The following is a 72,089-nucleotide window of genomic DNA, read 5'->3' on the forward strand; positions in this document are numbered from 1 at the left end:
AACATGTAATATTTAAAAATATTATAGCAGGGATTCCCAGATCATCCCCACTCTCATGTTTTTTAAATTTTTGACCATTTTCCAGAGTCTTGAATTCAATGAGGTGAAGGTGGAAGAAGGTGTCTAGAAAGTCAGTGGGTTACAGGAGAGCTGGTATGGGGTGAGGTCGAGTGGGGAGAGATGCTCCTTTACATGGAAGCCTCTAGAACCCTCAGAAAGCAAGGGTGAGGTGGGGCAATCTTCCTGGAGAGCTACCAGAGAAAGGCTTTAGGCCCAACACTCCGGTTCACAAACACAGACAGAGGCATCTTCTTTCTTAAAACAATTCTTTCTATATTGACACAAAGAAGTAATGAAAAGGAAAAAATTCTGGTTTAGTTATTTCATTAAAGTATTAACAAATAGTTTTTGAAACAGAAACTGTAAAAGTGGAACTCACATTATTGTTTAATAATATGGATTTGTGGCTGAGATACAGATTGAGCAAACCAGCCATGGATGATGCCACAGTCGAGGATGATGCCCCCAGCAGTGGCTAATGCTGCAGCCGTGGATGAGGCTCCTAGTTGTCGATGATGCCCCAGTCATGGATGATGCCCCAGTAGTGGATGCCCCAGCCATGGATGATGCCCCAGCCATGGATGAAGACCCAGCTGTGAATCATGCCCCAGCCATGGATGATGACCCAGCCATGGAAGATGCCCCAGCTGTGGATGATGACCTCGACGTGGATCATGCCCCAGCAGTGGATGATGACCCAGTTATGGATGATGCCTCAGCCGTGGATGATGCCCCAGCCATGGATGATGACCCAGCCATGGATGATACCCAGTTTTGGATGAAGCTTCAGACGTGGATGAAGTCCCCAATTGTGGATGAAGTTTCATGTGTAACTATGTTAGTATGGCTCTGCACACATTGTTGCTAAGAAAAAGCCATTCAGCACCTGTGGAGAGAAATTTGGCCACATTTAGCAATGTTGCAAAGCCATAACACTTTGACCTACAATCCAACATCTCAACATCTGTCCTAAAGGAGACTGTAAAAATATGAAAAGACTCATGCCCAAGACCATTGGTTGTGACACTAGAAAATGTAGAGCATACTTCTAAACTTGAATGTCAATTAAAAACATAATGCAATTAGATAATACTTAGTTATTTATATTGGAAACTCAGAAAGGCTGAAAGTTAATTAAACATACAACTCAACTTAAAAAAAAAACTAACATCAGAATAAACCCAGATAATATAATGGAAGGATAACAGGTGAGTAATTGATGAAATTGAAAACAAGGACAATATTAGGGAGAAGTAACAAAGCTAATGGTTGTTTTCAAGAAAAGTCTAATACATAAGTCATTAGTGAGATTTATCAAGAAAAAAGGGAAATCACAAAAATTAATATCAGAAATTAACAGGAAGACATAACCACAGAGAGAGCAGAGATTATAAAACAATGAGTGGACATTATGAATACATAAATTGTTTTAAAGCAACGTTTTGTTTCACCTGGGCTGGTGGCCATATGCTGCACTAGCCAGCCAATAGAGAGAGGGCTCCTCATGGAGGAGGCTTGAGGCTGAGGGTCCACATGCACAAGAGAGTTGCCATGAGGGGAGGGAAACCAGGCTACCAACCAAGTGCTGCACAGAGTTCCTACCTGTCCCTCTCCTCACCATTTTCAGCTGGCAGGATTTAAGCATTTTAGGACTTGGGAAGATAATTTTACTACATATACTAAATACATCACTGATCCTTATATGCTCTGGCCAGTTGCTGAGCAATTTAACTTCACAATTGAAGTGGGCTGCACTGGCCCATGTGGTCCCCCACTCCTCTTAGAATTTGTGAGTTTTGGGCCTACTGGAGAGCAGACGGTGGGAGAAGGGGGAGGATCAGGAAAATAACTGATATTAGGCTTAATATGCAGATGATAAAATAACCTGTAAAACAAACCCTCATGACACATGTTTACCTATGTACCAAACCTGCTTATGCTGCACAGGTTCCCCTGAACTTAAAAATTAAAAAAAAAAAAAAAAAAAAAAGGATCTGTGAGCTGACTCAAACACATGGGGATCTTTGTGCTTTTCACACTGATGACCACACTGGTCTGTGGGGAGATGTGCCTGTAACTTCCCTGTGTTGTGTGACCATGGAGTCCACTTTATAATGATGGGCAGTGTCTGGGACTTCTTAGGCTAGGTGCTTCAGGGCTTATACTTGAATGCTGAACACCCTGTGTGGTGGTGAACACCTCATGACTAAGTGCATGTCACTAGTTGCCAGTGTCAGCACTGGCCCACACTCCTGGGTTCGTTTATTTACTTTTTTATTCAGGAACTCAGGAGCTGGGGCCACCCCTTGGCCCTTCATGTTCTCCACCCAAGCAGTGAGGATAATAGGCCAGACCCAGGGATGGTTCTGGTGAGAGTGGAGGAGTCACTGTACAGAGAGAATAGAGTGGGGGTGGATTTTATTTTTTAGAAGTGGACACTGGTGATTGGGCTGTGTAAATGGAAAATCTATCCTGAGAAAACACACAGCCTCACCTTCACAGAAGCACACACATTCACATCACAAAATGCAGCCTCACACAAGACACCACCAATCCTGAAGCATGCAAATCAGTACCACCCAAAAGGGAGCACAGCTTCTGCCTCAAAATTTGGCCATGGTTTTTCCATGGGGAATTCAGGTTTTTTCAAAACACTTTCACTGTGCTTATTCCTATCACAATCCCAGAATCAGTGTGGCTCTTCACATTGAAACCAGCAAGGATGCCACACCTTTCTTGGCCTCCAGATTTTTTTATTTTTTTCACAGTAATTCCAGAATACTTACTAAAATCACACTTTAGAGGGAACACTGGCACTACCTGCAACAGAAGCAAAGCTTTATGATGGGCACATGGTGTTGTGGATTGTTTGCACAAGGTTCTGTTACTCTCAATGAATATTGAAAACCTGATCAGAAACTTAGTCACCCACTACAGTAATCAAAAAGCATGGTACTGGTAGAAACAGAGATGTAGACCAATGGAACAGAACAGACGTTCATTGGACAGGACAGAATGGACACCCACGGAGGTCTGAGATAGATTTTGTGTCCCCAGAACACAGCAGTGAGCAAACTTCATGTCATGTTGATGCTTACTGAATGGTACAACTGAGGACTGGGTGATGCTGTTTGTGTCTGTTCTTATTCCAAGAGACTCAACAACATGCTCTATGGAAGCATCATCCCTCAAATGCACTCATCTATCCTTTCAGTAATTTTTCACTCCCTCAGCCAAGAGCTTCTCCATCTGAGTTTCTGCAAGACCAATCTCAAACCCATAAAGCAATGGGTAACACCAACCCCATGAAGCTCACATGCCTAGCTGTGGAAGCAAACTTCATTTCATGGCAAGTCTACTTCACCACTACAGGCAGTGTAGCATGTTCATTTATATATTAGCCTTTGATGTTAGAGAGATCCAGGTCTTGGTGTGTCTCATGAACAATTTACTTAACTGAGACTCACATTCCTCATCTGTGTAATGAATAGAACCAAACTAATTATGCCTCAAAATGGCATGCTTCAAGGAGGCAACATAGAGAAGTGACCATATAGTATCCAAGACTCAAATTTATATCGGTTATCCTTTTCATTTTACTAACTTAAGCAGCTGCTTATTGAGTACAGTCATATGTGGCATAATGACGTTTTGGTCAATGGTTACTTACGTGTCTGTGGTGAGACGGGTGTACACAAACCCACTGGCCTGTGTCATTAGATTAAAAAAATTTTTGGTTAAAAGTTTTAAGTAAGATGCTATACAAATGAAAGACTAACCACAGTGATGGAATTTTTAGGGAGAGATAAAACTAAGAGTTCACAAGGATTGGAGAAATGTCTCCTCACATATGCTGCTATAGCAGTGTGAATTACCATCACCATTTTGAAAACTATTTGGCACCATTCATGACAATAAAAGATATATTTCTTTCTAACAATCTACTTAACAAGAATGAGTGCCATTGTTATTTCAAAACCATTGACAAAAATACTCAAATCAGCATTACTTGTCACAGCCATAATTATTAAAAAAAAAAGAAGAAGAAAATTCTTATGTCAATCAACAGTAAAGTGGATAAACTGTAATAGGTGACTACGGTGGAATAGTATGCAACCAGGAAATGAAAGAACTACAGTTACACTTAAGAACATGAATGAATTTCAAAATCATAACGTGAGCTCAAAAGTCAGACACCAAGAAATACATATTAACTTATTCTATGTGTAATAGTCCAAACCTGGAGAAGTCTAAACAAGTCATTAGCAGTCAGAGAAGTTACCTTAAGGAAGAAGATGACTAATGGTGGGGGGAATTCAGGGAGGGACCAGGGATTTCTTCACTTGTGCCATCTCACCCTCTCAGATGTCAGGGTCCCAAGAGAGGGTGCTAGCATAGTTGTTTCAGAAATCTCATGAAGAAAAGCAAATGATAGACAGCATCAAACTCAGTTCTCCAATGAAATGCCCCAGGCTGGATAGAGAGTGCCCACTTAGTTTTGTATCTTATTATGTAAAATGAGGGTCCTTCAAAGATAAAAATGTCATCCATAGCATGGACAGAATTATGTGCTATCAGCACATTTTATCATGTGGAGTTTCCTGCATAATTTTTAACCATCTGTGAATAAAAGGTTCAGAACTTAAATTATAAATATGAACTTAGAGAACAACTGAAGCCTAATTTTTGAAGACAGAAAATAATGTAATGCCATCTTCCCACAGAAGATGGCACTGGTTTCCCAAAAAATTTCTTGGTTTCCAGAGAAATTAGAGAACTGAAGAGAAAGAAGCCTCATGTCAGAATCTGTGGTAGGGATGGGAAGTGGAGGTTGCAAATGTGCTCAAGGTCAAACTTCTCCCCTGCCTTCCCATGAGACTGGAGATGTACCGGTGAGCCCAGAGTGAATATTCACTCTGCCAGCCACCCCTGGGAGATCCCTTTAAACCCACAGTGAGGACAGAAACATGAACATGCTATAACAAGTCTTAAAAGTTCAGACGGTGATTATCAATTTCCCCTTGGCACACAGCAGAACAACTTTTTCTTTAAGTTTAAGTAAATGCCAGTGAGAGAGATGTGTCCCATAGATTCCTTCCTTTCATTACAGATGACACTCAATGTCCAGCCCTACATCCCTTGTGCATAATCCCAAGGAGTGCTGATTAATCCAAACCAAGGGTTCTGATGTCTCACTGAACAGAAAAGAGCAGGCATACTGCAGAGATCTCTAATGAACACAGAACCCTCATAGCCCATAGAGACAGTTCCTAGCTTTATGATAACAAACTTTGAAAAGAACAAACCAAGCCTCTCATACATTTTCATTTTCTTTCTAATTTCATAGCCCCTTCTTCAGCCCCTCAAGCAGCAGGAATAACTTGAAGGCCCTTAGGAACTCTTTTCCATCAGCTCCTACATGGAAAGTAGTTCCCTACCTTGCGGTAATCCCCTGTCATGAAGACACTCCCCACAATCCAGCCTTTAGAAACAAAAACATCAGGGCAAGTCATTAGGAAGAATGACCCACTCCTCTTTCTCCAGCTGAAGCCATGCTGCCTCACACATCATTCCATGGTCTTTGATCTTGGTAAAGAGACCTTCCTACAGACTCTCTGGCCAGAGTTCTATACTGGATAAATCACTTCCTTTCAGGATACTCCCAATGTCCTTCCCAGCAGAATACCAGAATCAGGTTTCTATACACTCAAGCAGTAAGTTGGTACCTCATGAAGTGAGTTACTTCTTGGTACTTACTCCGTACTCTTTCCTGGGATGTTCTCTGCAATTATACAAAAAAAAAAAAAAACATTATGAGAATCAGATTCTGCAGTGCGCTTGACATAGATCTGTTATTCCCTTGGGAATTTTAGAAAACCAAAAGTAGTACAGTGGCTGGGCCGTAGGTAAACATCCTCAAAAACTATGCGGATGCTGTCGGAAAAATAAGAACTTTATTCACAGAATTTACCTTTAAAGTTGATTTAATAGGTATGCACACAATGATTAATCCAAGGAGGAAAACATGTTGAGGAAAGTGCCTCTACATTACAGCCAAAAAATCGATGCTGTTATTTAAAAACCTCCCAGTGTATTGAATATTAGTTGGGAAGACATTCCCATTGAATTCCACCCATACAAAGAGAATTGCATATGCTGTATATAATGTACATGTTCAGATTTTTATATCAAAATTAATTGAGAAGAAATAGGGAAACAAAAATTTCTGTAGAAGATGAAGAAAAGTAGTCTTACATAGAGTTCTTCCTCCTCTAGTTCTTCTTCCTCATCCCATGATCTGAGTCTCACCGTGCTCGCCTGGTCATCTGAAGACACTGGAAGGACACTCAGCACCCTGGTGGTTAGTGACTGTGAGTTACTCAGGGAGCTTTGCTGGATGTGGTGTATGGAGGTGGTTGATGCTGGGCCATCTCCCTGGGTGGAAGAGGGCTGGCAAAAGAGAAAATTAGGAAAGAGATGAGACATGGAGGTCTCAGCCTTGTACTAGAAGCATCATGCAGCAACACAAAAGAGTCAACCCAAAATGGAATCTCAAATGCACACTAAGGTTCAATGGAAGAGTGCCTTTCTTTGTCTCACACATTTTGAAACTCTTCTAAACAAACAGCATATTCAAGACAATGTCAGTACTCTATGACCCAATCATGCTGGTGCTAGATTTAGCATCAGTTTTAAAGAATTTATTACTTGATCAGAAGCCTATGTTATGGGTTAAATTGATTCAATTTTAGCCAAATCATTCTATTTATCATGAGTTCTTTTTCATATAGGTCATTAAATAATTAAACACTAAGTGCTAAAATTAAAAATAATCATGATTTCCTTTTAGTAAGTCTTCTTCTGAAACCATGGTGGGCACCCACAACTTTTTAAGCTTCTGTGATCAGGGGCTCAAGCATCTTCTGTGTCACTCTCCCTGAGGAGATTCCCTAAACATCAGGCTTCATTCAAACAGGTCAAGCTCCCAGAGCCTGCTCTACCTACACCAGTGAAGCTGAGAGACATTACTCTGAATACCTTCTGCAATGAGAATAAGTTTTCAAGTTCAAATACATATAATCTACTGAAATGAGGAAATGTATACAAATACAAGTGAACAAATTCATAAAACATTGTCCATGAGAAGGGGACTGATTTTTTGTTAACAAGCTTACAAGCCTTTCTATGCCTATTCATTCAGACAAGCAAAATACTGATATAATATATCACAAATTTTTATCAGTCATGTTAAATCTGACTTATCAGCTGTCAACATAAAAATTCTATCTCATTTACTTTATGGCCTCCAAAAAATCTAGCACACAGAAAATAGATATTTATGTATATATTACATGAAAACACACAGGCAGAGAAGACTAGTCAGGTGAGCAGAGAGGGTTGCATTTGATGACCTGGATAATAAGAAACTACAGAACTTTTGAGGATTAATATGGAAATTTCTTCTGTCTATGCTATCATCCCTTGTGGAAGAAGAATGACAAAGATGAGCAGGAAAGAAATGAGAAAGAGAGTCCTTGGTTTAGTGCTAAAGTTCACCTAATGTAACACAGAATGTCTCCAAATGGTCTTGAACTATATGCTGTGACTCAGTAAAAGAGGTTTCCTCATTCCTCCTACCTGGCTTGAGCTAAATTGCCATTGTCTTATTCACATGTTGCAAGATCGTGCTGCTATGCATTTATCTGTTGCATGAGATTTATACTTGCATCAGAGCTAAATGTTATTTCCATTGGGTTGATGGCTGTCCAAGTGACACTAGGCAGTCAAGGGAGAGATTTTTTTCATCATGGAGTAAATATATATATTCCTGTATTCCTTAAATTTTATTGTGGGCGAGGATTTTTTTCTCCACATCTTCACCAACATTTGTTATCCTAATCCCTGTCAAAATTCCAGTGTTATTCCCCATAGAAATAGAAAAAACGAATTCTAAAACTTACATGGAAGCACAAAAGATCCTAAATAACCAAAATAATTTTGAATAACCAAAGCAATTTTGATTGAACACAAGAACAAAGCTGGAGGAATCACACTACCTGATCTCAAAATCTACTATAAAGGCATAGTAGTGAAAAAAAGCATGGTCCTGCTACAAAGATAGATAGTATTGACCACTGGAACAAAACAGAGAGCCCAGAAATAAATCCATGGATTTACAATGAATGAATCTTCCACAAAAATGCCAAGAACAGGAAACCCAGAAAAGACATTCTGTTCACAAATGCTGTTGGGAAAACTAATACTGACATGCAAAAGAATGAAATTGAACCTTTTCTAATCCCATATATAAAAATCAACTTGAAAACGGTGAAATGCTTAAATGTAAGACCTAAAAAGCTTCTTGACATTGGTGTAGCAAAGATTTTATGGATAGGATCTAAAAACCGCATGGAACAGAAGCAAACATAGACAAATGGTTTTCATCAAACTAAAACTTACATGCAGCACAGGAAACAATCAAAAGAATAAAGAAACAATCTACAGAATGGGAGGAAATATTTGGGGATCATACACCTGATAGAGAGTTAATATCTAAAATATTCAATGAACTCAAACAACTAGATAACAAACACAGAAGTAATCTAATTTTATTTATTTATTTATTTTTAAAATTTTTAATTTTTTTTTTTTTTTGGTGCCGTGACTCGAATATGAAATTTTTTTTTTTTTGTCAATCAATGAGAGCATGTAACGTTGCTCAGGTTGGCCTTGAACTCATGGCCTCACCTCCTCAAGCTCCAGGACAACTGGCTGGAGCCATTGTGGCTCCAGCCATTGAAGTACATGTGCAGAACATGTAAGATAGTTGCATAGGTAGACACATGGCAGTGTGTTTTGCTGCCTTCTGCCCCTTCGCCCACATTTGGCATTTCTCCCCATGCTATCTTTCCCCAGCCCCCCCAGCTGTCCCTCCCCTATTCCCCCCAGTAAACCCCAGTGTGTAGTACTCCCTTCCCTGTGTCCATGAGTTCTCATTGTTCATCACCCACATATGAGTGAGAATATGTGGTGTTTTATTTTCTGTTCTTGTGTCAGTTTGCTGAGAATGATGTTCTCCAGATTCATCCATGTCCCTACAAAGGAAACGAACTCATCATTTTTGATTGCTGCATAATATTCCATGGTATATATGTGCCACATTTTCCCAGTCCAGTCTATCATCGATGAGCATTTAGGTTGGTTCCAGTCTTTGCTATTGTAAACAGTGCTGCAATAAACATTCGTGTGCATGTGTCCTTATAGTAGAACGATTTATAGTCCTTTGGATATATACCCAGTAATGGGATTGCTGGGTCAAATGGAATTTGTATTTCTAGGTCCTTGAGGAATCGCCACACTGTCTTCCACAATTGTTGAACAAATTTACACGCTCACCAGCAGTGGAAGAGTGTTCCTATTTCTCCACATCCTCTTCAGCATCTGTTGTCTCCAGATTTTTTAATGATCGCCATTCTAACTGGCGTGAGATGGTATCTCAATGTGGTTTTGATTTGCATCTCCCTAATGACCAGTGATAATGAGCAGTTTTTCATGTGTGTTGGCCTGATGTATGTCTTCTTGTGTAAAGTGTCTGTTCATATCCTTTGCCCATTTTTGGATGGGCTTGTTTGTTTTTTTCCTGTAAATCTGTTTGAGTTCTTTGTAAATTCTGGATATCTGCCCTTTGTCAGATGGGTAGACTGAAAATTTTTTTTCCCATTCTGTTGGTTGCCAATTCACTCTAGTGACTGCTTCTTTTGCTGTGACGAAGCTGTGGAGTTTGATTAGGTCCCATTTGTCTATTTTGGCTTTTGTTGCCAATGTTTTTGGTGGTTTGTTCATGAAGTCCTTGCCTACTCCTATGTCCTGGATGGTTTTGCCTAGATTTTCTTCTAGGGTTTTTATGGTGCCAGGTCTTATGTTTAAGTCTTTAATCCATCTGGAGTTAATTTTAGTGTAAGGTGTCAGGAAGGGGTCCAGTTTCTGCTTTCTGCACTTGGTTAGCCAGTTTTCCCAACACCATTTATTAAACAGGGAATCCTTTCCCCATTGCTTGTTTTTGTCAGGTTTATCAAAGATTGTATGGTTGTAGATATGCTGTGTTGCCTCCGATGCCTCTGTTCTGCTTCATTGGTCTGTTCTGTTCCAAAACAGCAGTACCATGCTGTTTTGATTACTGTAGACTTGTAGTACAGTTTGAAGTCTGGTAGTGTGATGCATCCCTCTGTGTGTTTTTTTTTTTTCTTCATTTTTTGCTTAGGATTGACTTGGCTATGCGGGCTCTCTTTTGGTTCCATATGAAGTTCAAGGTGGTTTTTTCCAGTTCTGTGATGAAAGTCAATGGTAGCTTGATGGGGATAGCATTAAGTCTGTAAATTACTTTGGGCAGTATAGCCATTTTCATGATATTAATTCTGCCAAACTATGAACATGGAATGTTTCTTCATGTGTTTGTGTCTTCTCTTATTTTGTTGAGGAGTAGTTTGTAGTTTTCCTTGATGAGTTTCCTTACGTTCCTTCTGTGGTTTTTGTTTTTGGTTAGGTTTATGTGGTGAATTATGTTTATAGTTGTATTACTAGGTATTTTATTCTCTTTGTAGCAATTGTGAATGGCACTTTGTTCTTGATTTGGCTCTCTTTAAGTCTGTTATTGGTGTATAGAAATGCTTGTGATTTTTGCACATTGATTTTATATCCTGAGACTTTACTGAAGTTGCTTATCAGTTTCAGGAGTTTTTGAGCTGAGGTGATGGGGTCTTCTAGATATACTATCATGTCATCTGCAAATAGAGAAAATTTGGCTTCCTCCTTTCCTATTTGAATACCCTTTATTTCTTTTTCTTGCCTGATTGCTCTGGCTAGAACTTCCAGTACTATATTGAATAGGAGTGGTGAGAGAGAGCATCCTTGTCTCATGCTGGATTTCAAAGGGAATGCTTCCAGTTTTTGCCCATTCAGTATGATATTGGTTGTTGGTTTCTCATAAATAGCTTTTATTATTTTGAGATACATTCCATCAATACCGAGTTTATTGAGGGTTTTTAGCATAAAAGGCTGTTGAATTTTGTCAAATGCCTTCTCTGCATCAATTGAGATAATCATGTGGTTTTTGGTTTTGGTTTTGTTTATGTGGTGAAATATGTTTATAGACTTGCGTATGTTGAACCAGCCTTGCATCCCCAGGATGAATCCTACTTGATCATGATGGATAAGTTTTTTGATTTGCTTTTGCAATTGGCTTGCCAATATTTTATTGAAGACTTTTGCATCTATGTTCATCATGGATATTGGCCTGAAGTTTTCTTTTCTTTTGGGGTCTCTGCCAGGTTTTGGTATCAGGATGATGTTGGTCTCATAAAATGATTTGGGGAGGATTCCCTCTTTTTGGATTATTTAGAATAGTTTCAGAAGGAATGGTACCAGCTCCCCTTTGTGTGTCTGGTAGAATTCAGCTGTGAATCCATCTGGACCTGGGCTTTTTTTGTGTGGTAGGCTCTTAATTGCTGCCTCGACTTCAGACCTTGTTATTGGTCTATTTATAGCTTTAGCTTCCTCTGGTTTAGGCTTGGGAGGACACAGGAGTCCAGGAATTTATCCATTTCTTCCAGGTTTACTAGTTGTTGTGCATAGAGTTGTTTGTAATATTCTCTGATGATGGTTTGAATTTCTGTGGAATCTGTGGTGATTTCTTCTTTATCATTTGTTATTGCATCTATTTGGTTGTTCTCTCTTTTCTTTTTAATCAACATGGTTTGTCTATTTTGTTGATCTTTTCAAAAAACCAGCTCTTGGATTTATTGATTTTTTGAAGGGTTTTTCGTGTCTCAATCTCCTTCAGTTCAGCTCTGATCTTAGTTATTTCTTGTCTTCTGCTAGGTTTTGAGTTTTTTTGATCTTGCTCCTCTAGCTCTTTCAATTTTTATGATAGGGTGTCAATTTTGAATCTCTCCATTCTCCTCATATGGGCACTTATTGCTATATATTTTCCTCTAGAGACTGCTTTAAATGTCCCAGAGATTCTGGCATGTTGTGTCTTCATTCTCATTGGTTTTGAAGAACTTCTTTATTTCTGTCTTCATTTCATTGTTTATCCAGTCAACATTCAAGAGCCAGTTGTTCAGTTTCCATGAAGCTGTGTGGTTCTGAGTAGGTTTCTGAATTCTGAGTTCTAACTTGATTGCACTATGGTCTGAGAGACTGTTTATTATGATTTCAGTTTTTTTGCATTTGCTGAGGAGTGCTTCACTTCCAATTATGTGGTTAATTTTAGAGTAGATGTGATATGGTGCTGAGAAGAATGTATATTCTGTGGATTCGGGGTGGAGAGTTCTGTAAATGTCTATCAGGTTTGCTTGCTCCAGGTCTGAGTTCAAGCCCTGGATATCCTTGTTGATTTTCTGTCTGGTTGATCTGTCTAATATTGACAGTGGAGTGTTAAAGTCTCCGGGAGTCTAAGTCTCTTTGTAAGTCATTAAGAACTTGCTTTATATATCTGGGTGCTCCTGTATTGGGTCCATATATGTTTAGGATCGTTAGCTCTTCTTGTTGTATCGATCATTTTACATTATGTAATGACCTTCTTTGTCTCTTTTGATCTTTGTTGCTTTAAGGTCTATTGTATCAGAGATGAGAATTGCAACTCCTGCTTTTTTCTTGCTCTCCATTTGGTTGGTAAATCTTCCTCCTTCCCTTATTTTGAGCCATTGTGTATCCTTGCATGTGAGATGGGTTATTGGATACAGCACACTGATGGGTTTTGGTTTTTTATCCAGTTTGCCAGTCTGTGTCTTTTGATTGGTGTATTTAGTTTATTTATATTTAGGATTAATATTGTTATGTGTGAATTTGATACTGCCATTTTGATGCTAGCTGGCTGTTTTGCTCGTTAGTTGATGTAGATTCTTCATTATGTTGATGTTCTTTAGCATTTAGTGTGATTTTGGAATGGCTGGTACTGGTTGTTCCTTTCTATGTGTAGTGCCTCTTTCAGGAGCTCTTGTACAGCAGGCCTGGTGGTGACAAAATCTCTGAGTACTTGCTTGTTCACAAAGGATTTTATTTTTCCTTCACTTACGAAGCTCAGTTTGGCTGGATATGAAATTCTGGGTTGAAAGTTTTTTCTTTAAGGATGTTGAATATTGGCCCCCACTCTCTTCTGGCTTGTAGAGTTTCTGCCGAGAGATCTGCTGTGAATCTGATGGCCTTCCCTTTGTGGGTGACCTGACCTTTCTCTCTGGCTGCCCTTAGTATTTTCTCCTTTATTTCAACCCTGTTGAATCTGACGATTATGTGCCTTGGGGTTGCTCTTCTTGCGGAATATCTTTGTGGTGTTCTCTGTATTTCCTGAATTTGAGAGTTGGCCTGCCTTGCTAGGTGGGGGAAATTTTTTTGGATAATATCTTGTAGAGTATTTTCCAGCTTGGATTCATTCTCTTCGTCACATTCTGGTACACCTATCAAATGTAGATTAGGTCTCTTCACATAGTCCCACATTTCTTGGAGACTTTGTTTATTCCTTATTGCGCTTTTTTCTCTAATCTTGGTTTCTCGTTTTATTTCATTTAGTTGATTTTCGACTTCTGATATTCTTTCTTCTGCTTGGTCAATTCAGCTGTTGAAACTTGTGCATGCTTCACGAAGTTCTCATATTGTGTTTTCAGTTCCTTCAATTCATTCATATTCCTCTCTAAGTTATCCATTCTTGTTATCATTTCCTTGAATCTTTTTTCAAGGTTCTTAGTTTCTTTGAATTGATTTAGAACATGTTCTTTTAGCTCACAGAAGTTTCTCATTACCCACCTTCTGAAGTCTAATTCCGTCATTTCATCACAGTCATTCTCTATCCAGCTTTGCTCCCTTGCTGGTGAGGAGTTTTGGTTCTTTGCAGGAGGTGAGGTGTTCTGGTTTCAGCTGTTTTCCTCCTTTTTGCGCTGGTTTTCTCCCATCTTTGTGTATTTATTCACCTGTCATCTGAGTAGTTGCTGACTTTTCAATTGGGTCTCTGAGTGGATGCCCAGATTGTTGATGATGAGGTCTTTCTGTTACTTGGTTTTCCTTCTTCCAGTGTAGCCCCTCTGCTGTATGACTGCTGAGGTCCACTCCAGGCCCTGCTTGTCTGGGGTACATCTGTAGCAGCTGCAGAACGATGAGGGATGCTTCCAGTTTCTTCTGCTGTCTTTGTCCCAGAATGGTGCCCACCTAATGTCAGTCTGATCAGTCCTTTTTGAGGTGACTCTGGATATACAGGGGTCAGGGAGCTGCTTGAGGAGACAGTCTGTACTTTTTAGGAGCTCAAGTGCTGAGCTGTGAGCTCCGTTGTTCATTCAGGGCTGTTAGGCAGGTGCGTTTAATTCTGCTGCAGCACAACTCTTAGAACCCCCTTTATTTCCTCAGATGCTCTGTATCAGGGGGGTTGGGGCTTTCTTTATGAGTGCCCGTCGCACTATCCTGCCCAGCTAGGAGGCAGTCTAGTCACTATTTGCCTGCCAAGGTTCCGCCCTGCTGATGTGGTGTGGGCCCTGTTGCTGCGGGCTCTGCGGCAGTCTCTGCCCTTCTGCCACCAGCTCCGCCCTGCAGCGAAGTCTCTTGCTTATGGTGTGTTGCCTCGGCAATGGCAGGCTGCATCAGCAATGGGAGTGTACCTCTGTAGGGGCGGATATCCTCGGTAATGGAGAACGCCTTTCCCCCACCGAGCTGCACCGTCCTGGGTTCAGCTGTGCTCACAGTGAAAATCTCCACCCAGAGCATTTCGAGTTGCCGTTTTGTTTGTCCCTGTGGGGGTGAAACCCGCCCAGCCCGCTCGCCTGGCTCCCTGCCTCAGAGCGCTTTTCTTCTTCTTTTTTTTTTTTTAAGTTGAATGGAAGGCTCTCTCCCAGGTGTTTCAGTGGCCCGCTGTTAGAGCACTGGGATCTGTGTGATTTCCTGTGCAGCTAGCCACTGCACTGGCTTAAACGCCACTTCCCAGGAATCTCCTGGTCTAGCTCACTGTCCAAGTCCCATTTAATCAGATGGATATGCTAATCTGCCCTCCCAAATCTGAGATTGCCAGTTTAGCAGGCACCCGGGCCTGTGTGTTTTGTGCGGATTTTTGGGGAGTGCCTGCACTGTGGCGCCGGCCGAAGCGGCCGCAACAGCCGAACCTGCTCTGCTTGCGTCCCGTGTCTTTCCTACACCTGGGACTTTCCCTGTTCTGTGGGCAACAAAGATCCATCTGGAAATGCGGCTTTGACTCACCCTCTAAGCATTCGCTGAGAGCTGCGATCCCGAGTTGTTCTTACTGCGCCTTCTTGAGAACTGCCAGATTCATTTCTGAATAATAAATATGGCATGTAGAGAAGGTACAGGAATATAAATCAGGTTAATTCACTTATCCTAAAAACTATTTGTGGATCTGTCCCAGCATATTTAGAGCTTCCATAAGAACTTTGGATTTATTTGTGTAGAGTAGTGTGGTCATTGGTGTAGAAATGAACTATAAACTAAAACTTATATTTCCACATGAGAGTTTAGTTCACTAAGTAAGAGTAGGAATAACATAAATTTCACTTCCTTTGTTAGAAATACAATGCTATCAATCAATGCCCAACAATATAGCATATTGGTTAGACTTAGATTATATTTCAAATTTTTGCCTTTTTACTTCAGAATTATTAGCAAGTTACTTAACCATTTTTTGTGGAGGGGATGAGGTCTCACTCCATCACCCATCCTGGAGTGCAGTGACATAATCTTGGCTCACTGCAGCTTCTGCCTCCTGGGCTCAAGGGATTCTCTCCCCTTAGACTTTTGAGTAGCTGGGAATACAGGTTCACAAACCACACCTGTCTAATTTTTGTATTTTTGTTAGAGTTGGGGTTTTGTCTTGTTGCCCAGGCTGGTCTCAAACTCCTGAACTCCAAGGGATCAGCTTGCCTAAGCCTCCCAAAGTGTCAAGATAACAGGTGTGAGCCACTGCTCCCAGCCAAATTACCTTCCTAAACCTCAGTTTTCTCATATGTAAAAAAGGGGATAATATGCCAACTCCCCTAGTATATGGGAAGACACATAAAAGACAATGTAAAACACTCTGTACACAACTTTTAACTAAATTTTAACTAGATTAGAAAAAGAATACAGCCTTAAAAAGATCATATCAATTTCTACACTTTAGAGCTCTGCATTTGACTATATACATTTTAATTAAAAGTGCACTGTTAAAGAATTCTGATTAGAGTCCACTGGATATACTAATGAAGACAAAATGCGATACCATTTTTTAAAACAGTGCGACCAAGAAAAATACTATGGGCAAATTAAGTATAATTTAAAATTTATACCATATTGACAGAAAACCGTTACTTTGAATTGATTATAAAAATACAGAATATGAAAAACAATTACTTTAACTGAAGGCTGAAACCAAAGTCATTCCTAATGTTAGAGTTTTCTTCCATTTCAGGCCCAAAAGAATGGCCCTGAATATTGTGTAATACTGGCTTCAGGAACTTGAACTCATTTGTCCTGGAACCACCTGCCAGACACATGTCATACTGGTAGCTCTGGTACAGGGTCCCCGTGCCGCTCACGTCCACCAGATGCCCTGGAAAGGGGCCCTTGGGCATCAAGCAGCGACCCACCAAGGCCACCCTGCTCCTCCTGCACAGCCGCACTGCCACTAACAGGAGCACCGAGAACAGGAAGAGCAACGACACCGAGGCCAATGCCACCACCAGGTAGATGGCGAGCGAGTCAGCCTGGGCCTGGGCCGGCGCCGCCTCCAGGAGTGGCAGGTAGGGCTGGGAGAAGCCGTCCACCAGGAGCACGTGCAGCGTGGCGGTGGCCGAGCTCGGAGGCTCGCCATTGTCCTTGATCAACACCAGCAGCCTGTGCTTGGCCGCCTCGCGCTCGCTAAGCAGCCTGGCGGTGCGCACCTCACCATTGTGCGCCCACACCCCAAACAGCCCGGGCTCCATGGCCTTGAGCAGCTGGAACGACAGCCAGGCGTTCTGGCCCAAGTCGCCGTCCACCACCACCACTTGGTCACCAGGTAGCCCGGCTCGGTGACCCGGGGCTCGGTGTAGGGTGCGGAGCTGTTCTGCAGCGGGTACAGCACGAAAGGCGAGTTGTCGTTGGCGTCCAGTACCAGCACGCGCACTAGCGCCTCGCTGCTCAGCGCTGTGGAGCCGAGGTCTGTGGTGCCCACGCGGACTCCACAGGGAGTCCTAGTCCAGCAACCAGAGGGCGAACAGGGCGAACGTGTTCGTTGTCCACGTTGATGGAGACCAGGGAGGCGAGGGGCAGGTGCGGGTTCTGGGGCGCTGCGAGTAGGTGACCTGAGTTTCTGTCTGTGGTGGTGATACCTTGGATATGCAGGGCAGGTCTGTTGTTCTCGCGGAGGAAGAGGGTGTAGGAGGTTTGGGTGAAGGCAGGGGCATTGTCATTCACGTCCTGGAATGTCATTGAGCTCTGGAATGTGTTCCGGATCCAGCACTTGGTTCAGCACAAATTCGGGGTAGATATTCCCCTCCCCACTATCGCGGACTTTAAAGAGACCAACACGATCATTTTGAGCTGTGTTGTTCGTTTGGGTGTCCCTAAGTCAGAGACCGTAATAGGGATGTTGTACTCAGCTCTGCTTTCTCTGTCTAATGGTCTATTTGTAGGGTGTAAAAGTTTCCCACAGAAGGTTTCAGTAGGAAGGGTAGATCATCCTGAATGGACCAACTTATTTTCCCATTTTCTTCTGAATCAAGATCTGAGACACTGAAAAGTGCAACCACAGTTTCAGGCACATTCTCAGGTATTGGGCTGGTAAATGCAGACTTCTGGAGCGTGATCATTCACATCCATCACTTTAATCAGAATGGTGCATTTTCCAGAAAAGCCTCCAGCATCTCTTGCCTCGCTATTGATTTCATAGGAGTGAAGTTTTTCGAAATCAAATTGTTTTTTTAGTCGAATTTCTCCTGTCAAGGAATCGACCTTAAAAGTTTTACTAATCTCATCTGAAGCTTGGAAAAGTGAATAGAAAATCTCTCCGTTGACTTCAATATCTACATCTGTGGCAGAGACCTTGACAACCAGGAAGACTATTGGACTGTCCTCAGAGATCTGCACCCTATAGAAAGGCTGCTCAAATTCAGGGGCATTATCGTGGAAGTCCACAACTTCATCATAGACCAGAGCAGTGCCAGATCTTGGTGGAGAGCCACCATCCAGGGCTGTAAGTGTTAAACATAGCTCAGCTTCCTCCTTTCAGTCCAGCGCTTTGTCCAGCACCAGCTCCGGATATTTCCTACCATCACTGCGTTTGTGGGTGAGGACCTGAAAATAGGAGTTGGGGCTGATTACATAGCTCTCAATATTATTTTGGCCTACATCTAAGTCCTCAGCATTCTTCAAAGGAAACGCAGTCCCAGGAGGACTGCTCTCTGACACTTTTACCAGAATTTCTTTGTCCAGAAATACTGGAGAGTGGTCGTTTATGTCTGTTACTTGTAGCTCAGCCTGAAAAAAACTCCAAGGGACCATCTAGCAACCTGGAAACATAGCACACAGGGCTCTGTGTGATCGCACAGTTCCTCAAGGTCCAGTTTCTCATTTAGTGACAAATCCCGTCTCCTGGTTGAGCTGCAAATGCAGTTTGCTGCCTCTGGAAACAACCCCAACCCCCTCGCCTGGAGAATTCCCTCTGCTCCAGGCCCAAGTACTTTGCTAAATTGGTTACAAAGAAGCCACCCTCAGTTTCCTCCACCACAGAATAGCGCCTATGTTCCGCCACGCCTGCCAGAGATAAGCCCAAAAGGAGAAAGCAAAAAGGGACTTGCCTTTGTCTGCAAATGAACTTTCTGCTGGCCTCCATTGTTCTTGCTTTGTTCAGCTTCCGGGGAGGAGGGTTCCGTGGGATTGTAAAGTCACCAGTATCTGAGGCTATGGTTATTTCACAGATGCCTCAGAATTTTTCCAGGGAGTACTCCTTTCCAGAGGACCCAACCTTCCTCTCGTAGCATCCGAGCTTCCTGTGGGCTTCCAGGTTCTGCGGCTTTTTGCTGGTTAATGGAGCAGTAACTGTGGTTCTGGTTTGTACCTTCTTATCCTGCAGCGCCACCACGCGTCCTCACAGGATCTTACATTTAGTGGGATGATAATAGATGCAATATTCCCAACTCTGCCTGTGTGTACCCAGGGGCTATGTAAGGTTACAATACCACCGTTAATATCGCCAGACATTATTAAGCAGACAACTGCCCTAAGGAGAAATTACATTAATCTTTCAACAATGCTAACCGAGTTTGGGCAAAATGAAATATTTAGGTAACAGTCTAGCTTGGCAAAAAGATTATATGCAGAAAATGTCAAATGTAATTGGAGTTAAATATAACAGGCAATATTTAGATGTTTATACTATTTCCATGAGTCACAGAATACTTAGTAGCTGTAAACCTTGAACAAATTATTTAATCATTCTTTAGTTTCCTCATCTGTAAAATGAGGATTATAATGGCACCTACTACATAGGGCTGTTGTAAATTTTCCACCTTAGAGATAAGGAAACTGATGCAAAGAGAGATTAACCTTACAAATATACTATATACCCGGTATATAGCAATTTGATACCACCAGGTAGCAGACTATACATGAATCCATTAATATAACTAGAAAAACACCTCAAAATTCAAATGGTAGAAGACTACATAAGCATGACAATGTCAGATAGAGAAGTTATGTCAAATAACAAAGGTAAACAGACAAGGAAAGGCTGGAGAGTTTGTCTAAATAGAGTCATAATCTGTAACAACTGGCGATTTTGTTTCTGGGGAAGGATGTCCTTTTTTGTTACCTCCACTTCTCTTCTAACAGGATCAATTTTAAAAACGTTTTATTCTCAATTTTTTTATATTTTATAAAAGAAGAGTATAATGAACCACCAAGTACTCAGTACTAGCTTCAACTATTATCAACGTTTTGCCATAATTCATGACTCTATCCCTCCAACATTTTACATTCCAGGTAAACCATATTTTCACCCACAAATACTTCACTATACATTTTTTAAATGCACAATGACTTTAAGTGACTCTAAAAATGCCCTTAACTATAATGCCATTATTATGCTTAAAAAATTAAGTTAATATTAGCTAGTACCATCTATATTCAAACTCTTCCAAGTGTTTCAAAGTTATCACTATTGTTTGAATCAAGATTCAGACAAGACCCACACATTGCATTTGATTGGTAGATCTCTTAAGATCTTTCCTAGTGTAGACTTCCCTCCTCCCATTTTTCATGCCATTCATTTGTTGGAGAAATTGGATAATTTTACCCTGGGACCATGAAAGCAATTTAAGATTTTACTGCTGTGAGGGTTATTATTTTTTTTTTTGCCCTTAGATTCTATGCCACCAGTGATATAAAGTAATACTACCTTTATTAGAGTTACAAGCACTAGTTTATAACATTTTCATAAAATAACCAGGCAAAAATTGTCTAGATATTTTTAAAACTAAAATAGGCTATACATTTTTATAAAAAAGTGCTTCTCCTTAACTCTTCAGCATTTCTAAAAATTTTAATGACCATCTATGTTTCTCTTTGATATTATACATTTAAAACAATTTTTTCTTAAATATTCCTGATTCAGCAGTACATGGTAATTAATAGAAAATTTTAAAACAAACTTTCAAATCAGGAAAATGTACTACAAATGCTAAGTATGGATGACTGTCGAAAAATACTACAATGTGAAGAAAATAATTAACTAATGATGCAATCAAAATTATGTAATATTCCTACTCAAGACCATTAATCATTTTCTGTGAAACAAATGTCATATGTTTGGAAGACAAGGAGAAGTCACAAATTGCCCTTTCAATTTTGTTTTTTACTTGAGATTTGGATAGATCAGATCATTAGTAATAATAGCTGAAAACTTACCCAGAAAAGCAGGACTATTAGTTTTTAAGAAAACAAAACCATAGATAAATATGTATATTATTATTTCTAATATAGAAGAGATTGAATAGCAGTATGAATATGATGAAAAGACTTCCTCTCCTTAATTAAGCAGAAACTTGCCAGGTGATATCTAATGAGACAAAACAGTATGAAATCGGAGCAGGGTCACTGACCCAGAGTCAGACAGATCTAGGACAGATGCTCAGTTTTCTCCTAGATCCTAACATGCTTGTTAGGATCTTAGTGAACTTACTGAATCTCTAAGACCATCTATTTTGTCATCCCTAAAATATGACACCTCATATACTTCTTCTGAGATAAAAGTGTTAAAATAGTGTATGATGCACAAAAAGTATTTTTAAAAAATGCTTAAAAAGATACTCTACAGTCTATGTTTCTGAGACCACAATAGGTACACTCATACAGCATTCTAATCAACTCAGAAAGTGAAACTCTCAGTAGAAATAGAAAACAATGGAAAGCAATTTAAAATATCTCAAACAAGACTTACCATTTAATAAACTGTATATTAAGCATAATTATTTGACATAAAACATTACACATATACATGTCATACTTTGAGAAGGGTTCCTGATACTAGATCTAGATTCTTTTCTATGTACAGAAATTTGTTTCTTGACTTCAAGAGTACATATTTGAAATGATCTAAAGACACTCTTCTACAGGCAGCTCAAGCTAAGTTCCTAATTAGAAATGTATTCAGACACACATTTAGTTTTCATTCTTTATCAGAAACCCAAATTATTCTGAGATGGGGGATTTTCTTCGACTTCCCTACCTGTGTTCTGGGGTAGGAAGTTGGGGATAATTGGTTTCAGAAACTTGAACTCATTTGTCCCAGAACCTCCCGTCAGACACACCCTGGTCTGAAACACACCCTACTGGTAGCTCTGGGACAGGGTCCCGGTGCCGCTCACGTCCATCAGATGCCCTAGAAAGGGACCCTCGGGCACCGAGGAGCGACCCACTGAGGCCGCCCTGCTCCTCCTGCACAGAGGCCAATGCCAGGTAGACGGTGAGCGAGTCGGCCTGGGCCTGGGCCGGGGCCGCCTCCCAGAGCGGCGGGTAGGGCCGGGAGAAGCCGTCCACCAGGAGCACGTGCAGCGTGGCAGTGGCCGAGCGCGGAGGCTCGCCATTGTCCTTGACCAGCACCAGCAGCCTGTGCTTGGCCGCCTCGCGCTCGCTCAGCAGCCTGGTGGTGCGCACCTCGCCATTGTGCGCCCACACCCCAAACAGCCCGGGTTCCGTGGCCTTGAGCAGCTGGAACGACAGCCAGGCGTTCTGGCCCTAGTCACCGTCCACCGCCACCACCTTGGTCTCAGGTAGCCAGGATCGGCCGCCCGGGACACCAGCTCAGTGCAGGGCGCGGAGCTGTTCTGCAGCGGGTACAGCACAAAGGGCGAGTTGTCGTTGGTGTCCAGCACCAGCACGTGCACCAGCGCCTTGCTGCTCAGCGCCGGGGAGGCGTGGTCTGTGGCGCCCACGCAGAACTCGAACGCCTGCAGGGCCTCATAGTCCAGTGACGGGGGGGGGGGCGAACAGGTGTCCGTTGTCTGTGTTGATGGAGACCAGGGAGGCAAGGGGCAGGTGCGTGCCCTGGGGCGGCAGCAGCGAGTAGGTAACCTGGGCGTTGGTGCCCGAGTCTCTGTCTGTGGCGCTGAAGCTGCCGATGTGCAGGTTTGGGCTGTTCTCACAGACGAAGAGGGTGTAGGAGGTCTGGGTGAAGGCGGGGATGTTGTCATTGACGTCAGAGACGACATTATGTTGTATTCGGGTTTCAGCCTGGGTGTTCCCAAGTCAGTGACGGTGATGGTGATGTTGTAGTCACTGTTCCTCTCTCGATCCAAAGATTTCTCTGTTACCAGAGTATAAAAGCTCTCTACGGATGGCTTCAGGATGAAGGGTAGATAGTCCTGGATGGAGCACACCGTTGTTCCATTGTTCCCGGAATCTCTGTCTCTAATTCTGAAAACTGCCACGACTGTCTCAGGGGAGTTTTCTGCAATTGGGCTAGTAAGTGAAGACAGGAGCAGCTCGGGTTGATTATCGTTTACATCTGTTACCTCAACCACCACAGTGCATTTTCCAGAAAGCCCGCCGCCGTCTTTGGCCTGAATAGTTAATGTGTAAGTCTGAATTGCCTCATAGTCCAATTCGGCCTTAAGATGAAGATTGCCAGATGTTGGATTGAGTTGAAACGTTTTGAGAATTCTTTCAGCGGCATAAAAAAACGCATAGGCTATTTCCCCATTACTTCAGGTGTCTAAATCTCTAGCGGACACAGAGACAATCATGGAATCAACCGGGCTATTTTCAGGAGCCTGCACCTTGCAGAGCGACTGCACAAATTCAGGGGCGTTGTCGTTTATGTCTGCAACCATGATGCGCACAAGGGCGGTCCCGGATCTGGGCAGAGAGCCGCCATCCAAGGCCGTGAGGGCTAAACTGCGCTCTGGAATATCGTCCCGATCCAGCACTTGGTTCAGCATCAATTCGGGGTAGATATTCCCCTCCCCACTATCGCGGACTTTAATATGGAAATAGGCATTGGGGCTGATGATGTAGTTACTCAGGCCATTGGTTCCAACATCTGAATCCTGTGCACTTCCTAGGACAAATGCTGCCCCTGGAGTGGCGCTTTCTAATATTTTCAAGGAAATCTCTCTACCTAGAAATACTGTAGAGCGATCATTGATGTCTCTGACCCATAGTTCAGCACGGAAAATCTGAAAAGCCTTTTCCAATAACATCTGGAAAGGCAGCATACAGGGCTCTCTGGGCCCACACAGTTCCTCTCGGTCCAATTTCTCATTTAGAAGTAAATCACCAGTAAGCGAATTGAGCAGTAAAAATTGCATGTTCTGGTCTGAAATAATTCTAGTTCCCCGGGCTGTTAGTGCCCCTACCCCTAACCCTAGGTCTTTTGCCAGGTTGGTAAGAAAGGCACCTCTCTCAGTTTCCTCCGCCACAAAATACCGAATCGGTTCGGCACCAGCCAAAGACATTCCCAGAAATACACAAAGAAATAGGACTTGCCTTTTCTGCACAGCACGCTCCATTCCGGCCTCCATTCTTCCTTGGATCAGTCTTTCAAAATGACTTCCAGTCAGTCTCCAGCAGCTCTCCCAAATGGCAGCAGCCGAATTCTTTGAAACGAGCTGAATAACAGCAATGTTTGTGGGGAAGGATCCTCACTTTCCCCCAATTCCTATTACCACGTTTTCCTTTCCTATACTTTTCTGGTCAGATTTCCCCTTTACTCTGGAATCTGTAACATCCTTTCTTTGGGAAGGTATTTCTCTCTCTCTTTTTAGGCAGCAGAGCCACCTTGCGTTTTGTGAATGTTATTCCCGTTCTCAGTACTAGAACAAGAAGATGGCGGATTGAAGGATTTCTGCAACCAGAGTGACTTGTCCCCGGTATCTTTGCTGTTTCATTCCATTGTTATCCTTAAATGGTCACAGAAATGCTAGTAAATAATAGCTGATATTGTTTTCCTTTGTGATAATAAATATTATATCGAAATTATTGTTCATCTATAATTTCAGTGACTAGAATTTCCAATATCTAATGAATACTCTTAAATCAGTAATAGCAAGTATATCAATCTTGCATTTATGAAAGTACTTCTAGCATTTCATCTTCAACTATGATGGTTGATCTCAATTTGAGGTGAATACTCCTTTTTTGAATCAAGAAGGTTTTCTTTTTCTTTATTCTTTCATATTTTGAAGTAATTTTGATAGTTGTTGAAATAATACATTTATTCTTTGGTTTCTAAATTATTGAGTTATTGTTGTGAATGACATTTAACTATAATGTATTATTGTTTTAGTGCACAGATAGATTTGATGTGTCAACATGGTTTTAGGATTTCTCTAGTTCATGTCATTTCCTTGTGTGTGTTTGCCTTTTACAGCTTTAATATTAAATGATTATACTGGCATTATAGAATGTGTTAAAAAGCTTTTTATCTATTTTTATATAATAGTTTTAATAATTATATTATTATATGTTTCTACACGCTTAATTCCAACTTGCCTTTTGAACTGGTTGGCTTTAGTGGCTTCATTTGTAGTAGATCTGTGACTACCATTTACATTTTACCTTTAGTTTAAGTACAGTCTGTTCTGGTTTTGTACTTTTAAGTAACTTGCATTTTATTTTGAAAATCATTTTATCTAGTTTGCAAATTGCTTGGCATTGTTTTCATTGTGCTATTTACCTTTAATTGTATCCCTATTCTTATTAGTTATGTTTAGTATTTTATCTCCTTTTTATTCTTGGTGAGGCTTGTAAGAGCTCTACTTTACTGATATTTTGAAATGCATTGTTTCAAAATAATATATGACCTTGCTCCAAAGTTAAATAGCACTAGGAGGCTTATAATAAAATATAAGGCTTTTCTACCCTTTTCCTCCTCACTTATCTTAGTTTCTCTCCTAAGGATGTAGCCATTTTAAACCTCTTTTATTTATGTCTTCTGCCATTAATCTGTTTTCTGATGTATTTTGATTAATTTTAGAAATTATCAATTGACTATTATGTTGGATTACATTTTAGATATTTTAGTTTTCTTTTGCTTACAATATATTGGGAACATTATTGTATATTAATTATATTTCCTTTTTCACTTTTTTCTTGAAATTAATAATTGCCTTGCTTTTTCATTTATTTGATTTTTTATCCCTATCACTTATTCATCCCACAGATACAATTGCCTCTCAGTACAATTTTCCCTGTAATCATTTCCATTCCTCCTGAGACTTCAATTTTCCTTTAAGTTGAGTAGTTGCTCTCTATTGCCTACTGCACAGCTATCATTCTGGATTTTTCCTTTGCTGTCATTCTTAGAATTCTTTCCCTTTTATTCTGGATGTGTTTGCTATTTCTGGGATTTTATATCTTGCCCTTTTTCAGCTTACTCTATGGCAATACTAGATCACATCCTCCAATAGGTTTATATGATTGAAAAGCTGCTACAATGTTAGGAGGATTGCTAGTGATATCCTTCAAACTCCCTGTCTCTTGAGTCAAACAGCTCCTTCCTGGATTAGTTGTTCATTCTGCCTGAGACTCACTTGTCATCCTGGGATCATCTGTCAGCATCACCCAGAGATTCATTTCACTTCTGTCCCATTTTGGATCTTCTCATTTCTGCTTCTTCTGTCTTTCCTGCTCTTGAATTAGGTTCTCATTTTGATAGATATCTTCCAGTGGTTTTCAGGGAAGGGTCTTTAAGTGTTCAATGTTTTCATAATCTTAAACATACTAAGAGATCTTTATTCTACCTTCAAATGTAATTAGTAGTTTGACTAGGTGTAGAGTTTTAGGTTGAAAATAATTTTTCTTCAGGATTTTTGTTTTGCCAATGAGCTTTCTAAACCAATCTGTTTGCTAAGAAGTCTGAAGCTTATCTTATTTCTTAGCTTCCATGTGTGACCTATATTTTATTTTTTTGTTGTAGTGTTTTGTCACTGTCCCAAGCATTTTAAAATTAAACAATCATATATTTTGGTTTGGGCTTATTTTCCATCCATTGTGAAGTATAATTGATGAGATATTTCATCTGGGAAACTAATTTCTGTCTGAAATCTACTTAAATTATTTCATTAATAATCCAACCCCCATTTCTTTTTTAGAATTCTTAAAATTCAGATGTTAGGCCTCTGGTACGGTTCTCCCATTTCTTTTTCCCCCCCTCCTGCTTGCCATTTAAAAATATTTTTGCAGTATTTTCTAGAACATTTTCTTAACTCTATCTTTCAGCCCTTATATTGAGATTTTAATTTCTTTATTAGGTTAGTATTTTCCAAGAGCTGTTTCTTTTTTTAAAAAAGAGCTCTCTTTCTGGATGTATTTTTTAAATGTAATAACTTCTTTTTTCATCTGATGATATTAATAATAGCTTTTCCCCCAAGTTTTCCTCTTGCTGCAAACTTTCCATTTTCTCCAAGTTACCTTTTTACTCTTTGCTTTGTTTTAATTTCTGTATTCCCTTTCAGAAACTTTCTTGATGGGTATGTTCTTATTTAGTTAAGGAGACTACAGAACTGAGTGATGGCTCTGAGTAGGTTGGTATGCTTGTCCACTTTGATTTTTCATTCTAAAGTGAACTGAGAGCATTGATGAATGGGGAAATCTCAGTGTCAGTGTGATTAGATCTTTCCTCTTAGACTGGCCCGATTACCTCACTTTTTAAAATCCCCTATTCAGAAAGAAAAGATATAGATTAAAAAAGTTGAAGGATTAAGTGGGTGAAGAGGAGTACAGTTTTGCACCAGGATAGGATGTTATGCTTAATATCAAACAACTTCCTCAAATCTCAACAGCTTAACACCATGAAAGTTGATTTCTTTCTCATATAACCTATATAGTTCAGCCTGGGGCATTCCTCCAGCAGTCAGTCAAGGATCAAAACTTGTGGAGATCATCTTCACATACACTTTCATGATCACTGTAGTGGGAAAAGATGTGTTTAACCATGCCTCCAAAAACTTCAGCCCAGAATGGATATATATCACTTCTCACATTTTATTAGCCAAAGGAAATTACATGGCTACACATAATTTTAAAAAGAAATAGAATTGAAATTCTGTCATATGTCTAAGAAGGGGGGAACCAAAATATTTGTAATTGGTTCTAATGACTTTCATAACATTTGAACAATCAACCAGAATTCAATATTTAGTTGGTTACTTGCTTTTGCTACCCAAATTACCCTTGTCCTCAATTTTGTTGGTGGAACCGGTCTATTTAATTAATTTATGCTTTTATAGTTTTAATTCATTCCTTTTATTTTCCTTATTTTTAAAATTCTTTTTTGATTCTTGAGTCATTTACTTTGTCCCTTTGTTCTCAACAAACTGTGATTTCTAAAATATATATGTAAGCCTTACATTTTTCTCCACCCTGTTACTCTTACCTTAAATATCACTTTATCAGTTTATCTTGAAGTTACAGACAAAGCCATAAGAACAATGGCTTAAACAAAATATCAAAGAAGGCTAGTGGCCGAAATGCACTCTATGGTATCTGGGACCCAATCTCATTCCATCATTGATTTGCTGTCTTTGGGACATGACCTTTACTTCATTATCCATTATAGCTGCCTGATATCCAGTTAGTATATCTCCATTCATGCCAGCAAATAAGAGAAAGAAGGAAAGGGTGTGATTTCATTTTTTTTTCTTTTTCATGAAAGAAAGAAAGAGAAAGACAAAAGGGGAGAGAGAACAGGAGTCTTACTCTATTGCCCAGGCTGGAATGCAATCTGAAAATAGGTATTAAAAACCTCTTTTATGCCAATGATTGTGCTTAACAGCAGAGACAGGAAGGAATAAGGAAAGAAAATAACAAACAGCCAACCAATATTTCATTTAAATCTGTGAAATGCTGTGCAAATGGTGAAGAGTGATTTGCTTTCATTTATGTGGTCACTTTCAAAATAGGTGTAATGTGATACTAAAAAAATGTATGTTCTGTGGACCTGGGGTGAAGAATTCTATAAATATTCACTGAGTTTACTTGTTCCAGATCTGAGTTCAAATCATGAATGTCCCTGTTAATTTTCTATCTCATTGATATATTGAATATTAACAATGTGGTGTCAAAGTCTCCTGCTATTATTGTGCGGTAGTCCCAGTCTCTTTAAAGTCATTGAAAACTTGCCTTATGTATCTGGGTGCTCCTATATTGGATGCATATATATTTATGATCATTGACTTCTATTGTTGCATCAATCCTTTTATCATTATGTAATGTTCTTCTTTGTTTCTTTTAGTCTTTGTTAAAGTCTATTTTGTCAGAGATGGAAGTTACAACTCCTGTCTTTTTTTCTCTCTCTCCATTTGATTGATGAGTCTTCCTCCTACCTTTTGTTTTCAGTCTTTGTGTGTCCTTGCTTATGAGATGGATCTGGATACAGAGTGCTGATGTGTTTTGACTTTTTATTCAGTTTGCGTGTCTATGTTGTTGATTGGGGCATTTAATCCATTTAAATTTAGGATTTATATTGATATTTGTCAGTTTAATATTGTCATTTAATGCTAGCTGCCTATTTTGCTCATTAGTTAATATAGATTCTTCATTATGGAGATACTCTTTACTTTTTGGTAGGTTTTTGGGATGACCAATACTGGTTGTTCCTTTCTGTGTATGGCACTTCTTTCAGAAGCTCTTGTAAAGAAGGCCTGGTGGTGATGAAATCTCTGAGTGCTTGCTTGTTCATGAAAAATTTTATTTTTCCTTCATTTATAAAGCTTAGTTTGACCGGATATGAGATTCTGGATTGAAAATTCTTTTCTTTGAGGATATTGAATATTGATCCCCATTCTCTTCTAGTTTGTAGGGTTTCTGCTGAGGGATCTGCTGTAAGTCTGATAGGCTTCCCTTTATGGGTAACCTGACCTTTCTCTCTAGCTTCCCTTAGAATTTTCTCCTTTATTTCAACCCTGGTGAATCTAAAAATTATGTGTCTTGGGGTTGCTCTACCTGAGGAATATCTTTACAGTGTTCTCTGTATTACCTGGAGTTGAGTATTGTCCTGCCTTACTAGGTTAGGAAAGTTTTCCTGAAGAATATTTTCCAGCTTGGATTCATTCTCTTCATGACATTCAGGTATAGCTATCAAATGTAAATTAGGTCTTTTCATGTAGTCCCATATTTCTTGGAGACTTTGCTCATTCCTTTTTACTTTTTTCTTCTCTAATCTTGTCTTCTCATTTTATTTCATTAAGTTGGTCTTCGACCTCTGATATCCTTTATTCTGCTTCATCGATTCGAGTGTTAAAACCTGTGCATAGCTCGTGGAGTTCTTGTATTGTATTCTTCAGTTCCATTAATTCACTTATATTCCTCTCTAAATTGTCTATTCTCATTAGGATTTCGTCAAACCTTTTTTCAAGGTTCTTAGTTTCTTTACATTGGGCTAGAACATGTCCTTTTAACTCATAGAAGTTTCTTACTATCCATCTTCTGAAGCCTAATTCTGTTATTGGAACATGCTCATTCTCCATCAGGCCTTGTTCCCTTGTTGATGAGGAACTGTGATCCCCTGTAGAGGGAGAGGCATTCTGATTTTGGGTGTTCTCAGCCTTTTTATGCTGGTTTCTTCCCGTCATTATAAATTTATCCACCTGTCGTCTTTGTAATTACTGACTTTCAAATTAGGTCTCTGAGTGGATGTCCAGCTTGTTAATTCCCGGCACCGGAATCTGAGCAACCCACTGTGCCAACTAAAACAGCAACATTAAGATTCATGGTGCTGGAGGGGACTCAAGATGGCGCTGTGAGAACAACCCAGGATTGGAGCCCGCGTTGAACCCGCAAACGGTGAGTCAGTGCTGCATTTCCAGACTGATCTTTGCTGCCCACAGAACGGGGAAACTCCCAAGTATAAAAAGACATGGGACGCCAGGCAGTAGGTCTGCCTGGCGAAGCCGGCAGCTGGGGCGGTGGCAGCCGGCCCGACCCAGCAATCCCCACAGGGCGCGCTTGTCCGGGTGCCTTGTTGAACCGGCAGCCTGAGACTTGAGAGGGCTGGACTTGAGACTGAACGAGACTTGCACAGTAGCCCAGCCCATGGGATTGCAGGGACAGATCGTTTGGGATACCCAGTGGGACAAACAAAACCGCGATTTCAAACTATCCCGGGCAGACGGTCCGAGACGCTCTGTGGGGGAGGGGCGTCCACCACTACGGAGGCAACCTGCCCCAACTGATAGACACGCCCACTGCTGACGCAGCCAGCCAGTGCCGAGGCAACCCGCCCCAACTGAGATACACGCCCACTGCTGACGCAGCCAGCCGTTGCCGAGGCAACCCGTCCCTACTGAGATACACGCCCACTGCTGACGCAGCCTGCCGTTGCTGAGGCAACACGCTACAATGAAAAGACTCCGCCACAGGGCGTGGCGGACACCAGCAGAGCCGGCAGGAACAGCGCAAATCACACAACAGCAGGGCGGAGCCTCGGCAGCCAAACAGTGGCTAGTCTGCCTTCGAGCTGGGCAGGACACCTGATCGGACATCCAAAAATAAAGCCCAAACCCCTCAACACAGAGCATTTGAGAAAAAAAAAAGGGTTGTTTAACGAGCTGTGTTGCAGCAGAATCAAACATAGCAGCCTAACAGCCCTGAATGAACAACAGAGTGCACAGCTCAGCAATTAAACCCCTATAAAGTACAAACTGTCTCCTCAAGCAGCTCCCTGACCCCTCTATATCCAAAAGACTGTCATTAGGCAGGCATCATCCTGGGACAAAGAGAGCAGAAAAAGAAACTGGTAGCAGCCCTCGCTGTGCCATGGCTACTAGAGGTGCACCCCAGACAAGCAGGGTCTGGAGCGGACCTCAACAGTCGTACAGCGAAGGGGCTAGACTGGTAGAAGGAAAACCAAGCAACAGAAATACTTCATCATCAACATTCTGGGTGTCCACTCAGAGACCCAAACGAAAAGTCAGCAACTACGCAGACGACCAGCGGACAAATCCACAAAGATGGGAAGAAACCAGCGCAAAAAGGAGGAAAACACCCGAAACCAGAACACATCGCCTCCTAGAAAGGACCAAAACTCCTCACCAGCAAGGGAACAAAGCAGGACGGAGAAAGACTGTGACGAAATGACGGAATTAGACTTCAGAAGACGGATAATGAGAAACTTTTGTGAGCTAAAAGATCATGTATTAAATCAATGCAAAGAAACTAAGAACCTTGAAAAAATATTTAAAAAAAGATTCGAGGAAATGATAACAAGAATGGATACCTTAGAGAGGAGTATGAATGAATTAAAGGAGCTGAAAAACACAATATGAGAACTTCGCGAAGCAAACGCAAGTTTCAATAGCCGAATTGACCAAGCAGAAGAAAGAATATCTGAAGTCGAAGACCAACTCAATGAAATTAAACGAGAAACCAAGATCAGAGAAAAAAGCGCAAAAAGGAATGAACAAAGTCTCCAAGAAATGTGGGACTATGTGAAAAGACCTAACCTATGTTTGATAGGTGTACCAGAAGGGGACGAAGAGAATGAAACCCAGCTGGAAAATACTCTTCAGGACATCATCCAGGAAAATTTCCCCCACCTAGCAAGACAAGCCAACACTCAATTGCAGGAAATACAGAGAACACCACAAAGATATTCCGCAAGAAGAGCAACCCCTAGGCACATAATCGTCAGATTCAACAGGGTTGAAATAAAGGAGAGAATACTAAGGGCAGTCAGAGAGAAAGGTCGGGTCACCCACAAAGGGAAGCCCATCAGACTCACAGCAGATCTCTCGGCAGAAACACTACAAGCCAGAAGAGAGTGGGGGCCAATATTCAACATTCTTAAAGAAAAGAACTTTCAACCCAGAATTTCATATCCAGCCAAACTGAGCTTCAGAAGTGAAGGAAGAATAAAATCCTTTGCGAACAAGCAAGTACTCAGAGATTTTGTCACCACCAGGCCTGCTTTACAAGAGCTCCTAAAAGAGGCACTACACATAGAAAGGATCAATCAGTACCAGCCATTCCAAAATCACACTGAATGCTAAAGAGCTTCAACATAATGAAGAATCTACAACAACTAACAGGCAAAACAGCCACTTAGCATCAAAATGGCAGCATCAAATTCACACATTACAATATTAACCCTAAATATAAATGGACTAAATGCACCAATCAAAAGACACAGACTGGCAAATTGGATAAAAATCCAAAACCCATCAGTGTGCTGTATCCAGGAAACCCATCTCACATGCAAGGATACACAAAGGCTCAAAATAAAGGGATGGAGGAAGATTTACCAAGCAAATGGAAAGCAAAAAAAAGCAGGAGTTGCAATTCTCATCTCTGATATAATAGACTTTAAAGCAACAAAGATCAAAAGAGACAAAGAAGGCCATTACATAATGGTAAAAGGATCGATACAACAAGAAGAGCTAACGATCCTAAACATATATGGACCCAACACAGGAGCACCCAGATACATAAGGCAAGTTCTTAATGACTTACAAAAGGACTTAGACTCCCACACAATAATAGTGGGAGACTTTAACACTACACTGTCAATACTAGACAGATCAACCAGACAGAATATCAACAAGGATACCCAGGGCTTGAACTCAGACCTGGAGCAAGCAAACCTGGTGGACATTTACAGAACTCTCCACCCCAAATCCACAGAATACACATTCTTCTCAGCACCACATCACACCTACTCTAAAATTGACCACATAATTGGAAGTAAAGCACTGCTCAACAAATGCAAAACAACTGAAATCATAACAAACAGCCTCTCAGACCATAGTGCAATCAAGTTAGAACTCAGAATTCAGAAACCGACCCAGAACCACACAGCTTTATGGAAACTGAACAACTGGCTCTTGAATGTTGACTGGGTAAACAACGAAATGAAGGCAGAAATAAAAAAGTTCTTCGAAACCAATGAGAACGAAGACACAACGTGCCAGAACCTCTGGGACACATTTAAAGCAGTCTCTAGAGGAAAGTATATAGCAATAAGTGCCCATATAAGGAGAATGGAGAGATCCAAAATTGACACCCTATCGTCAAAATTGAAAGAGCTAGAGGAGCATGATCAAAAAAACTCAAAACCCAGCAGAAGACAAGAAATTACTAAGATCAGAGCTGAGCTGAAGGAGATTGAGACACGAAAAACCCTTCAAAAAATTAATAAATCCAAGAGCTGGTTTTTTGAAAAGATCAACAAAATAGACAGACCACTAGCCAGATTGATTAAAAAGAAAAGAGAGAACAACCAAATAGATGCAATAAAAAATGATAAAGGGGAAATCACCACAGATTCCACAGAAATTCAAACCATCATCAGAGAATATTACAAACAACTCTATGCACATAAACTAGTAAACCTAGAAGAAATGGATAAATTCCTGGACTCCTGTGTCCTCCCAAGCCTAAACCAGGAGGAAGCTGAAACTATGAATAGACCAATAACAAGGTCTGAAGTTGAGGCAGCAATTAAGAGCCTACCTCACAAAAAAAGCCCAGGTCCAGACGGGTTCACAGCCGAATTCTACCAGACACACAAGGAGGAGCTGGTACCATTCCTTCTAAAACTATTTCAAACAATCCAAAAAGAGGGAATCCTTCCCAAATCATTTTATGAGACCAACATCATCCTGATACCAAAACCCGGCAGAGACCCAACGAGAAAAGAAAACTTCAGGCCAATATCCATGATGAACATAGATGCAAAAATCTTCAATAAAATATTGGCAAGCCGATTGCAACAGCAAATCAAAAAACTTATTCATCATGATCAAGTAGGATTCATCCCGGGGATGCAAGGCTGGTTCAACATACGCAAGTCTATCAACATAATTCACCACATAAACAGAACCAAAAACAAAAACCACATGATTATCTCAATTGACGCAGAGAAGGCATTTGACAAAATTGAACAGCCCTTTATGCTAAAAACCCTCAATAAACTCGGTATTGATGGAACGTATCTCAAAGTAATAAAAGCTATTTATGACAAACCAACAGCCAATATCATACTGAATGGGCAAAAACTGGAAGCATTCCCTTTGAAATCTGGTACTAGACAAGGATGCCCTCTCTCACCACTCCTATTCAATATAGTACTGGAAGTTCTAGCCAGAGCAATCAGGCAAGAAAAAGAAATAAAGGGTATTCAAATAGGAAAGGTGGAAGCAAAATTGTCTCTATTTGCAGACGACATGATAGTATACCTAGAAGACCCCATTGCCTCAGCCCAAAAACTCCTGAAACTGATAAGCAACTTCAGCAACGTCTCAGGATATAAAATCAATGTGCAAGAATCACAAGCATTCGTCTACACCAATAACAGACTTAAAGAAATCGAAATCAAGAGCGAACTGCCATTCACAATTGCTACAAAAAGAATAAAATACCTTGGAATACAACTCACAAGGAACGTAAGAGACCTCTTCAAGGAGAACTACAAACCACTGCTCAACGAAATCAGAGAGGACACAAACAGATGGAGAAACATTCCATGTTCATGGTTAGGAAGAATTAAGATCGTGAAAATGGCTATACTGCCCAAAGTAATTTACAGAATCAACGCTATCCCCATCAAGCTACCATTGACTTTCTTCACAGAACTGGAAAAAACCACCATGAACTTCATATGGAACCAAAAGAGAGCCCGCATAGCCAAGTCAATTCTAAGCAAAAAGAACACAGCGGGGGGCATCACACTACCGGATTTCAAAGTATACTACAAGGCTACAGTAATCAAAACAGCATGGTACTGGTACCAAAACAGAGATATAGACCAATGGAACAAAACAGAGGCACCGGAGGCAACACAACATACATACAACTATACAATCTTTGATAAACCTGACAAAAACAAGCAATGGGGCAAGGATTCCATGTTTAACAAATGGTGTTGGGAAAACTGGCTAGCCATGTGCAGAAAGCAGAAACTGGACCCCTTCCTGACACCTTACACTAAAATTAACTCCAGATGGATTAAAGACTTAAACATAAGACCTGGCACGATAAAAACCCTAGAAGGAAATCTAGGCAAAACTATCCAGGACATAGGAGTAGGCAAGGACTTCATGAACAAAACACCAAGAGCATTGGCAACAAAAGCCAAAATAGACAAATGGGACCTAATGAAATTCCACAGCTTCTGCACGGCAAAAGAAACAGTCACTAGAGTGGATCGGCAACCAACAGAATGGGAAAAAATTTTCGCAGTCTACCCATCTGACAAAGGGCTGATATCCAGAATTTACAAAGAACTCAAGCAGATTAACAGGAAAAAAACAAACAAGCCCATTCAAAAGTGGGCAAAGGATATGAACAGATACTTTACGAAAGAAGACATATATGAGGCCAACAATCATATGAAAAAATGCTCATCGTCACTGGTCATCAGAGAGATGCAAATCAAAACCACATTGAGATACCATCTCACGCCAGTTAGAATGGCGATCATTAAAAAATCTGGAGACAACAGATGCTGGAGAGGATGTGGAGAAAAAGGAACACTTTTACACTGTTGGTGGGAGTGTAAATTAGTTCAACCATTGTGGAAGACAGTGTGGCGATTCCTCAAGGCCTTAGAAATAGAAATTCCATTTGACCCAGCAATCCCATTACTGGGTATATATCCAAAAGACTATAAATCGTTCTACTATAAGGACACATGTACACGAATGTTCATTGCAGCACTGTTTACAATAGCAAAGACCTGGAATCAACCCAAATGCCCATTGATAATAGACTGGATTGGAAAAATGTGGCACATATACACCATGGAATATTATGCAGCAATCAGAAATGATGAGTTCGTGTCGTTTGTAGGGACATGGATGAATCTGGAAAACATCATCCTCAGCAAACTGACACAAGAACAGAAAATGAAACACCGCATATTCTCACTCATAGGTGGGTGATGAAAAATGAGAACACATGGACACAGAAAGGGGAGTACTAAACACTGGGGTCTACTGGTGGGAAAAGGGGAGGGCCAGTGGGAGGGAGAGGTGGGGAGGGATAGCCTGGGGAGAAATGCCAAATGTGGGTGAAGGGGAGAAGAAAAGCAAAGCACACTGCCATGTGTGTACCTACGCAACTGTCTTGCATGCTCTGCTTATGTACCCCAAAACCTATAATCCAATAAAAAATAAAAAAAAAAAATCAAAAAAAAAAGGATTCATGGTGCTTTTCTGCCCAGGAATCTCTGGTCTGGCTTCCTTCTTGAGTCTCTTTTTCAATCAGCTGAATGGGTGACTCTGCCTTCCTGGAGCTCCAAATGTCTACCAAAAGGGGACCCAGTCCCGTTTACTCTGCACCAAGAATTGCCGTCCTGAGGCACTGGCAAAACCGCCATGCCAGCCACAAGCGTCACACTGGTGACCCGTGGGGCTCCTCTGCTGGGAATCTCCTGGTCTGTGAGCAAGAAAAATTTGTCTGAAAGTGTGGCCTCCTCTCATTCTGTGCACTTTCACTGGGAGCTATAATTCCAAGCTGCTAGTAATTGGCCATCTTGGATCTCTCTCCATTTTGGTTGTTTATCGTGAATGAGTATTGAATTTTGTGCAATGCTTTTATGCATCAATTGAGAAGATTGTCATTTTTTCATCATTTTTATAGTGCAGCCTGGTGTATTATTACATTGATGATTTTCATATGTTGAACCATCCTTCCCTTCTAGGAATAAATATCACTTGGTTATATTAAATAATACCTTTTTCTTTATTATTTTATTTTACTTTTTATACAGGGCCTCACTCTGTTACCCAGGCTGGAGTGTAGTAGCATGATCTTGACTCACTGTAACCTCTGCCTCCCAGGCTCAAGTGAATAATGCTTTTAATATTTTCTTCAGTATGGTTTGCTGGTGTTTATATGTGGATTTCTGCATTGGCAATCATAATGGGTTTTAGTGCTATTTTGTTTGTTCTCCCTAGACATGTCACACCTGCTTGAGAGACTTGCCATGATCTTACTGAAACCTCAGTTATGTGCTTAATAAGGTTTTTCATACTCTTTTGGTGTGTGTGCCACATAGCTATCAATATCACCATCAGTACCATACCTTTTCAGGTGACCATAACAACTGGCACCATAAACAGGGTGTGTGCATGTTGATCACCACATCATGGGTTTGTTTTCCCTTGTCTGGTTGCTAACCTGCTCTGTTGCTTGATGGCCAGCATCCACTTAGAGGTGGTGCTCACTATTCTGTGTCATATTATTGAGGCATATCAAGCATCAGTTCTGCCGAGATGGCCAAGGTAAACAGATGGCCATGGTAAACATTTTTGCCTAATTCCTTGACCTTTATGAGGAGGAGTGTTGGACTGAAGTTCTCCTTAATGTGGTCCTGGGTTGGATGTTTTGACTGAGGCTTATCTGTATATTTTAGAGTAAAGCTGTGACTGATACTGGGCTTGAGACTTGATCTGTTGGTCTGAAGGTGGGAGTTGGTGGTGAGATTTTATTCAGTTCTAGTTTTGGGACCATCAGATGGTCATTCCTAAAGGAACAGTCATTTGAAAAAAAAAATAAAGAGAAAAGAGGATAGGAAAGCTACCATTAGATGTTGTCCTGAAGTCTGCATTCACCATGACCTTTAAGTACCTCTGCTGCTGCTGCTGCTGCTGCTGCCCAGGCCTCTAACACAACAAAGACCCTGATCTTCTGGGGTATCAGTATAACTTCTGTGACATCTCTATAGCACAGTAAAGGGGTTAGTTTAAACCGGAATGAAGACTGATGTCACTAAACTGCATAAAGCATCTGTGGCCATGCGGGAGTGACAATGTTCATGTGAAATTCTCTGGAGGAAAAAGAAATTATACAAATTACAACAGAGAGGTCCCTCCCCTCTCCAAAGTATTACCAGTGACCAGAAAACAAAACAGAAAGGAAAGGGAATAAGCTTTTTGTTGTTTTCTTCTTTCTAACAAAAAGCTGAAATAAAAGTGCATAATTTTGAACCACTGGAAATACAAAATATACTAACAAAATTTGAGAAAATGTAACACCCTTGAATTGGTTGATTGAAAACACGTAACCAACTGGGAATAGAAGAAAACTACATCAACATAGGAAAAGGAATTTATGAAAAGCCCACAGGCAACATACTGAATAGCAAGATTGAAAGCTTTTTAAGATGAGGAACAAGGCAAGGACACTCACTCTCATTTCTTCTATTCAATATACTACCACAAATCCTAGCCAGACCAGTTAGACAAGAAAAAGATATAAATGACATCTATATGGAACAGGAAAAATATAATTATCTCTTTTCTAAGATGATAATTAGTTATCATCTTAGAAAAATTATCTGTGTTTAAGTTCAGAGTCATAGGGAAAATGAGCACTCAAAGAATTTCTCAGCAAAGCAATTTTACTTCTCTGCAAAGGCATGCCCCTCATATTGCCATGAAAGCAGCACATAGAACAAAGGAGAAAGCAAATTGTTATTCCTGATGCAAATCCTGCCTTTGTGCCCTTTCCCCATTGGCTGGGGTAGGACCATATAGTCTGAACTAGACCCAATTGGCTAGACGTTTAAACTTTTTCTCAGATTGTTATATGCTGCTCTTTGCCAGCTAAAACTAACTCTCCTTTTCCCTGACTAAAAGCTGTTCAGGCTTTATGTTAGTTTCTTGAGCTGGGCAGACTCTGTCTTGGCTTTTTCATTTTACTAACCTTCTCTCCATTAAGTATGTAACTATAGTATAAAGCAAGGTCAGGCTGACACTGGGCATCCAGGAATGGCTTTGTTGATAAGAGATTGAGTGAAGTGGTAACCACAGGGCCTGGAAATGCAGATGCAGTGAGCGCCCAGAGACTCCTTATCTATAAGTTGTATATCTTCCATGACAGCTGTACTCCTCACACCTGGCACTGTTTTATTTCTTATGTATCGGTTTTTCTTTTTAACTTTTTGCTTACTCTGCCTTTGTGAAAAATTTGTTTCAACTAGGTTCCCCCTTCCTGTTAAAACTAGTCTATAAAAGACCACCTAACTTTTTCTTCAGGGCGGAGAGAATTTTGGGTGTTAGCCACTCTCAGTTGCTGGCTGAATAAAGGCCTCAAAATTCAATCTCAGAGTGTGGCACATTCCTTGATTCGCTCGGGTACAACAAGATAAGGTAGGCAGGTAAGGGAGAGAGGGGAGAGGGAGAAGGGGTCATCTGCAGTGAGCTAGAGGGCCAGTCTTTTTCCAAATAAGGAAAGGAATTATGAGCCAGTGCTGGTAATGCCACTGGTTCTGTGGCCTGCTTGGGCATATAGTAAAAGCAGAAAGAAGGAAAGAAAAAGAAAGAGAACAGAGGTACTGAGTATTAAAGAATGAGGTTGTTTGAAGAGAAACCTTGCCATATCTCACATATGAATTCAATTTCTAAAACTTAAAACTAATACATTCATCCTATGTGTGTGGGATTGGTTCCAAAAGCTCCCCCCAATCAAAAATTTATGGATACTCAGTTCCCTTATATAAAATGGCACAATATTTGCATATTATCTATGCATATCCTCTTACATACTTTAAATCATCTCTAGATTACTTTTAATGACTAATACAATGTTAAGTCCTATGTAAATAGTTGCTATAATCTATTGTTTAAGGAATAATGTGAAGCTATCTGTTTTGTTTCCTGAATATATTTGATCTGTGGTTGGTTTAATCTATGTATGTAGCCTCCAGAAATATGGAGGGTCAACTGTATATGACTTCAGCAAAGTCGTAAGATACAAAATCACCACAAAGAAATCATTTTTGTTTCTGTATACTGTCAGTGAGTAATCAGAATAAGAAATTAACAAAACTATCTCATTTACAATAGCATAACAAATGCTTGAGAATAAACATAACCGAGAAAGCAAAACAATGAAAACTACAAAGAATTGATAAAAGACAACTAATGAGATAAAAATAAACAGAAAGATGTCTGTGATATTGAGAAATATATATCTGGCTTTTGTCCCATGACCTGGCCCAAAACTCCTAAAATACTTGAAATATCCAAAGTGATGTGGTAATGTGTCATTTGTGTGCTAATGAAAGGACTGATAGCTGGGAGCTCCTGCACAGCCTTAGGATGGGGCTGGTTGTGGGGGTGGTGGTGGTGGGGAGGAACCAAAACCAACCATGTAATTAGATGGTTGGAATGTTCAGCCTCACCCTTCCTCTCCCTGGAGGAGCAAAGGGCTGAGTGTTAAGCTTATTGCCAATTGCTATGTAATAACAACACCATAAAAACCCAAAAGGACTACTTTTGGGGAACTTTTGGATATAAATATATGGGGGTTCATAGGGTGTTGATACACAAACACAGGTCACAGAAGCTCCATGCCCTTTTCCATATATCTTACCCTATACATCTCTTCCATCTGGGTGTTCATCTATATTTTTGTAATATCCTTTATAATAAATGGGTAAATGTAAGTGTTGTACTGGCCTGAGCATAGAAAGTCAACACCAAGACAAAAGTATGCCAAATTGCAGGGTCTTTATTGCTGGCAGCCAGGGAGGACTCACGTTTCTCCAACCTGTGGCCCTGAAAGGAGGGTGTTAAGACCCTTTTGTACCCATAAAACCACCTTGGGAGTGAGGGTGAGGGGCAGGGGTGGGGGTGAGGGGCTTCAGACTTTCTGAGGGCTAGTGGATTCTGTAAATCACCTCCTGGGTGGAGATGCGGGTGAGGGGCTTGACATTCTAAGGGCCAGGGGACTATTTGACATTCTGATTGTTACTTAAGTGGTTCACAAAAGCTAAGATTAGCGTTCATCTACACATTGTCTGGGTAGGGTGGGGATCACAGTCCTTAATTACTTATTCAAATTTGGGTTTTAGATAGTAGTTTCAACAGAAAGCTGAGGTAAGGTTGAGGTATGCAGTTTTATGGGCCTTTTACCATGTCACAGTAAGTAGTGTTTTTTTGAGTTAAACTTGAGGAGGTGGCCATTGGAACCCAAATTTAAAGTGTCTTAGTCAGAATTTGCAGCAACCTAAGCTTATAGCTAGTGTATGAAGCAGGGGCAATCTTGTGAGACTGAGATCTTAACCTGTAGGATCTGATGCTGAGGAGGAAAATAAAATTAAAGACAGGGTTGGAATGAAATAAGTCATAGTTAACATTAGGACTAGGTCATTAAGAAAAATCATAGTAATCAAAAATAAGTAACCCCTCCCAGCTTAGCCTAACTAACTGCAGCTGCAAACTTATCTCACAGCCTACATTCCTGGCTAGCCATAGAGAAAATAGAGGCAAAGCAGACCTGGTACCATCCTTTCTCTATATAGATAAGAGTACCAGAGCATATCTTAAGGTCTGCAGCCTGCACATACTTCTGCAATTCCTGTTCTTGTGGTCTCCTCGAGTGTCCTCCTCAACCTCTCGACCTTCTACTTGCAAGGTTGTAGGGTCAAATGACCATGAAGCTCACTATTGTAAAACATGATTTACTCTTTGTCCAAAACCTGTTCCCTGCCTTGTTTTCCTGCCTCCTGTCGTATAAAAGCAATGTGTTCTCTTTGTTCAGGGCTGGTGGCTACTACAGGCAGTAAGGCCACTGTCAGTGGGAGCTCTAATAAAGAAATGATCTTGTGTCTCTTGGTCTTTCTGCTCTTCTCAGCTTGAATTCCAACAACAATGCTATCTCAAGCTAGCATTGGAAATCAGTTGAATTAGGGGACACCTGCTGGTGTATGCTGGAGAATCCCTTGCAAAATTATTTGTTTCTTGTGTGTAGAAGAACCTAATACATCTGATCACACATTCGTGTTAATTGTTCTATGAGAGTAGGAATAATTAATATTGGCTTTTTTTCTATATTCTCAGAGAATCCAATGTTCACAGAGTGGATGAGTTAATCTTGTTAAAATGTGTATACTACTCAAAGTGATCTACAGATTTAATGCAATCTGTACCAAAATTTTAATGGATTTTTTTGAAAAAATATAAGAAAATTCTAAAACTGACATAGAAGTTTTATGGACCTTTAGTATCTGAAACAATCTTGATAAGAGAGAACAAAGCTGGGTCTTCACAATTCCTGAATCAGAAACATGATAGGAAGCAACAGTAATCAAGATGGCCCATTACTTGACCAAAGACAGATAGGCAGACCAATGGAACAGAATAGAGAACCTGAATATAAATGTAGTGCATATTCGGCTAAATGATCTTAGACAAAGGTGCCAAGGCTGCACAATGAAGACAGGACAATCTTTTGAAACAATGATATTAAGAAAACTGGATATACACCTGCAGAAAAACGAAGTCTGATCAGTAATTTACACCACGAATACATATTCACTAAAAGTGAAATAAAGACCTGAATGGAAGACGTAAAACTGTAAAATTTCTTGAAAAAAACATATGGGAAAAGTATTAAAATGTTAGATTTGCAGTGATATATTCCATATGACACCAATAGTATAGGAAACAAAAGCAAAAGAGAAGTGGGATTGCATCAAAGTTAACAGATATACATTGAAGGAAATCTTCAACATGGTGAAAATGCACTCTTCAGAATGGGACAAAATTTATGCAAATCATATATGTGATATGGATTTAATATTCTCAACATAAAAAGAACTACAGGAACTCCAAAAACTCAACAAAAATAAAACAACCTGGTTTTAAAAATGGTCAAAAGTCCTGAATGAACAGTTCTGCAAGTAACACATGCAAATAACAATATGTTCTCACCATCACAAATGATAAGATAAATGCAAATTGAAAGTATAACGAGCCATTTCCTCACACCCATTAGAATGGCCAACATCAAAAGAACAGAAAATGACAAGTGTTGGTGAAGCTGCAGTTATTAGAATGCTTGTGCATTGTTGGTGAAGTCATTTTGGAAAATGGGGTTGAGCTTGTCAGAAAATTTAATACAATATTAAAATATGGTCCAGTAATTTCACTTCTGGGTGTATATCCAGAATAATGTACAATAGCATTTTGAAGGAAAGAGGAAGAAATTTTGTTACTTGGTACAACATGGATTAAACTTGAGGACCTTAGACTGAGTGAAATAACAGAGGAGTAAAAGAATAAACTACTGTATGATTCCCCTCATGAACTCTGTGAAGTACTCAAAAGGCAAACAGAACATTGCAAGGTTGTTGCTGTTGGCTGTAGAATGGGGCTGGAGTTGGCAGGGAGGTAGAAGTAGTGTTTAGTGGATATAGACTTAGACTTTTCAAGTTAAAGTTTTAGAGATCTCTGGCACAACCATGTGAATATGCTTAAAATATTGTCGACCTGAACACTTAAACATGGTTATGGTAAATTCAATATTAAGTTTTTACCACAATAAAAAATAAATTAGAAAACCTTTTACATTAAAAGAAATATTGAACAGAATTGCTATATGATCCATCAGTTTCTATCATAGGTATAAAGAGAAATAGAAACATGTTCACACAAAACTTTGAACATGAATGCTTTTAGAAACGTTATTCACGATAGCCTAAAGGTAGAACCCAAATAATCCATCATCTAATGCATAGTACAAAATATGTATTAATAAACCCATACAATCAAATATAATTCCACCATAAATCCAAACAAAGTACTGGAACATGCTGTAGCAGGTACGTCTCTTCAAAAATAAAAAATTGTAGTAAGTAAAAGCTAGTTATAAGTACCTCATATGTTATGATTCCATTCACACAGAAGTTCAGAATAGGGAATGTGTACAGAGAGCAGGCAGATTACTGGTTGTCTGGGGTTGGATGCTGGGGGAGGAAGATGGCAGGTTAGATGAATGGATACTTAAAGGGTACATGGGCTTATCATGCAGGTGATGAAAATTAACTAGTGATGATTACATGTATCTGTGAGAATAGCAAAAACTGATGAATTCTATACTTTAAATGGGTATATTGTATAAAATGTACATGTTTGAATAAAATAGTTGACATAAGTAAATGCAGTAGAACTTTTGTTTCAATTTGTTAAGAGAATCAAATTACCAAGTTTATCTAAATTTATAAAACTTGTTACTGTTTTTCACTGAGAATGGAAATCAGTTGCCTTGGGGATCCAGACTTTAGCATTTCAAAATTCTCTAGGGATATCCCCAATGACTAATCCAAAATTAATTTCTTAAGGAAGATAAAATGCACACCTAACAATTTTAATAAACCCATCTTATAAGTGGTAGTTGGTCTGAGAAGAGTTCTGGAGCCCTGGATAGGGGAGCAGGGATCAAACATCTCACCAGACCCAAAGTGCCAAATATGCATGTTTGAGGATGGGATTAGTGGAAGCCTCCGTATTGTCACTGGTCAAAGATAAAAATGGAGCTAGACTCCTTACTAGATATGGTGATGTCACTGTTAAGTGTTTATGTTTCTAAACAAAGGTGACAGTCCCATTAGTGGTCTTGCAGCCTTATGTCAATCCCCTGATCCTGGAGGACATCAGACTCCTGTTTCAGTGTGGCCACCCTTCTTGCTGTGGATGAGGGGGCCATTTCATGTGGAAGCTATGTCTAGGATTCTCTGCTCACACCTGTGCCCCTGCATTCAGAAGATGTGGGGAGACACCAGTGTCTGACTTCAAGTTCTGAACTAGTCCTTTTTAAATTCAAATGCCCCTGCCAGGGACAGATTCTGGGGATTGCTGAATCTAGGTCAGCTTAGGCACATGACCTCTCATAACTGTCACTCCTGCTATAGAGGCCAGAATTGTAGGAACTGTTTAATCAGATGCACCACCCAGAAGGGGTGATGGTGTGAGCTCACAAAGGCAAATTGATATCACTGCTTGTTCCTGTGGTCTCTTGTCACTGTGTTTCACTTGCCCCTAATTAGCTCTGGTGTCTCTGTCACAACTCTGTTGTGCTGTGACCTGCACCAGCTGATAAAATCCTGGGGAAGACATCAGGGTACCCAGGAATCCTAGAAATGTGAAATAGTGTGTGTGGCCAGACATCCCCAAACAGGGGAGATGGAACTGGCTGGAACTTTCAGGAACTGGCTATGACCTAAGCCTTCTCACGGTCCATTGCAGAGGTTGTCAACTCTTTTCCTGAGTGGTTGTACCATTTACATTCCCATCAGCTTGCAGGAGTGACCTAGATTTTCTCATCCTCAGCAGCACGTGTTTTCAGTACTATGTTTTAGTTTAGCCATTCTGAAAGACATGCAACAAAATCCCACTGGGGTTTGCATCAGAACTTCATAAAGACTAATGATGTTAGACATATTTTCATGTGCTTATTTGACATCTGTTTGTTCTCTGGAATAACTCATATATTTTGCCTATTATCCACTTGGATTTTTTTTTCATGGTTGCATTTTGTGAGCTCTTTACATATTGTAGATACTAGTCCTCTGTTGTACGTGCAGTTTGAAAATATTTTTATCCATTAAGTAGCTTGATTTTGTCATCTTAACCAGATGTTTTACAGAGCCATTTTTTTTTTTTTTGAGATGGAGTTTCACTGTTGTTACCCAGACTGGAGTGCAATGGCGCGATCTCGGCTCACTGCAACCTCCACCCTCTGAGTTCAAGCAATTCTCCTGCCTCAGCCTCCCGAGTAGCTGGAACTACAGACATGCACCACCATGCCCAGCTAATTTTTGTATTTTCAGTAGAGACGGGGTTTCACCTTGTTGACCAGGATGGTCTCGATCTCTTGATCTCGTGATCCACCTGCCGTGGCCTCCCAAAGTGCTGGTATTATAGCGTGAGCCACCACACCCGGCTTTACAGAGCTATTTTAAAAAATGATTTCTAAAGTTTTTATATAAGATTTTCTATTTCAATCATTTTAAGTGTACTATTCCATGGCGTTTGTTATATTTATAATGTTGTTAAACCATTACCATTATTTATGTCCTTTTTTTAATCATTCCAAACAAAAACTCTACCTATTAAGCAAAAATCTCCATTTGCATCTTTTCTGTCTTAATATTTTACATCAGTAGAATCCTACAATATTAGTGCTGTTTATTTGTGGTGTCATTCACTTAAGTTTCTAGGGTTCATTTGTGGTGTTGTAGCCTGTATAAAAATTTCATTCATTTTTGTGGTAGAACAAAATTGTGTTTCTATGCCCTGCATTTTAATATTTGGATGGTTTTGGGGGTATTATGAATATTGATATGAATTTGTGTATACACGCATTTTTTCAGCACTTGGTTTTAATTATTTTGGAAATTTACCTAGGAATGGAATTATGACATCGTCTGTTAATTCTATGCTTAGCATTCAGAGGTAACTCCAAGTATTTTCCACAGCAGCTGAACAACTCTACATTCTCCACAGCAAGATAGAAGTGCTCTAATATCTCCACATTCTTGCCAACATTTATTTTCCTTTCGCTTTTAAAATTCTAGCCATTCAGATATTCCGCCTGGCGAAGCCGGCAGCCGGGGTGGCTGCGGCCGGCCCTACCCAGCGCTCCCCACAGGGCGCACTTGTCCGGGTGCCCCGTTGAACCGGCAACTGGAGACGTGAGAGGGCTGGACTTGAGACTGAGCTAGACTTGAACAGTGGGTCAGCCCAGGGGATTGCAGGAACAGAGCATTAGGATTGGCCCAGTGGGACGAACAAAACCGCGATTTCAAACAAGCCCCGTGCAGACGGCCCAAGACGCTCTGAGGGGGAGGGGCGGCCACCATTACTTAGGTAACCCGCCCCAACTGAGATACACGCCCATTGCTGACGCAGCCAGCCATTGCCGAGGCAACCCGTCCCTACTGAGATACACGCCCACTGCTGACTCAGCCTGCCGTCGCCGAGGCAACCCGTCCCTACTGAGATACACGCCCACTGCTGACGCAGCCAGCCGTTGCCGAGGCAACCCGCTACAACAGAGAGACTCCGCCGCAGGGCGTGGCGGAGAACAGCAGAACAGCGGAGCCAGGGCGAGCCTCACAAGAGCAGGGCGGAGCCTCGGCAGGCAAACAGTGGCTAGTCTGCATCCTAGCTGGGCAGGACCTCAATGGACATCCAAAAATAAAGCCCAAACCCCTCAACACAGCATTTGAGAAAAAAAAGGGTTTTTTTAATGAGCTCTGTTGCAGCAGAATCAAACATAGCAGCCTAACAGCCCTGAATGAACAACACAGCTCACAGCTCAGCAATTAAACCCCTATAAAGTACAAACTGTCTCCTCAAGCAGCTCCCTGACCCCTCTATATCCAAAAGACTGACATTAGGCAGGCACCATCCTGGGACAAAGATAGCAGAAAAAGAAACTGGTAGCATCCCTTGCTGTGCCACAGCTGCTAGAGGTGCACCCCAGGCAAGCAGGGTCTGGAGCGGACCTCAGCACTCGTACAGCGAAGGGGCTAGACTGGTAGAAGGAAAACCAAGCAACAGAAATACTTCATCATCAACATTCAGGGTGTCCACTCAGAGACCCAATCGAAAAGTCAGCAACTACGCAGACGACCAGCGGACAAATCCGCAAAGATGGGAAGAAACCAGCGCAAAAAGGAGGAAAACACCCGAAACCAGAACACCTCGCCTCCTAGAAAGGACCAAAACTCCTCACCAGCAAGGGAACAAAGCTGGACGGAGAATGACTGTGATGAAATGACGGAATTAGACTTCAGAAGATGGATAATGAGAAACTTTTGTGAGCTAAAAGATCATGTATTAAATCAATGCAAAGAAACTAAGAACCTTGAGAAAAGATTTGAGAAAAGATTTGAGGAAATGATAACAAGAATGGATAACTTAGAGAGGAATATGAATGAATTAAAGGAGCTGAGAAACACAATACGAGAACTTCGCGAAGCATGCACAAGTTTCAATAGCCGAATTGACCAAGCAGAAGAAAGAATATCTGAAGTCGAAGACCAACTCAATGAAATAAAACAAGAAACCAAGATTAGAGAAAAAAACACAAAAAGGAATGAACAAAGTCTCCAAGAAATGTGGGACTATGTGAAAAGACCTAACCTACGTTTGATAGGTGTACCAGAAGGGGACGAAGAGAATGAATCCAAGCTGGAAAATACTCTTCAGGACATCATCCAGGAAAATTTCCCCCACCTAGCAAGACAGGCCAACACTCAATTGCAGGAAATTCAGAGAACACCACAAAGATATTCCGCAAGAAGAGCAACCCCAAGGCACATAATCATCAGATTCAATAGGGTTGAAATAAAGGAGAGAATACTAAGGGCAGCCAGAGAGAAAGGTTGGGTCACCCACAAAGGAAAGCCCATCAGACTCACAGCAGATCTCTCGGCAGAAACACTACAAGCCAGAAGAGAGTGGGGGCCAATATTCAACATTCTTAAAGAAAAGAACTTTCAAACCAGAATTTCATACCCAGCCAAACTGAGCTTCAGAAGTGAAGGAAAAATAAAATCCTTTGCGAACAAGCAAGTACTCAGAGATTTTGTCACCACCAGGCCTGCTTTACAAGAGCTCCTAAAAGAGGCACTACACATAGAAAGGATCAACCAGTACCAGCCATTCCAAAATCACACTGAATGCTAAAGAGCATCAACATAATGAAGAATCTACAACAACTAACAGGCAAAACAGCCACTTAGCATCAAAATGGCAGTATCAAATTCACACATAACAATATTAACCATAAATGTAAATGGACTAAATGCACCAATCAAAAGACACAGACTGGCAAATTGGATAAAAATCCAAAACCCATCAGTGTGCTGTATCCAGGAAACCCATCTCACATGCAGGGATACACAAAGGCTCAAAATAAAGGGATGGAGGAAGATTTACCAAGCAAATGGAAAGCAAAAAAAAGCAGGAGTTGCAATTCTCATCTCCGATAAAATAGACTTTAAAGCAACAAAGATCAAAAGAGACAAAGAAGGCCATTACATAATGGTAAAAGGATCGATACAACAAGAAGAGCTAACAATCCTAAACATATATGGACCCAATGCAGGAGCACCCAGATACATAAGACAAGTTCTTAAGGACTTACAAAAGGACTTAGACTCTCACACAATAATAGTGGGAGACTTTAACACTCCACTGTCAATACTAGACAGATCTACCAGACAAAAAATCAACAAGGATATCCAGGGCTTGAACTCAGACCTGGAGAAAGCAAACCTGATAGACATTTACAGAACTCTCCACCCCAAATCCACAGAATACACATTCTTCTCAGCACCACATCACACCTACTCTAAAATTGACCACATAGTTGGAAGTAAAGCACTGCTCAACAAATGCAAAACAACTGAAATCATAACAAACAGCCTCTCAGACCATAGTGCAATCAAGTTAGAACTCAGAATTCAGAAACAGACCCAGAACCGCACAGCTTCATGGAAACTGAACAACTGGCTCTTGAATGTTGACTGGGTAAACAACGAAATGAAGGCAGAAATAAAGAAGTTCTTCGAAACCAATGAGAATGAAGACACAACGTGCCAGAACCTCTGGGACACATTTAAAGCAGTCTCTAGAGGAAAGTATATAGCAATAAGTGCCCATATGAGGAGAATGGAGAGATCCAAAATTGACACCCTATCGTCAAAATTGAAAGAGCTAGAGGACCAAGACCAAAAAAACTCAAAACCTAGCAGAAGACAAGAAATAACTAAGATCAGAGCTGAGCTGAAGGAGATTGAGACACGAAAAACCCTTCAAAAAATCAATAAATCCAAGAGCTGGTTTTTTGAAAAGATCAACAAAATAGACAGACCACTAGCCAGATTGATTAAAAATAAAAGAGAGAACAATCAAATAGATGCAATAAAAAATGATAAAGGGGAAATCACCACAGATTCCACAGAAATTCAAACCATCATCAGAGAATATTACAAACAACTCTATGCGCATAAACTAGTAAACCTGGAAGAAATGGAAAAATTCCTGGATTCCTGTGTCCTCCCAAGCCTAAACCAGGAGGAAGCTGAAACTATGAATAGACCAATAACAAGGTCTGAAGTTGAGGCAGCAATTAAGAGCCTACCACACAAAAAAAGCCCAGGTCCAGACGGGTTCACAGCCGAATTCTACCAGACACACAAGGAAGAGCTGGCACCATTTCTTCTAAAGCTATTTCAAACAATCCAAAAAGAGGGAATCCTTCCCAAATCATTTTATGAGACCAACATCATTCTGATACCAAAACCTGGCAGAGACCCAACAAGAAAAGAAAACTTCATGCCAATATCCATGATGAACATAGATGCAAAAATCTTCAATAAAATATTGGCAAGCCGATTGCAACAGCAAATCAAAAAACTTATTCATCATGATCAAGTAGGATTCATCCCGGGGATGCAAGGCTGGTTCAACATACGCAAGTCTATAAATGTAATTCACCACATAAACAGAACCAAAAACAAAAACCACATGATTATCTCAATTGACGCAGAGAAGACATTTGACAAAATTCAACAGCCCTTTATGCTAAAAACCCTCAATAAACTCGGTATCGATGGAACGTATCTCAAAGTAATAAAAGCTATTTATGACAAACCAACAACCAATATCATACTGAATGGGCAAAAACTGGAAGCATTCCCTTTGAAATCTGGCACTAGACAAGGATGCCCTCTTTCACCACTCCTATTCAATATAGTACTGGAAGTTCTAGCCAGAGCAATCAGGCAAGAAAAAGAAATAAAGGGTATTCAAATAGGAAAGGTGGAAGCAAAATTGTCTCTATTTGCAGACGACATGATAGTATACCTAGAAAACCACCATGAACTTCATATGGAATCAAAAGAGAGCCCGCATAGCCAAGTCAATTCTAAGCAAAAAGAACACAGCGGGGGGCATCACACTACCGGATTTCAAACTATACTACAAGGCTACAGTAATCAAAACAGCATGGTACTGGTACCAAAACAGAGACATAGACCAATGGAACAAAACAGAGGCACCGGAGGCAACACAACATACATACAACTATACAATCTTTGATAAACCTGACAAAAACAAGCAATGGGGCAAGGATTCCATGTTTAACAAATGGTGTTGGGAAAACTGGCTAGCCATGTGCAGAAAGCAGAAACTGGACCCCTTCCTGACACCTTACACTAAAATTAACTCCAGATGGATTAAAGACTTAAACATAAGACCTGGCACCATAAAAACCCTAGAAGGAAATCTAGGCAAAACTATCCAGGACATAGGAGTAGGCAAGGACTTCATGAACAAAACACCAAAAGCATTGGCAACAAAAGCCAAAGTAGACAAATGGGACCTAATGAAACTCCACAGCTTCTGCACGGCAAAAGAAACAGTCACTAGAGTGGATCGGCAACCAACAGAATGGGAAAAAATTTTTGCAGTTTACCCATCTGACAAAGGGCTGATATCCAGAATTTACAAAGAACTCAAACAGATTTACAGGAAAAAAACAAACAAGCCCATTCAAAAGTGGGCAAAGGATATGAACAGATACTTTACGAAAGAAGACATATATGAGGCCAACAATCATATGAAAAAATGCTCATCGTCACTGATCATCAGAGAGATGCAAATCAAAACCACATTGAGATACCATCTCACGCCAGTTAGAATGGCGATCATTAAAAAATCTGGAGACAACAGATGCTGGAGAGGATGTGGAGAAAAAGGAACACTTTTACACTGTTGGTGGGAGTGTAAATTAGTTCAACCATTGTGGAAGACGGTGTGGCGATTCCTCAAGGCCTTAGAAATAGAAATTCCATTTGACCCAGCAATCCCATTACTGGGTATATATCCAAAAGACTATAAATCGTTCTACTATAAGGACACATGTACACGAATGTTCATTGCAGCACTGTTTACAATAGCAAAGACATGGAATCAACCCAAATGCCCATTGATAATAGACTGGATTGGAAAAATGTGGCAGATATACACCATGGAATATTATGCAGCAATCAGAAATGATTAGTTTGTGTCGTTTGTAGGGACATGGATGAATCTGCAGAACATCATCCTCAGCAAACTGACACAAGAACAGAAAATGAAACACCGCATATTCTCACTCATAGGTGGGTGATGAAAAATGAGAACACATGGACACAGAAAGGGGAGTACTAAACACTGGGGTCTACTGGTGGGAAAAGGGGAGCGCCAGTGGGAGGGGGAGGTGGGGAGGGATAGCCTGGGGAGAAATGCCAAATGTGGGTGAAGGGGAGAAGAAAAGAAAGCACACTGCCATGTGTGTACCTACGCAACTGTCTTGCATGCTCTGCTCATGTACCCCAAAACCTATAATCCAATAAAAAATTAAAAAAAAAAAAAAACTGTCACTAAAGATTAAAAAAAAAAAAAAAAAAGAAAGCAAATCAGTTCTTTGATCATAGCTATTCACTCTCACAACAGGGAAAGGCTAAAAGAGAAAGAGAATTACTCAGTGTTAGAGGAAAAAGATTTTTTTTAATTCCAAAAATACGTTTCAAAAAGTGAAATAAAACAGCCTTATTCCCATTTTTTAGGCTCACAGTTATCATTTTAAATCATTACTGAAAAATTGATGGAACCCAAAATATGTTTAATGAATTTTTATTGTTAATTCATATTGAATCACTTTGGAGAAAATCCTCGAAATGATCTCCTTTCCTGTTTGCTCAGGAAATACCTGGGTTGAAAAAAAAATCAGCTTCATCAATAAACATATGGACACATGTGCCAACATAAAGGTCGCAAACTATTAGATTCTCTCAAATTTGTATAAAAACAGCAAAGTTAGCAGCATACTGGGCCTCCTAGCAGTCTGCACTTCCCACACTGGAGATTTTTTACTGACAAGAAGCTATAATTTGTGTTACCAAAAAAATGTCAGCTCCTAATTTGGATGAAGTTGAGATGAATTATACATAGGTCATTAGAAGCAGTGTGGTCTGCAGTGTATAAAGGATCTCAACAAAATTCAACCACTGACATGGCAAGTGCTTTGAATAAATCAATCATCATCCCTCTGCCTCAATTTAAGCATTCAAAAAATGGGAGTGTACAGTGAACTCGTTATCAATGCGTGCCCATAAATTATTTTAGTTTCTTTTAATAAAAACATCAAGCAAAAAAAAAAAAAAAAAATTCTAGCCATTGCAGTCAGCTTGAAGTGGTAACTCACAGTGGTTTTGATTGGCATTTTCATAATATCCCATGACATTGAATTCCTTATATGTGCGTGTTGACCATTTGAACATCTTAAGAGAAATGTCTATTTTAGTCCTTGTTGTGTTTTTGTTGTCGAGTTGTAAGGGATTTTCATATGTTGTAGATACTACACTGTTATCAAGTATGTAATTTGTTGGTACTTTTTCTGAATGTGTAGTTGTCTTTTTACTTCCTTGGTAATGTTCTTGTAATCACAAAGATTTTTTATAAATGTTAATGAAGTCCATGTATCTTTTTTCTTTGTTTCTTGGGCTTTTGGTTCCATATCTATGAGTCCATTGCCAAATCCAAGTTCATGAAGTTTTGAAACTGGAAAGTGTCAATTTGCTAACTTTGTTGTTCTTTTTCACTATTTTATGTATTTGGGGCCCCTTACAGTTCCTTATGAATATGAAAAATGTCTTTCTATTTCTGTAAATGTGGTACTGAAATTTGAGAGGGATTTTGTTGAATCTATAAACTGAATTGGAAGTATTGACATCTTAAGAGTTTAAAACTTTGTATGCCATGGACATAGATGTTTTTCTGCTTAGGTCTTTTTATTTACTTTCACAATGTTTCATTTATGTCATTGTACATGTCTTTAATTTCCTTCATTACATTTATTTTTAGGTATTTTATTCATTGGAGTTCTAGTATATACAGAATTCATAATTTTCTTATCAGATTGTTTGTTGCAGTTATCTAGAAATATAAGTGACTTTTGCATGTTGATCTTAAACCCCGCAAATATGCTGATTTTTTTTACTTCCAATTGTGTGTGAGTATGTGTATTCTTTGGGATTTTCTATATATAAGGTCAAATAGGGATAGTTTTACTTCTTCCAAATTGTATGCAATTTTTTTGCATAATTGCTTTAGCTAGAACTTCTAGTACATTAAGTTGCAGCAATAAATTGTACTTGAATAACAAGATTTTTAAAAAGAAATAGAAAAGATATCTGACCAGGGTCTAAACTTTTGTCTAAGATTGGACTCCTATATATTTGAGTTCACATACTTTTGGATTTGAAATTAAATTTTACTTTGATATTTGCTAAGACCAAAAAAGGATGGCTTTTTACAAAGTCATACAAAGAGAAAAAGTATTTCTTGACGGATACTTAGAGATCTTAAAAAGGAATATCAAGAATATTAATCCAGGATCTGAAAACTCAGTTCACTTTTGTAGTAACGATTATCTCCTTATCAGTTATATTAAATATAATGGACTAAATGCTCTAATTAACATGCAGACATTGAAAGAATGTATTAAAAACAGGATCCACCTATATACTTTCTACAAGGCACTGTCAAGTTAAAGATGCAAAAGGGTTGAAAGCAGCAGGAAGAAAATATTCCGTACAAATAGTAATGTGATGTGTGGTAGCTACAGTAATATCAAACAAAGTAGGCTTGGGAAACCACAAGTGTGAACCTACCTCTTTCTCCTCAAAACTAGGCATTGGCTGCAGCTAGACTTTTCCATGGGCTGTAGAGTAGGCTGCATGGTGTAACTATATACAGTGATGGACTTGGCATGTGGGTAGAGAATAAGCAGTCAGGAGCCTGAGGGGCCCTTGGGGAGGTCTAGTCTGAGGTTAAAGCCCAGATAAGATGACCTAAGAAAGCTATCTTACTTAACAATAGAACCCAACAGAATTTAGCCCTCTGGTAACCAGGCACCCACATTCTGAATACAGCCTCCTATCCAGCTCCCTCAGCTGGAATCTTGTAGAAGAGCCAGATGATCATCTGCTCTATTCTAACTTCCCAAGGTCCAGGCCTCAGGGAAACCCCAGAGTAAGAGGCTTTCTGGTACTGTAGATATTGGCTTAGCCTTCACCCCAACACCTCTGACCATCTAATGGGCCAGGAAGGACCCATTAGGACACACCCTGGAAAGGAGCAGGTTGTTGGGGTGACAGAAGCCTGGTGGGCCCATCATGTTCACATCCCAGGTCACAGTTGGCAGGGGATGAGGGGAGTGCTAGGTGGTGTCCATCTGTCTCAGTTCATCCTGAGCCTTTGAACTATCATCTCATTTCATCCCTGGCTGGAGGTCTAAGTAGATACTGGTCTGTGGCTGATTTGGGGAATGGAAAGACTCCTAGACAGAAGAAGCCAGGATAGACAAGCAGGGCTCTGTTGCCTGCAAGATTAACTGCTGGTTTGTCTTTGCAGAGCCCCACACAGAACATAGTCAAAGAACGGATGGACACTTCAACTACTTGGGTGAGGGGCCAGTGTACCATGCTCTCAACAATGGCCATTGCTGCCTCGCTTGGGGTGTGGATATAGAGATGGTCTCTATAACCAGGGCCCAGACATGGCTGAGACTGCCAGGACTCCACCTTGATGACTCATGGGACTTTGTGCCTGGGCTTTCCCTATTTAGTTTTAATCCAAGGGACTCTGGATCTGTTTCCTTCCTTCAGCCCCACCATTTCACTCCAGTGCTGTTCAGGCATAAAATCAACTTTCACATATTTGTAAGAATATGTGGACAAATTATTTATATTTTACGTTCACTTCATGTTATGACCACGAGTGTTTTTCCATTTTGCTAGGGCTCATTGTTTTAATCATCCCTCCTTTGTCCCACTGAGTGTGGAAATAAATCAGTGCTAAATCTGGATGAGACCTGCAGGTGGACTCCATCAGGGCAGGCATGGTGAGGCAGCAGGAAGAACCTCTGGTGCCCAACTTCTATAGCTGCCACCTCTTTTATGTCCTCATCTTCCTTCCTGTGCACCTACAGAGAGTTCACCCCCACCCAACAGGTCCTGTACCTCCTGCTCAAATGGTGAATGCTCCATCCCTCCTTAGCAGAAGGGGGACTCAGCCACCTGTTATCTATGTCTTAGGAAAGTCCCTTCACATTTGTGGGTTTCAGTTTGCTTTGTTGGAACCTGTGGTTCTAAGAAGTCTAACAGGATAGGATTGTTTCAAGAACTAAATGAGATAAGCTATGGAGAGTACTTCAGACTTGGCCTTGCGGAAAGCACTGCTGAGAGAATAGAGTGGTTATTTATATTATAAAACTATTAAAAACTCTAAAAAACTCTAGTGAAATATCATAAGACTATAACAATATCAGTTAAGATATTGACAGTAATAGAATTAACCTACTCATCTATTTGCATTTTCCCAGATTATGTTTTTTCTCATTTGTGTGTGTGTGCACCTGGGTGCTGTGCAATTTTATTACATGTATAGGTTTACCCATCAGATTAACTTGTTTTCCTATTATAAACACATCCACTTCCCTCCTCTCCACCATACCCACTTTGATTCTGATTCTTTGAAACCACTAATTTCTATTTCTGAAAATTTGTCTTTCCAATATTGTTATATAAATGAAATCATAACTGGTGCAACCTTTTGTAATTGGCCCTTTTCCTTCAAGATAATTCCTTGGAGATTCATTTACATTGGTTTATGTTTTAGTTCATTCCTTTTGTTATTGCTGTGGGTTTTCATGTTGTGGATGTTACCATGAAATATTGTGTGTAACCCTTCACTCATTCAAGAACATATTGTTGTTTTCAGTCATTGTCTGGCTATTATGACTAAAAGTGCTGTGTACATTCATGTACATGGTTTTGTGTGAATAAATGTTTTCACTACTCTGGAAAATATGTCAAGGATGAAATTCCCAGGTCATAGGATAGTTACAAGTTTAAAATTAACAAAAATAGCACTTTGTTATCCAGAATGACTTTCATTTTACATTCCCATCATTAATGAATTTCTGTTTTTTTAAATCCTCCTAGCCATACAGACTGAAGTGTATTGCTCTCACATTGTTTTAACATACATTTCTCTAAAGGATAATAATATTGAACCTCGTCTAATGTTCTTATATGACATCTGCATATTATCTCTGATGAAATGTTTATTCATGTCTACATGATTTCTAATTGTATTTATTTTCTTGCAAGTTTTGAGAGTTCTGTTTATATTCTGGTCACTAGCTCACACATGTAATAAGTAAGTTTTTTTCCACAAAAAAATCATTTGCAAATATTTCCTTCCATCTATTGCTTGACTTATTTATTCGGTTTATTTTTTTATAACTGGAACAATAACAATTCTACTTCAAAATGTAAAAGAAAACTGAATCTTTCCAGAGTGCTGGACATGGTAAGGGTGTGTGGAACCCTATTTAATTTAGCCTGAGGGATGGAGACTTGCAGACCCTTTTGCACACACGGTGGCATCCTTGTTGTCACAGCTGGAGGAGGAGCCTGATGCGGATTTAAACCACAGGGAGGTGATTGGCAAAGTAACCATCTCCTTTTGTGTTGACATGTCATGGCCTAGATAGCAAATGTGGAGTAATGTCTTTAGGATGACCATCTCTTGAATGTTTAATATTCACTTATTAGACTGGAAGAGTACTTATTTATACCCCAGTCATTTTCTTTTTTGTTTTTCAATTAGCAATAATCACACCTTGGATAAACCTCATTGGCTATGATACTGCCACTGCACAAAACTAACCCAGTCACTTTCTATTAATATACAAATTAATTTATCTAAGTAGTTAATATTTTGATTTCTGAGAAGATGTTAGGAGCTGGCTGTACATATACGTAATAAGTATGATGTAGCAAATGCGTTTATTGGGCAGCTACTATGTGCTTGCATGGTACTAAGGCTAAAAGATGAGTAAAATACAATACTTTCCTCACAGAGAAAATATACTAGTTGGAGATTTAATCACGAGTATTCTTCATCACTTTTGTGTGCTTGTAACCAGATCTGCTGCAGGTTCTTGGCCTCCCTCAGGCAGAGGAATGGGAAGGGGGGCCTCGGTGTCGTGGTGAATGTTACAGTTCAAATAGGACTCACGGACCCAAACAATGTGCAGTAGTGCAGTTTATTAGGCAGAGCGAAAAGACAGCTTCCACTCAATAGAAGGTGACCAGGAGAGGATACCCCTCCAGGCTGGGACTGCTAGAACTTTTACCCGAGTTATTTCCTCCCCATTCATGCTCTCATCCAATGAGAGAGGTTCTTTCAAACTTCCTCTTGATTAATTGATCTTTGAATCCTTTACCGGATTGGCTACTGTTTTACAACCCTGAGTCACTGAGCCTCCACCTCCAAGGACCAGAGGAGGGAAAGGTTCCTGCCTTTAAATGAAGTCCCTAAGGGCCAGCGGCGGGCAAAATGGAAACAAAGACACCTAGCAGGTCCTGCGCTGGAAACAAAACTCCCAGCCGACCCGGAAGTCCCGCTAACACAGTCCCTCATGCCCATCACCTAGCAAGTAAGGAAGAAGTATTTTTTTACATTTATTTTTTGAATGATGGTGGAGATAAGTATTGAGAGGGGCTCTTACTCCAGGTTGGGGAGGAGGAGGCTAGGTTGGTTGGAAGTAGAGGGGAGGGGACACTTCCTGAAGGAAATGATTAATGAAATGGGGAGATGGTGGAACTTGGCTGGATAAGGAAGAGGGTGGAACAGACCTCCAGAGACCTGGAGTCCGACACCAAGAACAGAATGTTTATTTTAGGACTTACCACAAGATTCTGTGTCACAAAAACATTCCTTTCACCTGGAAAGTTAGGATGGAAACCATAAATTTCATGCTGTTGGAGACCAACAGAGGCAGAAAGCACATTTCACTCACTTTACTGGATTCCCTGGGACATAGATCCTAATAAAGATTTCAGATGCACACACTCAGTGCTTTCCAGAAGGTGCCCTATGGAACACAAGAGACTCAAGATATTAACAAATATCATCTGTTAAATAGGTCCCAAGGTTAAATAAATTCAGATATTGCAAATGTCCATTGTGATCCTTAGCCGGGAAAATTTGGCAGTGTTCCAGGCTGGGTAGCTTTCCACTTGAGCATCTTCGGAAATAAGCTCTCAGAAAATACTTTGGGAAATGCCACATCAGCACTCATGCGGCATGGATGCTCCCTGGCTCTTATAACAAGTCTGGGTCTCCCTGAATATCCACTGCTACCCTGAGAGATTAACAAAGCTGGAGACAGCCTGAAGGGAGGCAGCCATTGGTGCAATTAATGATGGAAATACTCAAAAATGGAAAGTGAAAGTTGGCTGGGTGTGGTGGCTCATGCCTATAATCAGCACTTTGGGAGGCTGAGGCAGGTGGATCTCTTGAAGCCAGGAGTTTGAAACCAGTCTGGCCAACATGGTGAAACCCCATCTGTACTAAAAATACAAAAATTAACCAGGCATTATGGTAGGTGCCTGTAATCCAGCTACTCAGTAAACTGAGGCAGGAGAATCACTTGAACCTGGGAGGCAGAGGTTGCAGTGAGCCAAGATCATGCCACTGCACTCCAGCCTGGGGTAGCAGAGTGAGACTCAATCTCAAAAAAAAAAAAAAGACAGTGAAAGTTGTACAGGTGACTGATTTTCAACAGGGTCAGTGAAAGGGACAAGGTAGAGGACAGTGTGGGGATCATAGGGGTCAGCTCTGTTGCTCTGTGTATGAGGTTCTATCATCGGTGATAAACTGAGGGCATCAATGACGAGAGCTGTGGGGCCTCTGAAGTGTGACTTTGAGTCTGGATATGAGGTCATCAGTTGACCACAAACTCATTGTGTTTGTTCCTCACCTCCCACTTTCTACTTTTGGGTTACTGTGTTTTCTCACTTTGCACATAGCATTGTTAGAGTTTTAATATATACACACTTACACACACAAACATTTTCATCACGAAAAACATGAGAATATTGGGGCACAAGCATCCTAACGATCTTGCATGAACTCAGAAGGACAAAATACTGACAAATGTCTTCCAAAACTGAGAGCCACATTATTTACAAACTTTTCACTTGCCAGTCCCTCATGTGGTCATGTCCCCATTCAAGGGAACTTGAATCTCCATATCCAAGCCCCTTGATTTTACCATTCAAAACGAAATACATCAACTGTCTTATTCCACAAGGGCTGCCAAATGTGATTTATAGAGGATATCTCAGCACATCTTTGCTTTCAAGCTGGTGGCCACCTTAGAAGCCAGGTTATTTGACCACTTGATCTTGGACCTCCATGAGGACTTGAAGTCATACTAATATGGGAAGGCCATTTCCAGGTGATGATGTGGGCACAGGGTCCTTTACACATACTGCACTCCATTTAGTGGAGCCACCTCTACCTCAGACCATCTGTGTCACCCTCATGAAACTCCATCCTACAACCATTGTGCTTATAAAGGGCTGTAGATTCTCCTGAAAAGAAAAATACTAGTATTTTAGTGAAGCAGTTTTTCCAAAAAAATCACGATAAACTTTTCTTCATTGTAATAAGAATGATGATATCATAAATTGGGGAAATTATTAATTTCATTGTCCTCCTTTTTACTCCTCACCTCTCAACAAATCTAATTTGTAGTCAAGAGGAACTACTTCATTTGATTTGGAGACTCCAGGAACACACATTATGTATACACTTGAGTACATAAGGTTTGATGGAGAAGGTGGTTGGAAACTGATGGTTTCCACAGCAGAGCAATATCACTCAACTCCTATAAAAGGAGAGAAAGAATTAGAGAAAAATGAAATGAAGCGTTGAGCACCCCTTCACCTCCAAATGGTCAACAACTTGGATCCTTCATCTGTGTCTACTTCCTGTGTCTGAATAGGATGAGCTGAACTCACAGGAAGGGAACCCAGCCCTTGATACCTGGGGAACAGTGGGCAGTGCTGTTCTCTCCCTTTTTCATGTATAGGAACACCACTGTTTCTGTTTTGCACAAGAGAGATGTACTCTCCAAAACTTAAATTCACTTGAGCCCAAATATTTAATATTGAAAGCTCTTAAAGGTTGGAGACATGAATAGATGGGTGTGGTGGCACACACTTATAATCCTAGCTACTCAGGAGGCTTAGATGGAAAGATTTCTCGAGCCCAGGTGTTTGAGGCTGCAGTGAGGTATGATTATGCCACTCTACTCCAGCTTACGTGACAGAGTAAGCCCTGTCTCTAAAAAATAAAATAAATTTTTAAAAAGTGGGACACATTAGAATCAGTCCTAGAAAGATCAGAAGAGTGTCTTTGGAAGTAATCATTATAGATGAGGGAATGAAGCAATTGGTGAGACCCTTCAGAAACATCTCCCTGCAGAAACATCAAATTGAAAAACTATCTACACATAATTTTCACAAGAGCCAAGGAGTTCAGGTGAGAGATTATAGTACCTGGTTTTGACATAATAAAAAGGAGACAGTCACATAGGTAGGAAGGACAGAGTCCCATTGCCTGTGTCACCCAACTCCCAACTTTCAGCAGTTCAGCACAGAGAGAGACACAGCCCACCCTCAGTGGGGAAGGAGTGGGAAGTGCATACAGGACTTTGGTTCAGAGCTCAGTGCTGGGACCATCATGGCAAAACCCAGTACTAGGCAGAAACCCATGGCCCCTGGGTGGCACCTCTGGCCTCACCCCAGTACAAGGCAGAAAACTTTGGCCCCAAACCATGGTCTTGTGTTCCAGCTCACAGCACCACTAGCCTCCCACAGTGGCCTTAGGCCATGAGTGAACCCCACTAAGAGATAGGCCATATAAGCTAGAGAGCACCCAGAGCTGTATTGGTCCTGGCAGCATGGGATCTGGGTGTAACCCAGATTAGCACCAGACTTGGCAACCAAGAAACTGCTTCTACCACTTCTCTGTGAGTCCTGGGCAGCACAGTGCAAAGTGACTCTATCCACTGGCAGGGAAGGAGAGAGAAGTAAGTGCAGGACTTTGCCTTATAACTCAGTACTAACCTGCCATGGTTGGCCAGAAATAACCTCAGGAACCTGATGGCCAGAACCTGATCATTCCTGACCACAGGCCAATGCCCACAGATAGAGCTGCTGGATCTGCTGCAGTGCTGTGTGGAGCCCTGCAGCTTTGGGTCTTTATTTGTATCACTGCTGCACTGTGGCAACTCAGAGCCAGTAATAAACCTCATTGGCAGGCAGGCCATAGCAGCATGTGTCTAAGGATGTCTGTGCTGCCTTGGTCTTCACAGCTGTGGGCTCTGGGTTAACCCAGTGTTATAATGACTGCAGTGGCCACAAACCCATTCCTCAACTCAGAAGCACTGAGTGAATAGAGAGGTCTCTTTGGGACAAGGAAAGAGAAATAGGCACGAGACATGGCCCTGGAACCCAGTGCTGGACCTGCCAGGGTGAAGCCCAGCACTAGGCAGTCACATAGTGACTCTCCCCAAGCTAATGACCATGAATAAAACCTCAAGAGTTTCCCTGGACCCAGAGAAAAATGTGCAGAATGAAATGGACCCCTTTAGGCTTTGCTCTAGTTCCTCTGGGCCAAAAGAACATAACAACTATGGACACACAAAAAAATGTGCTCAGAATTCCCTCTACTCCAACCGTAGACTTGTGGTAAACCTCAGCTTAGGGTGCCATCTGTTGCTGAAATAGCAGCAGTGACCACAGAATCAATGGATGTAATAATCAGCCTGCAAAGGATCTCTGGAAGGATGAGCACAAAGAAAGTCAGATTGCAAGACTGGAATAAATACTTAATTCTCCAATACATGACATTGTCACGTGCCCCTAACATCAAGAACATTGAGAGAATGATGACCTGACCAAATGGACAAAATAAGGCACCAGGGACTGACTCTAAAGTGATGAAAACGTGTAATCTTTTTATTTTTAATTTCCAGACAGAGTCACTCTCTTGCCCAAGCTGGAGTACAATGGTGCGATCTCGGCTCACTGCAACCTCCACCTCCCAGGTTCAAGTGATTCTTCTGCCTCAACTTCCAAAGTAGCTGGGATGACAGGCACCTGCCACCACACCCAGCTAATTTTTTGTATTTTTAGTAGAGATGGGATTTCACCATGTTGGTCAGGCTGGTCTTGAACTCCTGACCCTCCACCAACCTCGGCCTCTTAAAGGGCTGGGATTACAAGCATGAGCCACTGTTCCCAGCCAAAGGTGTATAATCTTACAGAAATAATTCAAAAATAGCTATTTTAAGGAAACTCAGTGAACTTCAAAAAACACAGATCACTAATTCAGAAATTTATTAGAGTAAATTGAAATACTGAAATAATTTCTAAGATGTAAATAATACTGGAGCTAAAAAACAAAATGAACAAAATAAAAACGCATCTGGGGGATCAGCAATGGAACTGATCAAACAAAAAAAATCAGTGAGGGGGAAGATCCAAGATGGCTGTGTAGGAACAGCTCAGGATTACAGCTCCCAGTGAAAGTCCAGAGGGTGAGTGGACTCCGCATTTCCAGACAGATTTTTATTGCCCACAGACCAGGAGATTCCCAGGCAGAGGAGCCCTATGGGTCGCTAGCATGACTGTTTTAGCCGGTGTGGCTGTTTTGGCCAGTGCAGCTGCTTTGCCTGGCATGGCTGCTTTGTCGGTGCCCCGGCTCGGAGGTTCTCCGTACAAAATACACTGGTCCTGGTGCCCTTTTAGCTGGTGATTTGAGCCCCAGGAAGTCACCCATTCATCAGATCAAAAAGGGGAATGAACAGGCAGCCAGGCCAGGAGATTTCTGGGCAAGGAAAGCACCACGAATCTCAGCACCACTGTTTAAGCCACAGAACTGGAAAAAAACACCTTAAACTTCATATGGAACCAAATTAGAGCCCACATAGCCAAGTCAATTTTAAGCAAAAAGAACAAAGCTGTAGGCATCACACTACCGGACTTCAAACTATACTACAAGGCTACAGTAATCAAAACAGCATGGTACTGGTACCAAAACAGAGATATAGACCAATGGAACAGATCAGAGGTTTCAGAGGCAACACAATATATCTACAACCATACAATCTTTGATAAACCTGACAAAAACAAGCAATGGGGAAAGGATTCCCTGTTTAATAAATGGTGTTGGGAAAACTGGCTAGCAATGTGCAGAAAGCAGAAATTGGACCCCTTCCTGACACCTTACACTAAAATTAACTCCAGATGGATTAAAGACTTAAACATAAGACCTAATACCATAAAAACCCTAGAGGAAAACATAGGCAAAACCATTCAGGACATAGGCGTAGGCAAGGACTTCATGACCAAAACACCAAAAGCATTGGCAACAAAAGCCAAAATAGAAAAATGGGACTTAATCAAACTCCACAGCTTCTGCACCACAAAAGAAACAGTAATTCGACAACCAACAGAATGGGGAAAAATTTTTGCAGTTTACCCATCTGACAAAGGGCTGATATCCAGAATTTACAAAGAGCTAAAACAGATTTACAAGAAAAAAAACCAAACAAGCCCATTCAAAAGTAGGCAAAGGATATGAACAGACCCTTTACAAAAGAAAACATACATGAGGCCAACAAACATACGAAAAAATGCTCATCATCACTGGTCATTAAAGAAATGCAAATCAAAACTACATTGAGATACCATCTCACACCAGTTAGAATGGTGATCATTAAAACATCTGGAGACAATAGATGCTGAAGAGGATGTCGAGAAATAGGAACACTTTTACACTGTTAGTGGAAGTGTAAATTAGTTCAACCATTGTGGAAGACAGTGTGGCGATTCCTCAAGGACCTAGAAATAGAAATTCCATTTGACCCAGCAATCCCATTACTGGGTATATATCCAAAGGATTATAAATCATTCTACTATAAAGACATATGCACACGAATGTTCATTGCAGCACAGTTTACAATAGCAAAGACCTGGAACCAACCCAAATGCCCATCAATGATAGACTGGACTGGGAAAATGTGGCACGTATACACTATGGAATATTATGCAGCCATCAAAAACGATGAGTTTGTGTCCTTTGTAGGGCCATGAATGAACCTGGAGACCATCATTCTTAGCAAACTGACACAAGAGCAGAAAATCAAATACCACATGTTCTCACTCATAGGCGGGTGTTGAACAATGAGAACACATGGACGCAGGGAGGGGAGCACTACACATTGGTGTCTGTTGGGAGGAAATAGGGGAGGAATAGCAGGGGGTGGGGAGTTGGGGAGATATACCATGGGGAGAAATGCCAGATATAGGTAATGGGGAGGAAGGCAGCAAATCACACTGCCATGTGTGTACCTATGCAACAATCTTGCATGTTCTTCACATGTACTTCAAAATCTAAAATGCAGTAAAAAAAAGAAAGAAAAATATAATCAGTGAGCTCAAAGACAGGCTATTTGAAAAATATAGCAACAGAAGATAAGGCACAACAACAAAAACACTATAGGGCAATCTGTGAGCATAAATAAAAAAATTCTCACAAAATACTAGAAAACCAAATCCAACATCATATCAACAAGCTTATTTACCATGCTCAAATAGAATTTATGCTAGCAACACAAGGATGCTTTACATATACAAGTTCATAAACATAATACGTCACATCTAGAATGAAGGACACAAACCTTATGATCATCTCAATAGATGCAGAAAGAGAAGTCAGTAAAATTCAACATTTCTTTAAAAACTCAACAAATTAGGTGTAGAAGAAGTACACCTTAACATTATGAAGCCTGTAGGTAACACTCAACACTAACATTATACTGAAAAGGAAAAAGCTGAAGTCTTATCAGATCTGGAACAAGGCAAGGATACCCATGTTTACCACTTCTCTGCAATATAATCCCAGAATGTGCTGTGTAATACTAGAAGTCCTAGACAGAGCATTTAGAAGGAGAAATACTATTTTAAGAGTTAGTGTGGGCAACACAGTCATTTGCCTGTTACTAGTTAAACACTCAACATCCCTGAAGAAAAGTGTTCAGAACAGGCCCCAGGCATACAGAACTCCACTCAGCTATTTCCGTTCTACCACATAAATATGTATGGGGGCCAAAGAGCACTTGATATTGAGGACTTGCTGTAACATGAAAGATGAAGAAGAAACAAACACATTAAAGCAAGAAACCAAAGGAAAGGAAAATGAATGCAGAGATCATAGAAAAACTTCAAGGAAATATCTAGTAATATCTTTAATATAATAGGAGAGACAATTGCTAGCTGAAAGCTATCTTGTTAACATAGTTTAAGTTCAGACTGATGGTTTCTTCATATATAGTGAACCGTAATCTAACTGGATGTTTAAACAGATTGTAACCTGCTCCTATGACAGGTTGCCGAGTCTCAGCAGCCAAGTTTGGCCAATCACAGTCAGACAATTGTTAAAGCCATGTTCAAATAAGGCACATGTCAAGCTGTAATCCACTCAGCTGTTTCTGTTTCTCACTTCCATTTTCTGTATTCCACTTTTGTTTTTCTATCCATGAATGTTATTCAACCACCTGGCAGCTCTGGAGTCACTCTGAACATATTCTAGTTCTGGTGGAGCCAGATTTATGTTGTTCTTGGCTCGATTAAACTCTTAATTTGTTTAAAGGTTTTCTTTTAATAGTATCCCTTAAGAATATGTATGTATGTATTTCCAAATGTGTATATACATGTATTGTTATATGTATAAGTATGTGTATTAGGTGTCAAAGGTACTAATTAAACAGGACAGGTTTTAATCAAGAATATACTATTCTGATAGGAAAGAGAGTTCCTCATGAACTAAACTCAACTTTTATTTGAACAGAGGTGACTGGATGTTTTAAAAGAGAAAGCAGGCCAGGTGCGGTGGCTCAAGCCTGTAATCTCAGCACTTTGGGAGGCCGAGGCAGGTGGATCACGAGGTCAAGAGATCGAGACCATCCTGGTCAACATGGTGAAACCCTGTCTCTACTAAAAATACAATAAATTAGCTGGGCATGGTGGCGCATGCCTGTAATCCCCACTACTCAGGAGGCTGAGGCAGGAGAATTGCCTGAACCCAGGAGGCGGAGGTTGCGGTGAGCCGAGATCACGCCATTGCACTCCAGCCTGGGTAACAAGAGCTAAACTCTGTCTCAAAAAAAAAAAATAGAGAAAGCAGTAGTATGGAGGGGGTTGAGCAGGATCTCAGTAGACTCAGGAAAGTGGAAACCTTTAAAGAAAGTTGGTCAGTGTAACTGAGATTAGGCAGCAGTGTCTTTAGCTGGCCGTATGAGAGCTAGGACTCTGTCCTTTGGCACAGACTGGGAGATAGAGGCTCTGTATTTCCTGATGATTACATTTCAAAGGAATGCCTGTCACATCCTTGAGAAAGACTCTCCTGATGTGTAGGAAATATGCATACATCTCAAAGTGACAGGGGAAGGTTCCCCATTGTGTAGCTCTTTTTGGTAATCTCTAATAGAGGGAGATGTGCTTACTGTCAGGTGTTTCCAAAACAGTGAAGTGTTTGGTAGTCTTGAGCTTTCTCAGGTAGGCACTTTTATCCTAAGGATGCAGCCTCGGGCTGATAGAAACCATGTAAGTGTTTGTTTAAATCTTTAAATATAGGAGGAGAGGGGTACACAATAATTTCTGCTGAGTCTGTAAATTTCATAGGTCAAGATTGAGGCCCAGTTGACAGGAGGACTTAGGGGAGCCTGGCTAGAACTCAGTCAAGGAGAGAATCTTCATCAGGATGTATGTTTATATGCATGGTATGTGACACACACTCACATGTAAATACTGGAGGCTGATTTATGGGGATTCTGCACAACTGAAGTCCCAGTGCATGGAGAGAGACTTAGGTAGGTTTTTGTCAAGGTTTTCTGTTATACTGTTGGCAGGAGGAAGCTTAAAGAGATCTCTGGCCACTAAGACCATTGAATTGGTCCCATGGAATCTTCTCAGTTCTTACACATCATCTCTGCTATGGTAATGTCACTCCCCAATGACCTGTCACATTTATAACTACAGCTGTGATTGCTCCTCTAAGTCCTACACTTAAATCCTCCTGAGCACTTGATATTTCTACTTCATTATCAGGGTTCATGTCTAAAGTCTTCTCCTAAACAAACTCATTCCAATTTTCCATCCACATGCACTTCTCTGCCATCCCTTCCTGTTCCAATGAAGGACACTCCCTGCACACAGATGCTCGTGTAGGCCTGACTTCTTATCCTGGTCCTGACTCCCCTCTTCTTTGCACCCATAGACATCAGCAAGTCTTAGGGTCTCTGCCTACAGCACAGATCCTGAACTTGACCCCATCTCTCCATCATTACCTTGACTGCCCCCCAGGTCAATCCATCACCTTCCTCAACTTTGAGTCACTGTCACAGCCTCCCAGCTGGTCTCTCTGCTTTACCAGTTTCCCCACAGAGCAACCTCTGACCTTTTCAATTGAAATGAAATTCTTATCATGATGAGAGCTTCTTCCATCATCTGACCCTTGGTGGCCTTCACCAAACTTCCTCTGGCAATTGTTCACTGAATTCAGGCTACTCTGACCTCTGGCTAGTTCTCACATCCACCACATTCATACCCACTTCTGGGCTATTGTCATTTCTGCCCTCTCACCTGCAAAGCTTTTCCCCAGGTGCCTTCACTGCTCAGGTGTGTGATCCTCAATATTTTTTACTGACATCTTTTACCAATATTTCTCTCATCCTCCCATGTGTAGCTTCCTCCCCTCCCCTCTTTATTTTTTCCATACAACTTACCACCTTCTGATGCATTGTGTCTATTTATCCCTGTGATAGTATTGTTTAGTATCTGCCTTTTCTCCCTAAAATGTCCTCAAGAGGACAAGGACTTTCTAGTCTTCATTGTTCTGTCTTCAACCTGAGAACTTGTAATGATACTGTCTCTGTCACTGATCTCATGTTACTCCTCCTCCTGTACCCCCACTCTCTAGAAATCAAAAGTCACTTACTGCTTCTCTTCCACAATAAGACCCAGTTTGTTTTCACCACCTAATAATGCTGTATCCGTGGTAACTAAAGATACTCATTGTGGAAACTCTGGCTTAATTTTGTGAGAGAAAATTCCTTTACAACTTTTCTCAGCTTTCCACTAAGAAGGGTTTTTAGTGATTTTGACAGGAAATAGGAGACAGTGTTGTGGAATTCCCCAAAGTCATCCAAGACGATTTCTTTAAAAATCTTTTTCTACAGTGTACTTGTAGTAGAAGAAAACCATCTCGGTGTAATTTAACTATTTTTTATTAAAATGTATTTATCCATTATTAGAATATGATAATTAAATAATATAACTTTCAAACATCCCTTCTCACTTTATCCCCAAATAAATCTATTAGACGTTTTGTTTCTACTTTTCAATGAATACATCCTAAGGCCAAAGAATAATGCTTTCACTTATAACTATTAGAAATATAGGGCCGGGCGCGGTGGCTCAAGCCTGTAATCCCAGCACTTTGGGAGGCCGAGGCGGGAGGATCACGAGGTCAAGAGATCGAGACCATCCTGGTCAACATGGTGAAACCCCGTCTCTACTAAAGATACAAAAAATTAGCTGGGCATGGTGGCGCATGCCTGTAGTCCCAGCTACTCGGGAGGCTGAGGCAGGAGAATTGCCTGAGCCCAGGAGGTGGAGGTTGCGGCGAGCCGAGATTGCGCCATTGCACTCCAGCCTGGGTAACAAGAGCAAAACTCCGTCTCAAAAAAAAAAAAAAAAAAAAGAAATATAACTCGAGAAAAAATATGGCTACTGAGTACTAAAAGTCTTTATTGACAAACTGCATATATTTTCAAAGTGTAATACAATAATTGGAGAATAAAATATAAATTATTCACTTAATATATGATTAACATTTACAGAGTTTTATCTTCAGAAATGTACTTTGATGATGTTTCAATTTGAGGAAAAGATTAGTGTCTCAAGTACAGCATTTCTTTCACTGCTAATGAGAGAGAATCCAAACTTTCTGAGAAACTTTTATAATTCTTGCTGTGTTCCAGGAGCTCCAGTCTTCTTTAGATTTGGAGAAATTGACCATGAAGGAGCCCACTGCTGTTTCCAGCATGTGACCAGAGAAGAACTCCAGCCCAGGGATAGGGTCCCCTGAGCCCTCAGATGGAGTAAAGGTGAGTGAATGCACCTGGCAGCTTGGGAGACCTGAGTGGAGAGGAGGGAGCAGCCCTGCTGTAAGACCCATGTCCATTCCTGGGGAAGGGAACAGGAGGGCTTGGCTCTTGGCCTCCTGGGAGGTTTGGAAAAGCTCCTTGTGACGGGGTGATTACTATGAGCTCTTCTAGGAACTCCAGCATTTTTAGCCTTTCCTCTGTCACATTGTTTTGTTTAGAACATTTGTATTTCTCCTTCTTCATTTCTTGTACCAAGAAAACTGATTCTTTCGTCAACCTAGAGATGGTGATCTTGACCCTTCTGTAAGCTGTTTATTTTGAAACACTCTTTTTTAAGAAAATTTATTTATTTTACTTTAGGTGCATACTATATCTGGCATCTCTCCCCATGCTTTCGCTCCCCACCCTTTCCCACCTCCCTACCCCCAGCTGTCTCTCCCCACCCCCTCCAACTGCCCCTAGTGTGTGATGCTCCTCTCCCTGAGTCCACATGTTCTCATTGTTCAACACCCACCTATGAGTGAGAACATATGGTGTTTGGCTTTCTGTTCTTACGTCAGTTTGCTGAGAATGATGGTTTCCAGATTCATCCAAGTCCCTACAAAGGACACAAACTCATCATTTTTTAAGGATGCATAGTATTCCATGGTGTATATGTACCACATTTTCTTTGTCCAGTCTATCATTGAAAAGCATTTGGGTTGGTTCCAGGTCTTTGCTATTGTGCACAGAGCTGCAAAGAACATACATGCCCATGTGTATTTATAGTAGAATGATTTATAGTTCTTTGGGTATATAGCCAGTAATGAGATTGCTGGGTCAAATGGAATTTCTATTTCTAGATCCTTGAGAAATTGCCACACTGTCTTCCACAATGGTTGAACTAATTTACACTTCCACCAACTGTGTAAGAGTGTTCCTATTTCTCCACATCCTCTCTGGCATCTGTTGTCTACAGATTTTTTAATGATGGCCATTCTAACTGGCATGAAATCTCAGTGTGATTTTGATTTGTATTTCTCTAATGACCAGTGATGATGAGCATTTTTTCATATATTTGTTAGCCTCATATATGTCTTCTTTTGAAAAGCGTCTGTTTATATCCTTCACCCACTTTTGAATGGGGTTGTTTTTTTTTCTTGCATATCTGTTTTAGTTCTTTGTAGATTCTGGGTATTAGCCCTTTATCAGATGGGTAGATTGCAAAATGTTATCCCATTCTGTTGGTTGCCAATTCGCTCTAATGATGGTTTCTTTTGATGTACAGAAGCTCTGGAGTTTAATTAGATCCCATTTGTCTATCTTGGCTTTTGCTGCCATTGCTTTTGGTGTTTTAGTCATGAAGTCCTTGCCTATGCCTATGTCCTGGATGGTTTTGCTCACATTTTCTTCTAGTGTTTTATGGTGTTAGGTTTTATGTTCAAATCTTTGATCCATCTGGAGTAAATTTTAGTGTAAGGTGACAAGTAGGGGTCCAGTTTCTGCTTTCTGCACATTGCTAGCCAGTTTTTTCAACACCATTTATTAAACATGGAGTCCTTTCCCCATTGCTTGTTTTTGTGAGGTTTGTCAAAGATCAGATAGTTGTAGATGTGTGCTGTTTCTTCTGGAGTCTCTGTTCTGTTCCATTGGTATCAGTACCATGC

At 40.6% G+C, this 72,089-nt stretch overlaps 1 non-coding gene and 3 pseudogenes across 2 annotated transcripts; all 4 read right to left on the bottom strand.

The window, feature by feature from the left end:
• Positions 1-307: 307 nt before the first annotated feature.
• On the bottom strand, positions 308-17,499 carry LOC144578861 (protocadherin beta-8-like; annotated as a pseudogene). The gene is made up of 5 exons (XR_013525304.1): positions 16,441-17,499; positions 15,295-15,369; positions 6,316-6,510; positions 5,818-5,842; positions 308-946 (listed from the first exon to the last, which is right to left on the bottom strand). The product of XR_013525304.1 is annotated as a protocadherin beta-8-like (transcript).
• A 36-nt stretch (positions 17,500-17,535) lies between these two features.
• On the bottom strand, positions 17,536-18,570 carry LOC100404582 (protocadherin beta-8-like; annotated as a pseudogene).
• Positions 18,571-21,743: 3,173 nt separating this feature from the next.
• Positions 21,744-24,258, bottom strand: LOC100405659 (protocadherin beta-7-like; annotated as a pseudogene).
• A 33,683-nt stretch (positions 24,259-57,941) lies between these two features.
• LOC118146963 (U4 spliceosomal RNA) lies at positions 57,942-58,079 on the bottom strand. The gene has a single exon (XR_004733147.1). It is a non-coding gene; the product is annotated as a U4 spliceosomal RNA (small nuclear RNA).
• Positions 58,080-72,089: the final 14,010 nt, after the last annotated feature.

This window comes from Callithrix jacchus, chromosome 13, assembly GCF_049354715.1.
Source record: "Callithrix jacchus isolate 240 chromosome 13, calJac240_pri, whole genome shotgun sequence".
NCBI lineage: Eukaryota > Metazoa > Chordata > Mammalia > Primates > Cebidae > Callithrix > Callithrix jacchus.